The sequence below is a fragment of the Petromyzon marinus genome, chromosome 24, assembly GCF_048934315.1.
Source record: "Petromyzon marinus isolate PM22_M1 ecotype Great Lakes invasive population chromosome 24, UKy_Petmar_22M1.pri1.0, whole genome shotgun sequence".
Classification (NCBI taxonomy): domain Eukaryota; kingdom Metazoa; phylum Chordata; class Hyperoartia; order Petromyzontiformes; family Petromyzontidae; genus Petromyzon; species Petromyzon marinus.
Genome location: NC_133690.1, coordinates 3,202,747 through 3,274,835, shown reverse-complemented (window position 1 = coordinate 3,274,835; position 72,089 = coordinate 3,202,747). Strand labels below are relative to the sequence as shown.

Sequence of the window (72,089 nt, the reverse complement as noted above, 5' to 3'; positions counted from 1 at the left end):
TTCATTCGCACGAAGACGTACAAGGGCGTGCAGAATATTATCTCCAAGCTGCTGGGAGAACATTCCAAGCGCTTGATCTGTGAGTCACCCTTTTTACTTTAATTTCATTTTTTTACTCTTTGTATTTACCAACTGAGGACCACTGAGCAATATAGTTATTTTTCAGAAGCAACCTGGCTAGCACAAGTGATAGCTCAACACAGTGCCTTATCACGGGGAAATTTATAGCAGCCAAAATATTCTAAGCGCGTGATGTTGATTCGAAATGTGGAGGGAAAAACCGGAGGATCCGGAAAAAAATCCACGCGACCACGGGGAGAGCGTCACGTATGCTCCAAATATACAGGTGTCAGGGTTCGGGATTGAACTGACAACCTCCTGCATACCAGGCGAGGGAGTTAACATCTCCTAGCCACCGCAACGCGCTCGTTTCCTCACCGAGGTGCAGTACGAGGGCAGCCTGTGTCTCGGCACGTCACATCAACTGACAGGCCGAGAGGCATGCGGTGCAAAGAGTAAATATTTCATCAGTTTAACACGTAGGAGGCTTTTGCGACCAATATCATCCATAGTAGAGGTTTTTGGGTTAGATCGTGTGAATATAAATGTGTCGTTAAACCCGCCACCACCCGACACAGCCAATTATCAAGGTTTGTCAATGTTGTGGGTTTACTCTCCAACACACCGGTGTGCTATACTAATCACGAATTGGCCACGTTCTGTTTACGTGACAACCCCTTACTAATTGGCTGTATCGGGTGGTGGCGGGTTGAACGCCGTATTTATATTTACACGATATACCCCAAAACCTCTATTATGAGTATATATATGTACACACACACGTGTCTGAGATGTCTGCAATAAAGCTGTAAGACATGTATCTGAGAGATGATGGAAATGTATGCTCGAGATAGTGGATGTGTTAAAAATGTAATTTAGTCCAGATCTGTATGCAATGCATGTGTTAGACAGAAGAGGAATGTAAGATGTATTCAGATGATCTGGACGTGAAACAGAATAGAGATGAGATGTATTCAGAAGACATTGGAGGATGAAGATGCGTTTCAGAATATATGCAATGCCCACCGCAACAATCAGGGACGACTCGAAGACTTATCTTTCAACTCGGCACGGCTTTCGTGACAACTCCACAACGATTCGTGAATGAGTGGCGTGCATCACCACCATCACTGTGGAGCCTAACACTGAACATTAAACTCCGCACACACCGCCCAGTCACTGCCACCAACTCTCCTCTCCGTCCACGTGGCCTCTCGGCCGTGTGGCTGTCCCCCTGCCCTCCCCCTTCGCCCCAGGAGGCCTCCCCTGTAAACGCCGCCCGCTGCCCGGGCGGCTCATGCAGGAGGTCGGGGGTTCGATCCCGACTCTAACGTCTGCTGTATATTTGGAGTTTGCGTCTCTCTCTCTCGCTCCCTGTGGCCGCGTGGATGTTTCTCTTTTTACCTCCACGTTGAGAAACGTGCTTCCGAGTATTTGGCTGAGAGAAGTGTCCACGCGATAAGTACACTCCGTTGAGCTATCACTTGTGGCCAGGTCCGCTTCTGAAGATAAGCTGCGTAGCTCATTGGGCCTTGCCTGACAAAATAAAAAGTTTTACATTTGGGGCCGTCCATAAATGACGTCACGCACCTGGGGGGGGGTTAGACACTTGTGACGAAGAGGGGGGGGGGGTTGAGAAATGTGACGTCACATCAAAATGCGCAACTTTAAATAAATATAGACAACACGTTCTACTTAATAAAATAGACTTTTTAATAAACGTTTTCTCCTACAACATCAGAGTGCAGCGCCACATTAAATACGCACTACAATGACAATAGTTCAAAGCGATATGAAGCATGTTTTATTTTGGGGGTGGGGCAGAGCTTTGTGACGTCATGTTTGAGGGGGGGGTCTGACTTTTTGAGACGTCGTGTGACGACGGGGGGGTGGAGGGGGGTCAATCGTCCAAAATCTCGTGACGTCATTTATGGACGGCCCCTTTCCTTCTCCTCGCTCGCTCTCCCCCCTCCATTGGTCCTACCTCTTCTCTCCCCTCGCACCGCCCTCTCGCCTCCACACCACTCCCCCCGTCCCTTCCCCCTGTTGTATTCCTACACTGGCCGTGTCCTCGCACTAACACCCATCACGCTGCCCCCTATCGTCTGCACATCCACCGGCCCCCTCTGGCCATTCGCACCCCCCCCCCCCCCAGGGCTTTCCATTCCCCTCTCATCCACCGACTGTCCGCCGGAGATCGTTTAGCTCGGCTCGACCGCTCACGGCCTCGAGTGACCTCGTCCCTCCCCTGCTATTTCCTGCATACAGGATCGGAATATTTATTTATACTGGAGGAATCCGATGAGCTATGAAGCTCTTTTTCACAGATGCACAGTCACCGTGCCCCTACTCCTGCCCTCTGCTGGCTCCACACCCCGGTCTCTTAGATGTTCCATGCGCCGACTCGCTTAGGTGATTACATTTATATATTATGAGAAAATTTGGAGAGATGTTAATTTCGAAGAGAAGAGAGATACAGTCATCAAGAGAGTTATAAGATTATTTACATTTGTAGCCAGGTATGAAAGAACGATAGGAATTAGAGGCAGCACCGGATTTTCCTGCAGTATAACCCGCGGGGTATACCACTTTTTACAAACAAAACAAGACCCTGCGGGGTATATGGAGGTGCGGGCTATCTGAAATTTGTTTTACACAAAACGTTATTTTTGCGGGGTATATGCGTATGCGGGCTATACGCGTATGCGAGCTATATGTGGGAAAATACGGTATTTAGAGAAATATAAGACGTAGGTGAGAAGCATTCAATATAAATGCACAGAGGTATAATTACGATGCATTTGTCCTTTGTCTCTTTGCATTTGATTGTCTCATCCTGCGTACATCATGCGTCTCTATCTCTGTGCCTGTCTCTTATCTGCGTGTATCCATGTGTCTCTCTCTGTGTCTCTATGAGCCCATCTGTTTGTGTGTCTCTCTATAACTGTTTCTGCTTGAGTGTCTGTGTGTGTGTCTGTATCTCCATGTCTCTCTCTCTGTCTCTATGAGCCCGTCTCTCTATAACTGTTGTTCAGTGAGTCTCTGTGTGTGTCTGTCTCTCTGTGTCTCTATGAGCCCATCTGTTTGTGTGTCTCTCTATAACTGTTTCTGCTTGAGTGTCTGAGTGTGTGTCTGTATCTCCATGTCTCTCTCTGTGTCTCTATGAGCCCATCTGTTTGTGTGTCTCTCTATAAATGTCTCTCTGTGAGTGTCTGTGTGTGTGTCTGTATCTCCATGTCTCTCTCTCCGTGTCTCTATGAGCCCATCTGTTTGTGTCTTTATGACTGTCTCTCAGTCAGTCGCTGTGCGTGTCTGTCTCTCCATGTCTCTCTGTAACTGTCTCTCTGTGAGTCTCTTGTCTTTCTGTCTCCGTGTCTCTCTGTGTCTCTATGAGCCCGTCATTCTGTTTCTCTATAACTGTCTCTCTGTGAGTACGCGCTCTTTGTCGGTGCGTCTGTGTTGTTCACCGTCTTGTGGATTCGGAAAAGGCTGGCCGTGTTAACTGGAACGCTCTGTGTCCGTGCGTGCATGTTGTTCACCGTCTTGTAGATTTGTACGAGCAGGTGGAGCAAACCATGGGCTCCAAGTTTGTGGAGATGAACAACAGAATTGGAGACGGTACGTGCATTCGGACTCGAGGGGCATGTCAGCGGGCTGACTCGCACGCTCTCGGCAGAAGTTGTTTCAGCAGCCTAGCTCAAGAGAACGCAAACAAACCGATACTTTGCTCCACAGTTTTCCAGGATTTTTGGAGAGAAAACAAATCCAACACCTGAATATGTTGTCTAACAAATGAGCAGCGTGATGCTACGGTGTAATGGTTTGTACACTATATAACTTGCAATCTCGTGGTCCCCTGTTAACTCCCTCGCCTGGTATGAAGGAGGTTGTGGGTTCGATCCTGACCCTAACGACTGTATATAATGGTCGCGAAAGCCTACGTGTATATTTGGAGTTCGCATGTCTCTCTCTCTCTCCCCGTAGTCGCATGGATTTTTCTCCGGGTCCTCCGGTTTTTCCCTCCATATTTAGAGACATGCGTTGAGAGTATTTGGCTGCTATACATTTCCACTTGGTAAACTGCTTCGTTGGGCTATCATTTGTGGCCAGGTCGCTTCTGAAAAATAGCTATTTAGCTCAGTGGGCCTTACCTGGTAAAAAAATAGTAAAATAAAAAACATCGTTCTCCGTCATGGCAGTTGAAACATCCGTGCAAGTTTCTGATATATATACCTTGCAATTTCATATTCATGAGCATCTAAATTCAACCAGGCTGTTGTTAGCCAAACGCAGCACCGCAAAATCCATCGTTGTACTGATCTCCTATGCTCCAATGTCCAGCCCCCACCACTGACTCCAACCCACAACGACCAGCATGGTGAAATAACCTCCATGACGAGTACGGCATGGGGAAACCCTCATCCATCAGTGGATTGAGACAAAAAAGCGATCTACGTGTAGCAATGCAAGAGCATATGAAGACAGTGTACCCAACAAAGGGGTATAATGTGTGTGTGCTCGTGGGTGTATTGACCATTGGCACAGCAGGGAGTACAGCTGGTGCATCTACCAGTCGTCTCAAGTCAGCCAGCCCATGGCACCTAGGTCTGTCCCGAGACCTCTTGTCGGCGGGCCTTCGACACGTCACGTGGCCTCAGTGCACCTGGCCTGGCACAGGCGCCCTGGTGACGTCACCGCCACTTAGTGGCGAATGGCGGGTGTTGCTATCGGTGTTGCCCATTGTGTGGGGAGCGGTAGCGTAGCGGATAGCGCACTGCGCTACGAACCCGGCGACCAGAGTTTGATTCTAGCTCACAGCCAACACCAGTGGTGGTTATCTGAGCTGGTCCTGGGTCTCCCCTAGGTCGACTCAGCCTCAGATGAGTCGACCTTGGGTGTGTAAACATCGCCACTGGGAAGACAAAGGTGGTCGGGCGTGGTGCTGGCGACACACCATCCGATGTGCCGTGCCGGCCTTCATAGGTGCTACTCGCTAACAGCGCTTGCCCGAACAGTCTGTTAAAGCTATGCGGGGGATCTTTGTCTTTGTTGCCCATTGTCAGATTGATTTGAATATCCAAAAACGGCCCTAGCTATATTTTGGATGATCTTACTCTTTTTTTGACACTTTTAGTTGATAAATACGTAAGTGGAAATGAAATGTTTGTGTCATTTACTGGCCTGTAAAAGAAACCTGCATCGTTTGACGTCACTTTTGTAAGCACAAAGGTACTACGTAATTACCTCAAATCAATGATCTGAAAGTAAAAAAAGGATCGTCAATTTGTTTTACAAATCCTAACATCGACAACGTTGAACTCTGAAATATACAGGCCTACTGTATTTGTGTGAGAGAAGAGACGGTTAGCCGTGAGTGTTGCTACTCACGCTAAAGACTGAAAATTGCACGCATATAGTGGGTGTTGTGACGGTTAACTTGAACGAAAAGTTTGACTACATGAAAGTAACCAGGGCCTAGATCGCTACGAATTAAAACTGCATTCAAAGTAATGACGGCGAACATCGTGGATAGCAAATCGGTTAATTTAATACAAATACAGTAATGCCATTAATACATTTGAATACCTCCCCACCCTCCATGACAATGTGGAACGATTCAATGACACAATTGGTGGCTAGGAGATGTTAACTACCTCGCCGGGTATACAGGAGGTCGAGGGTTCGATCCCTACCCTAATGCTTTTATATTTGGAGTTTGCATGTCTATTCCTGCGGTTGTGCGGATTTTCTCCAGGTCCTCCAGTTTTCCCCTTCACATTTAGAATCAACATCACGCGTTTAGAGTATTCGGCTGCTATAAATGTCCACGTGATACGCCACTTCATTGGGCCATCACTTGTGGTCAGGTCGCTTCTGAAAAAGAGCGACATAGGTCGGTGGGCTTTACCTGGTGAAATAAAACATAGTTTTAGTAGTTTAGTTGAGCATTACAGCAAGACCTGAGTTTGATTCCCAACATGTGCACCTCTCTGCGCGCAGTTTGTTCTACGCCTGTTCTGCATGGGTTTCTGCCCAGGTCCCTAATGTCCTCCCATAGCAAAAAAAAACATTACTGGTATTGGCCAAACACCCGAATGCTGATCAATTATCTGCAAAATAAACAATTTGGATTTCTCAAAGCAAGATCACCCTCTTCCGTAAAAATATGGCATAACTCTCCGGAAAAGTCTTAACATTGTTGAGGATTTCCTGGCCCAACGAGAATTATAAAATATTTATTAAATATTTATTTGATAATTGCAGTCATGTTCGTGGCAACTCGTGGTTTCAAGAGTCACGTGAACCCGTGACTCAATGTAAATCGAAAGGGATACACCATGGGCTCATACACGAGTGATTCGTTGCACGTATCGTGAGCTTAAGACCCAACGGTTAATCATTCCACCCCTGGTATCTAAACACGTGATGTCTGTTGGTCGCACCTTCAATGCTGTCTCGGTTTGTTTATGATGTGCGCTTCGCACAACTCCGTATCAGCATAAACACAAACACTGCCGTTTTTTATGTGCTTGATCACTCCTGCCTTGTTAACTATGTATTGGTTCTGTCATTCACAGTTTCCGGTCAGCTGAGTCAAAAACACTATGCCAGTAAGTGTGGGGACAAACATTGAGCCTGACTGTGGGAAATTCAGTTTTGATTTGTTTTGAGAGATCCGACTGGTTGCTTTTTGCTATGCTTGGGAATATTTCATCTCTCAGTGCGCCGTAGACTCTTGTAATATTTTCACAAAAACTTTTCAAAAGATAACCCCAAAAAGAAAACTAACCACCCAGCTGTTATCAATACCAAAACCCAGAATTATATCATTCTGGGGCAAAACTGGAAAATAAATATATATTAAAGTAATTTTTACTTAATAAAGGTACACTATTTTGGGTAGACATTTAAATATGTCTACAAAAAATATTGTGTGTGCCTCAAAAAGCACAATAGTGGTATAATTGGTTATGAAATTCTCGTAATCCAAGAAATTAGCCTGCCGATGGTGGCCATACATTGCTGTATTCCAGCACTGTGGAGGCAGCGAGGGTTGGTGGACCGCACACATGTTACGGAACTCCCTGACTGTGGGCGTCGAGGTGCTGCTATACCCTGGCTTGCCAGGAGAAGGCGCGACAAGAAAAATATGTTCTCCACCTTTTCCACCTGTACATTGCATGTGTTGTTAAGCCAACACCATCTGACACAGACAATTAGTAAGGTTTGTCACGTAAACAAAACGTGCCAATTAGTTACTACTTCAGCACACCGGTGTGTTGGAGAGTAAAGGCACACCATTTACAATTTGAGTACGACGTTTCGCTGGTAATTACAACCAGCTTCATCGGGCGATTAATATTTACGTGATTTAACCCCCCCCAAAAAACACGTTTATTATTAATCATTTTCATTAATGCAACAGGATTTGTATGATGAGCCAAATAATGCTGGCAGATCTACAGGATGGCCCAATAGTTAATTTCCCGAAATATAAATACGAAATTAATTTCTCACTAAACTAATTTAGACCACCTTGTACAATAATGTTCATTATTTACCAAAGAAATCCTGACTGAGTCTCAAAACTCCTCTTCAGGAGGGTCCCGCTGCATGAGGATGTTTTGGCGATGTTAATTTTTTCACGAATGAGAGTTTGGGATTCATGTGAGAGGACACCAGAGAACTCTACAGGCTGTGATCAGGAGCCAGAAACACACACCTGCCTGGTTCGGAAGGTGTTCTGCAAAATGTTTTAAAGGGATAATTGAATGATATAACAAAATCAATGATTTACAGGGCCAGATTAAGGTTCTTGTAGGCCCTGGGCACTTCTGTTTCGTAGGCCTTCAGTGACAACTTTCTACAGTTGCTACTGCTGCTGCCCCATGTTACTGCTACCGCCGCTGTCACTCCGCTTGTTTCGCACGGTACTTCGTCCAGGTGCTGTACAGACGTCATTACTGATACGCGTATTATTTAGTATGTGCCCTAAATTGATGGGAGCGTGCTGCGTGCCACAGATAACATTGACGTGACGTTGCCTCTTTGTACACTGTGCCTATCCTTGATATACAAATATATTTATTCAAGAAGATATCCTGGTTACATTTTATTTTTTATAATACATACAAACAAAAAACGTGGTAAGAATGTGTCTTCGTAAGCCCTTTAGTTTGTGTAGGCCCTTAAGTATTTGTAGGCACTGGGCACAGTGCCTACTGTACCTACTGTTCCGATTGGATAATATGGCCCTGATGATTTATCGTCGAGACACGAATAAGCAAAATGAAACAGGTTGCATGTAACTATAAAGACATTGCTGGCATCCTTTTAATGGCTTGCAATATTTATGACGTTTTGGAAACTGTCGTGATGAATGCAAATGTGGGCCACCGTCACAGAAGTGTGACCAGTTCCTGGAGCTGAAAGCTGTCATCTGTAAAAAATTAATGCAAGTACAATGGACAGACATGTACAGGGGCAATCATGAAGCAATATTTTAAAAGTATTTGCACTATACAGTAATACCTTGGATTGCGAGCATAATTCGTTCCAGAAACGTGCTCGTAATCCAAAGCACTCGTATATCAAAGCGAATTTCCCCAAAAGGAAATAATTGAAACTCAGATGATTCGTTCCACAACCCCAAGAATATTCAAGTAAAAATTATTAATGCAAAAAACCTTTTTATATTTTTCCTATTTTAATTTCATATAAAGTAATCAAATTTATTAATTTAATTTAATCATGTCTGGTGTGAGGGAGACGAGAGAGAGGAGAGGAGGAGGGTTATTGTGTAGGACGACTTTCACCGTCACTAACGGAATCACTGGCATCTGTTGGCTCACTGGAATCTTTTTATTTTTCTGCGACTTTAACAAGGAACCTATCCAATGACATTTGCTTTTGCCTCCTTTTGAGGATTTCATGGGGGCATTGTTGCAGTACAGTTACTAAAGAACAGTCACTACACTTGGACAAAAATAACAAAAATGCTTTACGCACACACACGTGGTCACAACACTATACTGTAGTAAACACTATAGTACTGTAGTAAACAGTATACACGTGGTCACAACTATAGTACTGTAGTAAACAGTATACACGTGGTCACAACACTATAGTACTGTAGTAAACAGTATACACGTGGTCACAACACTATAGTACTGTAGTAAACAGTACACACGTGGTCACAACACTATAGTACTGTAGTAAACAGTATACACGTGGTCACAACACTATAGTACTGTAGTAAACAGTATACACGTGGTCACAACACTATAGTACTATAGTAAACAGTATACACGTGATCACAACACTATAGTACTATAGTAAACAGTATACACGTGGTCACAACACTATAGTACTGTAGTAAACAGTACACACGTGGTCACAACACTATAGTACTGTAGTAAATAGTATACACGTGGTCACAACACTATAGTACTGTAGTAATCAGTACACACGTGGTCACAACACTATACTGTAGTAAACACTATAGTACTATAGTAAACAGTATACGCTCGCACGGATGTTGACTATACGAGTGAGGCACGCCGACTGAGACCGAGCATGGGAGACGATTACCCACAATCCCACAGCGAAAGAGAGAGAAGAACCATCGGCTCAGTAGTGATCACCTGACGCTCGGCAGACAAAGCATATACGTACACTACTCGTATTGCAAGACCTCGCTCGTTTATCGAATTAATATTTATTTAAAGTTTTTGCTCGTATTGCAAAACACTCGCAGACCAAGTGACTCGCAATCCAAGGTTTTACTGTATTTACAAATTGTTCACTCGTTTTTTTCTCTCTCTCTCTCTCTCATGGCAGTCTACTGGAGAGAACTCATCAAGTTATGGAAGGATTTTCAGGAAGCTTTGAAGAGTAAGTCCTGCCCATTGCACCCTCACACCCAGCGTGACGCAAACATCAATCGTTGTCTTCCTCCTCCCTCCTGCTCACATGAGCAGTGTTGAGAATACCGGTGTCTAACACGTTACCGTGGTGGGGACGAGACTAACCATAGTACGGCATTGTTGATGCTTCACGAACCTGCATCAAGCTAACACCTGTCCCCTCCCACTTGCTCTTGTGCGCGGTACAGATTTGTAAATTTAACTCTTAATGCGTCCATCCATAAGAGGTTTTCGTTTGGTATAGGATCATTATTATTAATACAGCGGTATAATTAGCTGTCGCCTGATGAGGCTAGTTGTAATTACCGGCGAAACGTCGTACTCGAATTGTAGATGTTGTGGGTTTACTCTTCAACACACCGGTTATTGCTGAACTAGTAACTGACATGTTTGTTTACGTGACAAACCTTACTAATTAGCTGTGTTGGGTGGTGCTGGTGGTGGGAGTAACGACACATTTATATTCACACGATCTAACCCAGAAAACCTCTTATGTATATTGGTCGCGAAAGCCCACATATTAAACTTAATGTATCCATGCTCGCTTCCTTGTGACCCTAATGCAAGTTTGTCAAATCTTTCTTCCTCTGTCCACCGAGCGGTAGGCATGGGGACACACCATAATCAGTCGATCAGCACGTCCAATACGGTGTGGCAAAGTGTGGATATTCCTGTCTCTGGCCACCTTGGAAGAGTAGACCAAATACTCTGTAGACGGGATCTCTGTACCTCGAGTGGAGGCCCTTTAGCCAGCAGTGGCATGAGCAGGACACTTTCACCCTTACCTGGTTACACTCCCTGCTGTGTGTGGTGGTGATGTATGGGATTTGTGACTGTGTTGTTAAGCAACTAATGCGAATATAATTTAACTTACCGTTACGTTTTGTCCTTTCCTTTTTGTTTTTCAGCTTTGAAGGAACCGTCATGCCCTGTCTGTGGTAAGATTGTGTACACCTGTATATATGTTGGCGATTCTGTAAGACGGTATGGGTGCCATGACTGCGTCTTTATCAGCTTATCACATGAGACAGTATGCATACGTGTGTGCGCGTGTGTGTGTATGTGTCTGGAGTGCGGTAGCTTAGTGGTTAGCGCACTGCGCTGCGAACCTGGCGATCCGAGTTCGATTCTCGCTCACGGCCAACACCAGTGATGATGATCTGAACCAGTCCTGGGCCTCCCCTAGGTTGACTCCCCCTGGTCTGCCGTGCAGGCCTTCATAGGTGCTCGAACTTTGTATTTGTGTATGTGCGTGTGCGCATGTGTGCATGTGCCCGTGTGCGTGGACAATTTATGAGGCCAAAAAGGTCCGAGCGTTATTCCGGAAATGTGAGCGAGCGCTACCGACTGTCGGCTTCAGCATCACGCTCGTTCAAGCACGTCAACGACGACGTCACCATGCGCTTGATAATGGCGCTTGCCCAACATTCTAACATTGTCATGACAAATGTTTACTTTTGAATGCAACACTTTCCCCCCGGCTTTTATCTGGAAAACCTGCACCAACTTCACATGTACAGGCTAAACCTGCTGACAATTGACCAAATACAGTTGATCCTCGATTATCCGGCAGCTTCCCACATTATCCGGCAGTCCCGGGCCGATTTGGCAAAATCCCTCCAGAGGCACCGTTTGGCGTGACAAAAAAGGTAGCTATGCTTGATTTCATTGTGAAATATCATATACTGTACATGATACAGTACATACATACAACTTAAACAATGAAAATGCTTCATGTGTATACTCCAGTCTTCGAGATTAGAGTGGTAAGTACGGTACAGTAAATAGTCACTTTTTTATTAGGATTTTTATTTTAGAGTAGGATATTTATGCAAATGTTATGTAGTAAACAAATTTTAAACGCAAAAGCACATGTACAACACCGAAATACACAGCGTGCAAAAATAAGCAATTTTAAATAGTGATTTGATTATCCGGCGTTTTTGAAAACCCGGCGCCCCCTGCCCCCCGAAGCCACCGGACAATCGATGATCTACTGTAATATTCTAACTGAATAATATAATAAAGGATTACCTGAAAGTAAAGCCCAATTTTAACGAAGTCGTGGCATGACGGCAGCACAGCAACGTATCGAGGAGTCAACTCGTGTTGAACTCTTGAGTGTTCTCAACTCACGTGCAGGCACAGTCTCCAAGTGCGCTTGTTTCCTGCCAAACGGTCTTGCGTGGAATTGGCCAAACGTCTAAATGTAGGGCCCTGCTCAACAACAGTTTTGTTTTTAGTCTTATCCTGAACGTACCAGACTGCTTGGAGTCATCACATGTCGCTTATTTCGACCTTAAACTCGCTCACCGTGTTCTAAATGCAATTGCTTGACACACTCGACTGGGCAAGTAAACGCTTATCATTCTTATCGTGTGGGTGTCGCGGCGGTCTGAGTTTGATCGCTGGTCATGCGTAACGTCACAGGTGGGTGACATCCAAACCGATCCTGATGCCACGACCGAAACCTAATCCTCCCCACGGTCACCAACTCGCATTGAACGGTGTGACGAGTAAATGGTCAAACCACGTGACCGACATTCCTGCAGGAAATGTACGTGCCTAGTTCGTTGTCCTTCTTCCTGCACCTCCCGATTAGCACGGTTGGCTATGTACGGTGCGAAAGCAGTTCAACATGCGTACAAATTGGTTTCATATTTTTATCTCTATTTGAGAAAAAAAGCGAATAAAGTCAATCAAAAAGGTGATGAATGGAACTTCGTAGCGTTTACATTTGCCCCTACTGAAAATGCACGTGACATCTGGTTCCATCACGTGAACTTTCGTGACCCCAATATTCCCTGCAATCTGCAGACATCAACAGCCTTTTAACTCCGTCCATGTGTTTTTTTGTCCGCAGAACCCACGTATGTATCTGCCCTGCGCTGCGAATCCTGCCAGAAAGAGAATAAGGAAGTCTGCCTGTCTTATTGCGAACGTACGTCATCCTGGAGTTATAACGTCAGGAATGCCTCACTGCGTGCAATTTATATCACTCCTAAAATATGACTCTCGTAAAATCTGTCGCGTTGTCCTTGCAATCCAAGTATGATGAATCGAAGTATTCATTTTACTCATTAACATCGATGCATCGTTCCATGCATGTGCAATGCCTTGAGATGCTCAATTTGCATAACTAGGCAGGGGTAGAGCAACAAGCAGAAACATTGTAGGAACATATTCTTGGTTCATATTCTTGGTTCTTTTGGTAAAGTCACGTTGAAGGGAAACAATAAAATAATAAAATATATATCAAAAAAATTCTTGGTTCTTTCGTTAAAGTCACGTAGAAGGGAAACAAAATAATAATTAAATATGTTATATTTTTATTATTTTATTGTTTCCCTTCTACGTGACTTTACCGAAAGAACCAAGAATATGAATCCCTGCAGTCACGAAAGCTTCAAATCAAAATTGTAGGAACAATGAATTTCGCTCACACTGTGGTGACGTCAGCGCAGTAACATTCAAAAAAAGTGTCACCATGTCATTACTAAGTCTCCATATCAAGCCGAGTAAAAAAGACAATACACTTTACAGGCACTTCGTTGTCTTCTGAATTGTTTTCCTGGTGCACTCTGGGCATTATTGTCAGGAGGCAGAGAAACCCTTCAAAATGTCACAGCAGAGTAACCTCACGAGTGTGAGAATGGCCAAAAAAGATTTGCTCACAACTTCTGCATGGGGCCCTTCAAGCAGCGCTGTCCAGAGTGCTGCTGCCGGCTCGTATCACCCGACGCGTCTGCCTTCTTAAACATTGCTGATGTTTGTGTTTAGTTTGTTGTCCTTCCCCCCCCTGCCCGCCGCACCTCTGATTAGCACGGTGGCTACATTACGGTGTGAAAGAAGTTCAACGTAGATACAGCCATTGCACATTGCTGCCAGGGATACGTCTAAATTCACTCTGCTAGGTTTTTACAAAAAGCAATGATGTAAAAATGTTCGAGGATTTTTTTTAAAGTCTGTAAACGTCACTAACTCACCTGCGCGTGTATGCATGTATGTGTTACAGGAAGTGGGGAGCGGTAGTGTAGCGGTTAGCGCGCTGCGCTATGAACCCGGCGACCCAAGTTCTATTCCCACTCACGGCCAAAACCTGTGACGATTATCTGAACCGGTCCCGGGCCTCCTCTAGATCGACTCAGCCTCAAATGAGTACCTGGTGCGGTGTGTAAACATTGCCACTAGGGAGACGAAGGCGGTCGGGCGTGGTGCTGGCCACCCACCCCCTCGTGTACCGTTACCGGCCTTCATAGGTGCTCGCTAACAGCACTTGCCCCGACAGTCTGTTAAGGCTACACGGGGGACCTTTATCTTTGTCTTTGTGTTACAGGAACTATTTTGGAAAAGCAACGGCGAGCACCTTTGGAGGTTCTGGACGACGTCGATCCCGACGTCATCCCAGAGCCAGACTACGACCCTGAGTTTGAGCCCACGAAGACCAGCGTGATTGCACTGATCGTGGTCGTGCCAGCCATGCTATGCTTAATCGTCTTCTGCATCGGTGAGCCTTTAGCTTGTTCCTCCAGATAGCAGAGCCGTTTTTAACAAGTAGAGTCCTCTGCAGATCATCGTAGGAGATGTGTATATGTTGAATTTCTTTCACACATTTCCGTAGCCAACAGTGCTAATCGGAGGGGCGGGGTAAAGGACACCAAACTAAACACAACAACGAGCAGTTTCTAAAGAAATTAGTTTTCAATCTCTTAAGATCTAGAGAGACACAGAGACACGTTTACAAACACTTTGAGAGACACGAAGGACACAGACAGCTATAGACACGGACAGTGTCAGACATGTACAAAGATACACGCGGAAAGATGCAGGCAGAGATTGACCCGGAGAAAAGCCCACACATGCACAAATAGATAACTACAGATACTTACATGCATGTGCATTTAGTGGCTCACACTAACCCGTTTACTCCCTTGTCCCCTTTTATGTTCAGTAATGTGCTTCACGCGAAATAAAAAATCAACGACTGCCCCCGACGTGGAAAAGGGATTGGACGCTGCGGAAGAGCAGAACCGACAGGAGCCCGATGTGAAGATGCCTGGGCATCCAACGAAGCCTGCCCGGGATAATCAAACCAAAAAAGCCGGCGCGCACAAAGCATCCCGCGATGGACCAAAGAAAGAAAGGCCACGCAAATGAAAGAGCGGGCAGTCCCCCGACTTACGAACGGGTTCCTTATTCCTGAGGCCTGTTCAAAAGTCAAACTGTTCGGGTTCACAAATAAAGACAGATACACACATGCGCGCACACTCACTTTCACACACACACACATATGCTGGAGTTTGCAGGGATTGTGTGGTGCCACGGCCTCGAAGCCACTCTGCAAACTCCGCGGCCACACACTGAATACACACACAGACAGCGCACACACGTAGTGTCCTGGCATGGGATTGCTTGGCACAACGGGTTTTAATCCGAAGGGTTCCTATGAGGAAAGTCCCACGGTTTCCCGGTGCCAGGGGATTGGCCGACCCTCGCAGGACAAGTCACATCGCGGTGCCCCTGAGTTGGCTTAATAGTGTATGGGCGCACAAAGATTACCGGGCCAGCCGCGATGAGTCATACACGACATCTGGGAAGCCGGGGTGGAAAAAGCGAGAAAGGCAGTGTGTATTCGCCACTCATTCGCCACTACGAGGCCGTGTTAGGCAAGGCTTTCTCGTCCTCTTCCCTCCGCCTCACACAGCGTCCGTGTGACGCCGCGAGTACGGCTACCAGGTAAATGGTAGGACGCTTGGGTGAGCAGGAGCGCAGACGGCAGTAGGCCTAGGCTTTTCTCGCAAGATACTCCCCCCGGTAGTGCCGACTGGGCAGCTTTAAGGGATTGTGGTTTGCGCCGAGAATAAAAAGTTAGCACAGACCGTCGATGGTGTGGTGTCTGCAATTTCTGTGTGGAGCGACTGCGTGTGCAAGCCGAGTCCTCGGTGGCGGTGGGGGAACATGCGGCGAGAGTGAACGCAGGGTGGTGACCGCGGGATCGTCACCATGTCTTGCGCGAGTGAGGTAATCGCTCAGGTGTGAGCGCGCTCGCAGGTAATAGCGCGCTCCGCGGCCCCTCTAATAGTGACAGCTGTGGTGTGCATGGGCGTGTATTTTAGCCCCGTGTGGCTCCGAGGCCAGCAGCGCGAGCATCGGGGGCCCCCGTCACTCGCTCAGCGGGGGCCTGGCGGGAGTTGACCGACGCGGTGGAGGAAGGAGCCCAACAGGTGGACGTCGTGCCCCACCTACCCGGGGAGGGTGGCAGGGTGGACGTCAGGGTGGACGTCGCGCCCCACTTGCCTGGCGAGGGTGGCAGGGTGGACGTCGTGCCCCACCTACCCGGGGAGGGTGGCAGGGTGGACGTCAGGGTGGACGTCGCGCCCCACCTGCCCGGCGAGGGTGGCAGGGTGGACGTCAGGGTGGACGTCGTGCCCCACCTACCCGGGGAGGGTGGCAGGGTGGACGTCGTGACCCACCTGCCCGGCGAGGGTGGCAGGGTGGACGTCAGGGTGGAGGTCAGGGTGGACGTCGGGCCCCACAATCGCTACCTGTGACCTTGCTTGCCCGCTGTCTTGCTTTATGTGTTTAGATCAGGGGTCGGGAACCTATGGCTCGCGAGCCAGATGTGGCTCTTTTGATGATTGCATATGGCTCGCAGATAAAACAAAATATTCTCACTTGTTTTAATCCATCCATCGATTTTTCACTGCGCATGTCCTGTTCAGGGCTGCAGGAGCAATTGTCCATTATTTTAATTGGATGATACTGGCCTACGTTTGCCGTTGCTGGGTAAAACAGGTAAACGCCCCCTTTTGAATCAGTCTGAGACTGCGTCTGCTCGGTCATTAGCTCAAAGCTAACCCTTCGACGAAGAAGATGGCGAAAAGAAAAAAAGACGACGAGTATCGTACATTTCAGGACGAATGGACCGAAGAATTCGCCTTTGTGGAGAGAGCGGGTTCTGCGGTGTGTCTAATTTGCAATGACAAAATTACATCGTTGAAACGGTCGAATGTAAAGCGGCACTTCGACACGCGCCACGCTACCTTTGCATCAAAATACCCTGCGGGAGACAGCAGAAAGAAAGCGTGCCAAGAGCTTCTGAGCAGGGTGCAAGCTAGCCAGCAGCAACTCCGCGTATGGACCCGGCAAGGTGACTATAATTCGGCTAGCTTTGCTGGTTCTTTAGCAATAGTGAGGAACGGAAAACCATTCACAGATGGCGAGTATGCTAAAACGTTCATGCTGGATGTAGCCAATGAACTTTTTGATGATCTTCCGAACAAAGACAAGATAATCAAACGGATACAAGACATGCCTCTGTCGGCAAGAACTGTTCATGATCGTACCATCGTGATGGCAAACAAAGTGGAGGAAACGCAAGTGAAGGACATAAATGCAGCGCCGTTCTTTTCTCTGGCTTTGGATGAGTCAACAGACGTGAGCCATTTGTCGCAGTTCAGCGTGATTGCAAGATATGCTGTTGGTGACACACTGCGCGAAGAAAGTCTTGCTGTTCTGCCATTAAAAGGGTCCACAAGAGGTGAGGATTTATTCAAGTCTTTCATGGAGTTTGCTCAAGAAAAAAGTCTACCTATGGATAAACTTCTCTCAGTGTGTACTGATGGTGCTCCGTGTATGGTGGGGAAAAACAAAGGATTTGTGGCGCTTCTCCGTGAACATGAAAATAGACCCATCCTAAGTTTCCATTGCATTATACACCAGGAGGCACTTTGTGCTCAGATGTGTGACAGGCAGTTTGGCGAAGTGATGTCGCTGGTCATTCGTGTGATCAACTTTATTGTTGCCCGAGCCTTAAATGATCGCCAGTTTAAAACACTGCTGGATGAAGTTGTAAATAACTATCCTGGTCTGCTTTTGCACAGCAATGTGCGTTGGTTGTCAAGAGGGAAGGTGCTTAGCCGTTTTGCGGCTTGCCTGAACGAAATCCGGACTTTCCTTGAAATGAAAGGCGTCGGGCATCCTGAGCTAGCCGACACCGAGTGGCTCCTCAAGTTTTACTATCTCGTAGATCTGACTGAACATCTGAACCAGCTCAACGTGAAAATGCAAGGCATTGGAAATACAGTGTTATCCCTTCAACAAGCAGTATTTGCTTTTGAAAACAAGCTGGAGCTTTTCATCACGGATCTTGAAACAGGTCGTTTACTACATTTTGAAAAACTGAGCCAATTTAAAGATGCATGCACAGCAAGTGAGCCCATTCAAAACCTTGATCTCCACCAGCTAGCTGGCTGCACATCCAGTCTCCTACAGTCCTTCAAAGCACGCTTTGGAGAATTTCGTGAGCACACTCGTCTTTTTAAGTTCATCACCCATCCAAACGAGTGTTCACTGAACACAGCCGACCTGAATTACATCCCTGGTGTCTCCGTCAGAGATTTTGAAGCAGAAGTGACTGACCTGAAGGCCTCAGACATGTGGGTGAATAAGTTCAAGTCACTGAATGAAGATTTGGAAAGAATCACACGACAGAAAGCGGAGTTGGCGAGCAAGCACATGTGGACAGAAATGAAAAAACTCCAACCCGAAGACCAGCTGATTCTCAAAACTTGGAACGCGCTTCCTGTCACATACCACACACTGCAGCGTGTGAGTATTGCTGTATTGATCATGTTTGGATCTACGTACGCATGTGAGCAGTCATTCTCACATCTTAAAAACATCAAGTCCAACCTACGATCACGTTTAACGGATGAAAGCCTCAACGCTTGCATGAAGCTTAACCTCACCAAGTACCAACCCGACTACAAAGACATCAGCAAATCCATGCAGCACCAGAAGTCGCATTAATGGTGAGTGTTATAACAACATTATTTAAAAGAATAAATTCAGAGGCTTATTATACTGACATTTAGTTGAATTCACTTTTAAAATATATTATATGGCTCTCACTGAAATAAATTTCCAAATTTTTTGCTTTCATGGCTCTCTTAGCCAAAAAGGTTCCCGACCCCTGGTTTAGATGGTAGGGTGCCATTTTTGTTCACGTAGTGAAGCACTCTGTATAGGCATCTGATAGTAAATTATTGGCATTGTTTATTTTTGTGATTCTGCTATGTTAACTCATAAGATTTTTACATTGCTCTTTTTGACATTTTTTCCCCCAGTCTTAGTTTGAATTTGACATTGAATTTGTGATGTGACTACTAGCTAATTAAGTGCTAAATTACTGCACGGGACGGTTATCCACTTATGTACTGGTTCCGTTCCTCAGACCCGTTCGCATCCGGAACTGTTCGTAAGTTGTAACGCAATCATGTACCTACAATATTTAAATGTACATATAGGACAGTTTTACAAAATATGTTAAAGTTCACCAAAAGGTAAGCATTGTGAAACTCAATACTTTAATAATACTGAAAAGTAAATGAAACATTAAGTCCCTGACGTTGACTTGCTTGTCGGAAGGGGGACCACCTCCCAATTGCACACAAACACAGACACGCACACAGACACAGACACGCACACAGACACGCACACAACGACGATCCCACGTATTTAAATTTCGATTTAAAGCTTTCGTGACTGCAAGGATTCATCTTCTTTGGTTCTTTCGGTAAAGTCACGTAGAATGAGCTCTGTAGTCCCGACAGGTTTGCTCCTTTCACCTGAAGGCCACTTGTGTTGTGGCCGAAACGTCGTGAGAATTTTATTGTTTTATTTTATTATTTTATTCTCATTCTACGTGACTTTACCGAAAGAACCAAAGAAGATGATCCCACGTATCCCCAAAACAGGCTGTTGTGGCAAGTGCTGCTAGCAAGCACCGCCGATGAAGGCCGGCACGGCACACGAAGGGAGTGGGTGGTCAGCACCACGCCCGGCCGCCTTTGTCTCCCCCTAGTGGCGGTGTTTACACAGCCCCCCAGGTACAGGAACACCTTGCACTTTCGTCTGGTGAGGGACCAGAACAAGGACGAATGTAAAAACAGAGAGCCTTTATATTTAGCTTGCACATTTAATTTTGGCTGGCGAGAAACACACATACAAATAACGACAGTAAATATATAACACGTACGTGCGAAACCTAACTAAACAGAAATAAAAGAAACAAAAATAAACGTAAGAATAAGTTAACAAAACTTAAATAAATAAACACTATCACCACGCTTGGGGCCCATTATAAATATGTTGTGTGGTGAATGACGACTCGGAGGCAAGTTTCCAGGTAAGGGCTTCCGCCGGTTTATTAACACAAGAGAGAAATTACTGCACCAGAGGTAAGTGCCCCTTACACTGGGTCCTTCATGGGGACCCCGGGCTCTATCTGCTGCTAGCCCGGCTATCTCTGGCAATTTAGATTAAAGTGATCAGTGTAACTCTGTACTACAACAAACAAATATGGCGCAACCAAAACGTATTCGAAATCGCCAAAATAAAGTTATAAAAAATAGTGTAGCAGTTATCTTAGGGGCCGTCCATAAATGACGTCACGCGATTTTGGGTGATTTTTGACCCCCCCCCTAGCACCACGGTGTTAACAAAAGTCAGACCCCCCCCTCAAATATGACGTCACAAAGCTCTGCCCCCCCCCCCCAACCAACTAAAACATGCTTCAAATCGCATTAAACTATTGTCATTGTAGTGCGTATTTAATGTGGCGCTGCACTCTGATGTTGTAGGAGAAAACATTAAAAAGTATATGTAATAAAGTAGAACGTGTTGTCTATATGTATTTAAAGTTGCGCATTTTGATGTGACGTCACATTTCTCACCCCCCCCCCTCGTCCCAATCGTCACAAATGTCTGACCCCCCCCCCCCCCAGGTGCGTGACGTCATTTGTGGATGGCCCCATACCAGGCGAGGTAGTTAACATCTCCTAGCCACCCCAGCGCCCACACACCACGGATCTTCCTACGTAAAATAGTCGGGCGATAGGCTAAACGGGACCATCCGTGTAACAATTTAAATAGAAACTTAAACTATAACGAAGGAGATGGGAAAGACTGCACGTACCCCCCGACGTCACGCCTGCTGTTAACTGTCGGCAAATGACGTCATGTTATGCTGCAACGATGACGTCATCGCGCAGATGTTCCCTATCAAGTGGGGCCGGCGCGGGGCGAGTGATACGCGGGCGACTCACCCCTCACCCTCACCTCGCGAGCGACTCACCCCTCACTCACCTCGCGGGCGACTCACCCCTCACTCACCTCGCGGGCGACTCACCCCTCACTCACCTCGCGAGCGACTCACCCCTCACTCACCTCGCGAGCGACTCACCCCTCACTCACCTCGCGAGCGACTCACCCCTCACTCACCTCGCGGGCGACTCACCCCTCACTCACCTCGCGAGCGACTCACCCCTCACTCACCTCGCGGGCGACTCACCCCTCACCCTCATCTCGCGGGTGACTCGGTGAGTAAACCCACAACATTTGCAATTTCAGTACGACGTTTCGCCAGTAATTACCACCAGCCTGATCAGGCGACAGCCAGATACGTGGAGAAATCCTCCTGTTTCGTTCTTAAATATGTGGATAATATTGGTCACGAAAGCCTTCGTGTTAAACGTAACTATAGTGCTATCATGGCACGGATAATTTGGTTGTGTTCCTCATTAGCAAAGGTTCAAACGTGGCAAAGGTCAGAAAGCCCAGAACACAGAGTGCAGGTTTGTGTCTTCAAGTATAAAGCCTGTCACGCTTCTTCCTTGAAGCAACTCGTATCAGTTTAAAGTTGTGCAAAGTCAAATGGGCCCTCAGAATTTGTCGTGACAGCAGTGAGTACCGAAGGAAATGGGTTGGACTGTTCGCATGCTTTGGTGTGTGCAGTTTGTGACTATCAAACGCTGTGCTTGAGAACACGGGTTTTTTGGTCTCCAGCTGGGAACTGTGATTTTAATTCTGGACCTCACTATCGCTCGCTTATCTCTCATACACAGGGCATTGCTTTAGACCCGAAGCCACCTCTCACCCTCCTTTGTGCCGTTTCAAGGAGCCGTGTCACCAGTTTCAAGTGTTATTTTCTTTCACCAGGTTTAGAACTCAAACAAGATACCAGGATGAATCTTAACTTACAAAAGCGACCTATTTGTTTTGGTAATATCCCGCCTCTTCAGTTGAAGTCTACCGTTGCCGTGCGTGCGAGTTTAATTTGGTTTTATTTTTGTCTTCGCAGACCGTGTCGTTTGCCTTCCTTTGGGGGTGGAGGCGACGCAGAGGAACAATATTTTCTTCTGCAGCCCCTGGCCCTCAAGTGACTGGCGCATGAGACTCCTGGCTGTGGTGATGTCACGGGTGAGGTGCTGTGGCCGCCCAATAGGTATTGAGCATGCAGCCAAAGCGGTGGAGCCAGCAGAAAAGGTGACATCATTTAAAATATAACATTTGGTGTTGTTTCATTGTCTGAAAAAAAAATTCTTAATCTCTCTGCAACCGGCACCAAGTCATGAGACATTTCCTTTTGGGTACTCTGTTAGAAAAACTTGGGGTCCCCTCATCTCCCGCATCTCACTGAAGAAGCCCAGTCATCATACGGCTGTGTGCGTAATGTCATAGGTAAAATGCAATACAGTGAAAACCTTGGATTGCGAGTAAATTGGTCTGCGAGCGTTTTGCAAGACGAGCAAAAATTTTAAATAAATATTAATTTGATAAACGAGCGAGGTCTTGCAATACGAGTAGTGCACGTGTACGCTTTGTACTGCCGAGCGTCACGTGATCACAACTGATGTACGAGTGCTTTGATATACGAGTGCTTTGGATTACAAACACGTTTCCGGAACGAATTATGCTCACAATCCAAGGTTTTACTGTATTTTAAAATAATTTGAAGAAAAAAAACCCCATAAACCTTTTACAAACAGTCAATGCCGTTGCTACCACCACATCTCACAAACCCACTGTCACGGTCAATGCTGTTGATTCTGTATCTCACCATTCTTCATTCTGCCAGATCCTGCAGCACAGTCAATGCCTGACCCTCCAAGTCTTATTTACAATATTATGCCACCAACTGGGCGTGGGTCTCCCCCTTCATCGCTCACCTCTGGGTGACAACTTCAGTGTTTGTTACAGTAACCTGCCTTCCTCCTCGATCCAGCTCAAGCTGCTCAACGTCACTCGGAGTATTACTTGGTGCACCCTGACCAAAGAGTAGAGAGACTTGTGATCATTTCGTAACATTTTCTGGCCATGCTGCAGGATGTCTTCGGCAATTGCTGAATGCTGTCACTCAGCTGCATTATATCTGAGTCTGTTTAATAAAAAATGAAAATATTCATTTATAATGGAGAAATCCGATGAGCTATGAAGCTTTTTTTTTACAGATGTCCAGTAGGGGCGGGTAAAGACGTTACATCAACAAACAGTTCAAAGACACGTGATAGTATCTTCTTTGGTTCTTTCAGTAAAGTCACGTAGAATGAGAATAAAATAATAAATTTATAAAATAAAATAACACAATAATATTCTCACGACGTTTCGGCCACAACACAAGCGGCCTTCATCAGGTGAAGGGACGAGACTGTCTGATGAAGGCCGCTTGTGTTGTGGCCGAAACGTCGTGAGAATATTATTGTGTTATTTTATTTTATCAATTTATTATTTTATTCTCATTCTACGTGACTTTACCGAAAGAACCAAAGAAGTTGAATCCTTGCAGTCACGAAAGCTTTAAATCGAAATTTACACGTGATAGTAGTTCATAGTACAAAAAAGGTAAATAAATAACCCAAACACAAACAAATAAAACTAAACCATCCCCATCCTACCAGGCAAAGCCCACTGAGGTATTCACTTCTTTTTCATATATCTGTGACAGGATTTGTTGACACTGTTTTTGATTTGTGCATAAGCACTGTTTATTGTTTGCCCTGTTTGCAGAAAGTTCTGTTGCGGCCACTGCCGAGGGTCTTCAGCTGTGGTTGTCCTTGTAAAGTGAGCTGCTCTGCTCAGTCGGCCTTCACAGCTAAAAATAATGAGGCCCCAGTCGGATTTCAGTCGGAAAAAAATTGCACAATGAATGGGGCGTGAGCCTGGCGCTTGTGCAGAATTTTTTTTTCCCAGATGTTGCGACGAGATGAAACGTACCGCCATCAAAGGTGGTGGCACCCTTGTGCAACTGCACATTAGAAGAGCAGCAACACTGCTACTAGTTTTTGTTCGTTATTTTTTTGGGGGAGGAAAAACAAGTTAGGTTTGAATTTTTGCGACGTTTACAATTGGGTGGAAACGGCTACATCGAAACAACAATGCATTGCCCTGATATGGGAATGTGGCTGATGAGACATGACATACACACAGCCTGTTTGATGTATGGCATCTCGTTATTATTTTTGGCATTCAATGTGAGGATATGGTTTTCGGAAATTCATATTTCAACTGTCCACATTGCTGCTGATGTGTGCTTGATTCCTCCTTGCCGGTCACTCACAATCAACCACTCGTCGCGAGCAGCATTCATTGGAGGGGAAGCATAAATGGCCTTACCACTTTTGTCGTCATGACAAACATGCTTATGACCTTGTAAAATGCATTGTGAATCTCCGCAGGCTCTCACCCGAATTCTTTCAAATTGCATTCGAACGAAAGTTGCATGCGTGCGTGTGCGCGCGTGTGTGTGGAGTGTGCAGGTGACGGAAGTGATATCCAAAGATAAAAACATTGCGGCTGCAATGGAAGGCAACAATCTCACAGTGGAGGAGAAGAAAATTCTGAGAAACCACACAGAGGCCTGTCTGGTGCGTCTCCGTTGTGCTCGCGTGTGATTCTGTTTACGTGCAGGAACAGAGTGGAATCACTGTCAGTTTGACAGCTACAGGCTTAGTGCGGCCTGGAAGTGTATTATTAAATAAAGAAAAATATTCATATAATACAGTCACAATTCTTTATAAGGGAAACAAATACCAATGAATAACAATTGAATGATTACCAATCGATTATATAATTACAATACCCCTCTCCGCCTCAAATCACTGCCCCTGAATGAATTAAATGATGACGTCACCCTGCTGCTGCTCTATTTAAGACCGGGAGCAAGTGGAAGGCCTCACCATTCTGGCAAATTGCCCGATGATGCTGGATGTAATTACCAGCGAAACGTCGTACTCAAATTTTCAATGATGTGCATTCACTCTTCAACACACCGGTGGGCTAAAGTAGTGAATTATTTGTCCTTTGTAAACGTGACACTTTTTTACTGATTGGCCGTGTCGGGTGGTGGAGGGTTACGACACATTTATAAATAACGCGATCTAGCCCAAAAACCTTTATTATGGAATCCCTGTGTATGTGTCTCATCCTATGTGCGCGCGTCTCCTCCGCATGGGGAATGGTAGTGTAGTAGTTTGCGTGCTGCACTACAAATCCGGCGACCCGAGTTCGATCCGCGCTCAAGGCCAACACCAGTGATGATTATCTGAATTAGTCCTGGGCCTCCCCTCGGTCGACTCAGCCTCAAATAAGGACCTGATGGGCTGTGTGTAAACACCGCCACTGGGGGAGACAAAGGTGGCCGGGCGTGGTGCTGACCACCCACGCCCTCGTGTACCGTTCCGGGCCTTCATAGGTGCTCGCCAACAGCACTTGCCCCAACAGTGTGTTCAGGCTATACGGGGCATCTTTGTCTTTGGCATAGGTATGTAGGCACTGCTGCACTACAATATCCTAATGTCTTGTTACATATTCTCCTTACACACATTACCACTTCTGATCATTTGGCGTCTGGACCTGGCTTGGGCCTCTACTAAGTCCCAGTTGGTTAAGCACAATGCATCGCGTCAACTCGTACGACCAAACCACCGAGGAATTCGCCCCAATATTGTGACGCGCTAAGCCGGGCTGGGCATGGATATTGCTGGATGGGTGACCACCGTGCATACAATAGGTGCTACAGGCTGCTGAGGACTGCATATTTTTAAAAAAGTTACTTCTTTACCTTTCCTATATGCTCCTTTTCACTCTCATCGTGTTTTCGTATTATTTTTTGTAACGTTCTGACCCACCCCGACTGGACATCTGTGAAAAATAGCTTCCATAGCTCATCAGATTCCTCCAGTATGAATACATCCATTGATTCCGACATTTTTGGCAAAGGGCAGTGCAACAAAGTTCATTGTACCGTGCTACACTCCACTGCCTGCGCTCCCCAACGTCACCGACCCGCACTGTGCAGCGTGGTGAAGCACGGTGAAACAACTCCACTGAACCACACAGGGGTGGACACGGGCCCTCGTCCAGCAGTGTGTTGACAAAAGGACTGTACGTGTACAACGTGTCACTGTCGGTAGTGGAGTGGAGAAGCAAAGCCGACGCACTTCCTCAATAGTGTTGCTAAGCTGCCCCCCCCACCCCACCTCGTTGTCAAGTGTCTGAGAATCCTTCTCGTGCGCAGGCAGTGGGATGATGCCACAGTCTGTGAGAATGGGCCGCCTGGTTTATTCACATCCGGCCAGAACGCTGCAGTCGGGTGGCTTTTAACGCTGGCCTGGAGCAGGTGCTTGGCTTTGCTAATTCAGCACGAAACACGTGAGAGGTGATGACACGGTCGGTGTCGCCCGTTTGTCAGGAGTGGTGCTACAGTTCCATGGTCATGAGGCCCTAGATCAGTGTTGACTCATTTGCAGAGTCAGGGGATGCACTTTCGCCGACAAGTATGAGGGCCGCCGCACTGCCTGCAAGGGGGGTGTTTTCACATTTGTGTACCTAGGGGTTGTTCGGGGGCGCCTGTGGCACCCCTCACAACCATTTACGGCCTTCGGCCAGGAATGTCACGAAAAAAATTGCACACGAACGACAGATTTGCGCAAGCACCCGATGCTCCGTTTTGAAGCTTTAAAATGAAACATCTTTGAATTGTATTATGTTTTGAATTAGATAATTTTATTTCTTCATTAAAAGCTTATATCATTTTACATCTGGAATAACTAAATTGAAAACGGCATTTCGTGTGAATTTCCTCTCGTCGTTAAGTAGATGGCCTTGCTGGGGGTTTGGTTCGATGCGGACTTTCACCCGCCCCTCTATAGCCCCGCCAAGCGTTGGTTGGCTGCTTGGTCCCGGTCACGTGAGGAACTTAAACCAATCCGTGCCGCGTTAGTCACAATGACAATCACAGACCTGGGTGTTTATATATTAGGATTGTCGGGTGGCCGCATGTCATGGGCTGCACTCCAGGGCTGCCAATGGCCCGCAGTGGACTCGCAATGAAAAACACTGCCCTAGATGTTCGATGATCCTGCGCATATCACCCTAAGAGCCTCCCCCCCCCCCCCCCGTCCATTACCCTGTGACGGGGTAGCGCGTTCGCCGCTTGTTGCAGATGTTCACGGTCTGATTCCAATCGGCCGCCCTGGTTATTACTGCCGGTATTTAACCACCAAAAATACCTGGCGTCTGCTTCACAGTGGGTATTAAAAGACCCTGTGACAGGATTTTCAAGAGCAGGTCAAGCGTTATGCCGCCGTCACGGTCCAAATTTGCCAAGTTCTAAAAATGGCACCACAAATCACTCAATTGGAATTATACTTAGCATGAACCTTCTAAAAAAGAGAGACTCCTTGAGGCTTACCTTGGGTAAACAAGCATAATAATATCACAATGATACAGCCACCCCTGTTGTGTTGGTGAAAACACAGCCCTGCACACCGACTTGTGACCCAGCAGTTGCAGGCATAATAGGGTCCTACACGTTTCCTTGGAACTCTTAAGGAAGCGTTCCTCTACACTTTATTCCTAGACGAACAGAAATTGAATGCTGCCACTGTGGTGTAATAGCAGCACGCTGCACTTGCAATCCAGATGTCGTGAGTTCGAACTCCTGGTAGCGGCATTTGAAACCATTGTGCAAGTTTTTTTGTGTTAAATGCTCTGCGTCTGTCCACCCAGCAGTGTGAATGGGTAGACGATAGTTTGTCGATCAACACGTCTGATATGGCGGGGGTATAGTGTGGGCACTTCCACTTCTTCTAAGATGTCTGACCAGCGTGGAAGAGTATGCCAAACACCCTGTGAAGGGGTTCTCTCGAGCTATCGATGAGCACAGCTGGCTACGTACGGTGCGAAAGAAGTTCGACATACGTAGTGGAAGTCCTGGCAGCATTGGTGTGATAGTGCAATTGCAGGTGCTGCATCTTTATCCATAAACGTGCGTTATGAGCAGAGGTGTCGGGAGTATTGTCCATGGAAATTTCTCCTTGAGAAGTGAGCAGAGCGCTGAGTAGATTTGAGTAGTTTTAACACGGGTAACACCCACAGCCAGCAGTCACTCGACCCTGCTAAGGGGCCCGTCCATAAATGACGTCACGCACCTGGGGTGGGGGGGGGTTTAAGAAATGTGACGTGACATCAAATTGCGCAACTTTAAATAAATATAGACAACACGTTATACTTAGTTAAATAGACTTATTAATACATTTTCTTAGCTCTTTCGGTAAAGTCACTTTGAAGGGAAACAATAAAATAATAAAATATATATGAAACAATAAAAATTCTCACGACGTTTCGACCATAACACAAACGGTCATCACCTGATGCTGCCATGATGACCGTTTGCGTTATGGTCGAAACGTCGTGAGAATTTTTATTGTTATATATTTTATTATTTTATTGTTTCCCTTCAACGTGACTTTATCGAAAGAGCTAAGAATATGAATTACTGCAGTCACGGAAGCTTTAAATCAAAATTTATTAATAAATGTTTTCTCCTACAACATCAGAGTGCAGCGCCACATTAAATACGCACGACAATGACAATAGTTTAAAGCGATTTGAAGCATGTTTTATATCTTTTTGGGGGGGGGGGCAGAGCTTTGTGACGTCATATTTGAGGGGGGGTCTGGCTTTTTGTGACGCCGTGTGACAAAGGGGGGGGGTCAATCATACAGAATCGCGTGACGTCATTTATGGACGGCCCCTAACCCACAAGAGCTATGTGTCCTGTGGCGCTCTGTCAGTAAGGTCTTGCCAGTAAGGCTTCGCCATCCATCTGGCCTCAAGATTGTGATGTTGGGACGACGTAAGGGGGTGATGTTGCTGTATGTGATCGCAGTTGAGTAATTTTTCAGGTAATTTTTCACCATTGGGGATGTCTTGGCCGACACCTGTTTTATCGTGTGCCTTTTGTTTTGTTGATTTATGAGGAAACCAGAAAGCCCAGAGGAAACCTGTGTGGACCAGAGGGAGAACATGCAAACTCACACTCTTCAGAGCGGGGAGAATTAACGGGGGGGGTGGGGGAACATACAAACTCCACATACGCACAAACTTCAGAACAGGGGGAGAGCGTACAAACTCCACACAAAGGCACCCGAAATTGGAATCGAAGTCAGCCCTTTTCTTGCTGTGATGTACAAGTGTCACCACTGCACCACCCCCATCCTGCCGTCCACCATCGATGACTCAATGAACTGTGATATACCATCGTAGTGCAGTAACTGACACGCGCGGGACCTTGTGGAATGGAAACGCTGCGTGCGTGCGTGCAGGCAGGCAAGGACACGTACGTGGACCCCGTGTCCGGCTACTCCGTGTTCACGAGCCGCTCTCACTTGCTGCGCGGGAAGTGCTGCGGCTCGGCCTGCAGGCACGTACGTACGCACGCACGCAGCGGCCAGTCGCACAGCACACGCACACGGTCCCACGGCGCGGGTGGGGAACCGTCTGGAACGCTCTTCCAATATGAGGAAGGCACTGGAGCTATGCACTTTCAAATCTAGATTGAAAATGCATGTCTTTAAAACTGATCCCTCTATTTAAGACCGCGAAACAGGAGGATTTCTCCATATTTCTGGCTGTCGCCTGGTGAGGCTGGTTGTAATTACCGGTGAAACGTCACAGTACTCGAATTGTAGATGTTGTGGCTATACTCCAACACACCGGTGTGCTGATCTAGTAACTAATTGGCACGTTTTGTTTACGTGACAAACCTTTACTAATTGGCTGTGTCAGGTGGCGGCGGGTTCAAGGACACGTTTATATTTACACGATCTAACCCAAAAAAACCTCTGAATGGCTCTTTAAAACTGCTTGTTGTGTTTAGTTTGTTGTCCTTCCCCCGCACCTCCGATGAGCACGGTTGGCTACGTATGGTGCGTGAATGACGTTCAACATGCGTCTCCTCTCCGAGGGCCAGAGGCGACTCTCACATACCCCCGGTTGGGCACAGAATCAGAATCTTTATTTATTCATGGAAAAAGATCCGATGAGCTATGAAGCTCTTTTTCACACTGTCCTGTATTCGCGCACACCATTGATTTATCCAATGATCACGGCAGCAGTAGGAACGCGCGCGAAAAGTAACGCACGTGGCGACCGAGTTGCTGTGTCATCACCATTCTATTCGAGCAGTGGTTCTTCCCCATTACTGCAGTCTTCTACTTCTTTGGTTCCCGATGGTTAAAACTTTTGTAGTGTTAATAAATGCATGGGGCTTGATGAAACAAAGTAGTTGTACTTACGTGGCCATGCTTTATTTGTGTTTTCGATGATTTACCTTCTAAACAAATCTGGCCGTGTCTCGCACCCCCAGGGGGTGCGCGCACCCCAGTTGACGAACCACTGTATGCACTGGCGGAGCCAGTGGGGGGGGGGGGGTGGCACGTGCCCCCCCCCCCCCCAATGTTCCGATCGAAATTAGGGATTTCGATCTGATCCTTGGGGTTTATTAGTAATAAATCGGCATTTTGCGACCCCCCACTGCCACTGTGTAACATATGACTACGTGCCAGGGACGCTATAAGATGATAGGACAATAGACTGTCTCCATAAATGGCCTGATGCAGCATCTGTCTCCCTCGTCTCTCCCATTTCTCCACTCCTTTTCCCTCCGTTCCCTCTTATTCCCTCTTATTTCCCGAGCCGATGTATGCTGGTGTTTGAGTACCAACCGTGTCTAACTGTACGTGTACGATGTACGCGGACACAGGGATGTGGTTACCCTCACGTTGACACTGGCACACGGCCGCACACGCTGAAGCGGCGTCTCCCCTGCCGTCCCAGTGCCCCTTTGAGCAGGTGAATGTCAAGGACCGGCACAAGAAGAGCACCTACAACGGCTACTTCTACACATGACGACTGGAAGATTGCGGATTGCAGTCATCTTCACCAGGGCTACTGGCAGGCGGATGGTCTGGTGTGTGGCGGTTGCTCTGTGGTGCTGCGGTGTCCAGGGGCACACGGTGATAGAAGTGTCCACAGGGGTGATGTCGAAGTTGTCGTGGCCTAATTAGGCGCATGTAGGATGTACAGTGAGGGAAAAAAAGTATTTGATCCCCTGCTGATTTTGTACATTTGCCCACTGACAAAGAAACGATCAGTCTATAATTTTAATGGTAGGTTTATTTGAACAGTGAGAGACATAATAACAACAACAAAAATCCAGAAAAAGGCATGTCAAAAATGTTATGAATTGATTTGCATTTTAATGAGGGAAATAAGTATTTGACCCCTCTGTAAAACATGACTTAGTACTTGGTGGCAAAACCCTTGTTGGCAATCACAGAGGTCAGACGTTTCTTGTAGTTGGCCACCAGGTTTGCACACATCTCAGGAGGGATTTTGTCCCACTCCTCTTTGCAGATCTTCTCCAAGTCATTAAGGTTTCGAGGCTGACGTTTGGCAACTCGAACCTTCAGCTCCCTCCACAGATTTTGTATAGGATTAAGGTCTGGAGACTGGCTAGGCCACTCCAGGACCTTAATGTGCTTCTTCTTGAGCCACTCCTTTGTTGCCTTGGCCGTGTGTTTTGGGTCATTGTCATGCTGGAATACCCATCCACGACCCATTTTCAATGCCCTGGCTGAGGGAATGATGTTCTTACCCAAGATTTGAAGGTATAATGTGTCCACCTCCATTTTGGTCTCATCTGACCACAACACTTTCACCCAGTTGTCCTCTGAATCATTAAGATGTTCATTGGCAAACTTCAGACGGGCATGTATATGTGCTTTCTTGAGCAGGGGGACCTTGCGGGCGCTGCAGGATTTCAGTCCTTCACGGCGTAGTGTGTTACCAATTGTTTTCTTGGTGAGTTTGGTCCCAGCTGCCTTGAGATCATTGACAAGATCCTCCCGTGTGGTTCTGGGCTGATTCCTCACCGTTCTCATGATCATTCTTCCATTTGCGAATAATCGCACCAACTGTTGTCACCTTCTCACCAAGCTGCTTTGCAATGGTCGTGTAGCCCATTCCAGCCTTGTGTAGGTCTACAATCTTGTCCCTGACATCCTTGGAGAACTCTTTGGTCTTGGCCATGGTAGAGAGTTTGGAATCTGATTGATTGATTGCTTCTGTGGACAGGTGCCTTTTAAACAGGTAACAAGCTGCGATTAGGAGCACTCCCTTTAAGAGTGTGCTCCTAATCTCAGTTCGTTACCTGTATAAAAGACACCTGGGAGCCAGAAATATTTCTGATTGAGAGGGGGTCAAATACTTATTTCCCTCATTAACATGCAAATCAATTTATAACATTTTTGACATGCGTTTTTCTGGATTTTTTTGTTGTTATTCTGTCTCTGTTAAAATAAACCTACCATTAAAATTATAGACTGATCATTTCTTTGTTAGTGGGCAAACGTACAAAATCAGCAGGTGATCAAATACTTTTTTCCCTCACTATACCATCTGGTATTGCGTAAGTTGTCCTAAGGGAGTGACTCAGGTTCAAGATGGTTTTGTTTAACCAGGTGGAGAACTCGAGGCCTGGAGCGACTTTCATTTTGCAAGAGTCATCTGGATGGCCAAAGTGGCAAAAGCAGAAAAAATTAAAGAGCAGAGGACAACAGTGAAACTACGGCCAAGATAACTGCGTAACAGAAGCGATTGAGAGCGGTCCATATGAAAGCTTGCGTTGGTGATGTCTCTCCTCTGGCTGCTGGTGGGAGGTCCACACACAATGGTGAGGAGTGCGAGTAGTGTGATTCCCTACCTCGTGGAAAGGGTGCAATGTAGATCCTATATAGAATAGAATTATTACGACGGTGTCAGCTTATAAAATCTAAAAATGTGTGTATTGAGTACGTACGTGTACTGTTTTGGTGATTAAACATCGCTAAACTATTCGTGCGTTTTTGTGATTTAGATAATCAAGGAAAAATGTCAAAACGGCTCTGATGGAAACCAACGTGGTTTGTGATGCTGTGTGGGCCTTCATCTCAAGTACCATGTCGAGGTGGGGTTTGGACCTCGCCTGCTGTCCAGTAGTGCACTCAACAACGCTGATGAGGAATGTCCTGCCAGTGGGGCTGCGCCTTGCCCTCCACCGGTGGGTCCTTCACTAATTTTCAGAGGCCACTTTCACCGAAGGAGACATCAGCAGTTCATAGTTCATTTATTTGGTATAGCCCTGTGAGCCATTCGGCTCTTGAATCGGGTGCAACCGCAACAAACAAAAACATGAACAAGAAAACATCTTAAAGTGACTAGGTGACTGTGCAAACAGAAAATCCAGGAAAAAAACATCAAAATATTCCTGAAATAGCACCGTACACCAACGCTGTGTGCAAAAATCCCAGTGGGATGCAAGTCAAACAACAACCACAAGACAACTAAGATTAAGGCCATCAGTCTAACTCCGTACTACAATAAACAAAAACATGGCCAAAACCAAAAAAACTTTTCGCCATATTTGAAACCATTGGGGGTTTAACAGCAGTGCGATGATGATGCTGGGGGGTGTTTTCGCCCTTTGTGTATTGTCGGAGGGTCGCACGGCAGGGGCAGGACGAAAGGGTACCAGGGGCCGCCAGTGGCCCGCGGGCCTTGCAGTGAAGAACACCGCCCTGCAAGCACAAACCTTCCCATAATGCATTGTGCCGGCAACATTTTAATACTTTTAACATAAATGCGTTTATTCACTCATCCTTTTGTTTATATGAAGGTACTTCCATAATAGTTTTTTTTTGGGTTAGATCGCGTAAATATATAAATGTGTCGTTAAACCCGCCACCACCCGACAGCCAACGAGTAAGGGTTGTCCCGTAAACAGAACGTGGCCAATTCGTCACTAGTACAGCACACCGTTTGTGTGTTGGAGAGCCAAGCCACAACATTTACAATCTGACTACGACGTTTTGCTGTCGCCTGATGGAGCTAGTTGTAATTACTGACGAAACATGATACTCAGATTTAAAATGTGGCTTGGCTCTCCAACACACCGGTGTGCTGTACTAGTGACGAATTGGCATGTTCTGTTTACGTGACAACCCTTACTAGTTAGCTGTGTCGAGTGGTGGCGGGTTTTAGCGATATTTACACGATCTAACCCAAAAAAAAACGTATGGATATTGGTCGCGAAAGCCTACGTGTTAAAATGAAAGTATTTAATAGATACTATTAGATAACTTCATATACCTATTTAACAAATACAAAAACCTTTCACATCAAGCCCCGTGGTATTACCATGTGCTCTGAAGGGCCATTCCTCGAAATGTCGCCGATTATATTTATTTTGTCGATGGACGAGACGAGTGACAAGAATGGCAGCCCAAGGGAGAGAAGACGCACGGAGCAGGCGACCTTCGTGGGGATGGAGCGGTGAGGTCAGCCGCTTAGAGAGATTGTTGCCATCACGGGGGACCGTGGTGCATGGGACGACTGTGGGGTGGCCCTCACCCAGAGGTATTGTGATCCGAGGACAACGCAAACCATCCGTGTGGGTGCGCGCTTGAACGACAGAGCATCTGCTCCGCCTCTTGAGTGAAGAGTCTTTGAGAGCGGAATGGGAGTTCAAAAGAAGTCACAGCTTGTTGTGAAAGAGCCCAACGAAGAAGGTCGCTGGGTTTAATCTTCCACGAAGCTGCTCACGGTCCACCCTAAACCGCATCCACTTAACAAACCACGGCAGTAGATGCGGATGCCCTGATGCACAAATGGAAATACGGCTGTTGTCATCCTGAACACACCGTAGTACAACCTGTAACGACGTAATGGCCCGATCCACAAAGATACATCACCGCGATACTCCACTCAGCTGGCTCCTGACGCGGTTGTCTGCTGGCTTGACCACCACCTGAATGTGAAATTGTAGTTGTTGCCCTGCATCGAACATCAGCAGCCATACGACAAGGAGAAGTTAGAGTCTCCAAAAACCCTCCACCACTCACCCCCAACCCCTCACCCCCCAAACCCTTCACCCCCCCACCCCTCACCCCCCCACCCCTCACCCCCCCAACCCTTCACCCCCCCACCCTCTCACCCCCCAACCCCCATCCCTCCCCCGCAACTCTGACAACCTCAGACGTCACGTGACGCTACTGTATTTAAAGGGCGATACGACGCCACGTGTGAAGCCACGTGCCGGCGTCCAACAGCTGCACTCGCATACCGTGCGTTACGATAGTGAAGTGCACTTACTACACACAACACTCCTCCTGCACACAACACTCCTACACACAACACTCCTCCTACACACTACACTGCTCCTACACACGACACTGCTCCTACACACTACACGCGACACTGCTCCTACACACTACACTGCTCCTACACACTATACTGCTCCTACACACTACACGCGACACTCCTACACACTACACTGCTCCTACACACTACACTGCTCCTACACACTACACGCGACACTGCTCCTACACACTACACTGCTCCTACACACTACACTGCTCCTACACACTACACACTACACTGCTCCTACACACTACACTGCTCCTACACACTACACTGCTCCTACACACTACACGCGACACTGCTCCTACACACTACACTGCTCCTACACACTACACTGCTCCTACACACTACACTGCTCCTACACACTACACTGCTCCTACACACTACACGCGACACTGCTCCTACACACGACACTCGTACACTCCTGCACCACGCCCGTCACGGTGTTTGTGCGTTCACGTTGGGCACTCCACCAGCAGTGGATATCTCGAACAAGTCAGCCCACTTGTGCTTTGTGGGTTGGAACTCGTGCCTGCTGAAGTTCCCCACTCCCAGGAGGAAGGCCGTGTGACCGATGGGATGTTGTAGGACTTTTCTTTTTTACGTGGAGGGTGTACAGATATGCGAGGGACTCGTACTGTGTGTATTTTTGTGTTGCCGTCATGTAATCTACAATGACGCGAATTTGTATTGTGATGCACGCTATATGAATCCGGTATATTGGCAGCTTACACTGTGCTTGATGATAATGGTGGTTTTCATTGTGGTTTCGAAAGTTTAGCATTCTGATAATGATCATTAATGTTGCAAGGGTTATGAATTGCAATGTCAGAATCGGATAGACTGCGGGAAATCCGACCAAGTGCTGTGAAGCTCTTCATCACGGATGCCCAGCAATGTGCCTCAATCATTGGGGCACTAAGGACCGTGAGAATTACATCCGTGCTCTCGGGTGTTGAACGAGTGGGGTGGGATGTGGCACTGTTCAAAAGAGACTGAGATGAGAACCTCTCGTCCTTCCGGTCCCACCAGTCTTCACGCTGCTGTACTCGCGGCACACATTCCACGGTGGAATATTTTTTTGTGGTGTTTGTCCACCATCTGTGACCCCCCCACCCACCCACCCGACGCACGGCACGAGTAAACGGTGACCGCCATGGCATGAACTAGCACGTGGTGGTTGGTGGTGGTGATAATGACGATGCTCGACGGCTTTGTGTGTGTGTGTAAGCCATCGCGTGAGCAGGCCAAGACCATCGGGCTCACTTAACGAACAAGCGGCCACCACCACCGCCCGTGGTTGTCATCACAGAATTGTAACAACGAAAGAGATATCGGCAGGGCTTTCCCGTCCGTGACCTTCCCGTCCGTGACCTTCTGACACCGGTACTGTACGGCAATGAGCCTTGCTCGTGGCAGGAGGGGACTTGTGTCCACTCGCCGTGTAGCCTGCACTGTAATTGTTGCCGATATTGTTTGTTCATCGATTTGAGCACGTGCTCCAGTGTCGACAAAAGTCCCCCCTAAAGAGATTAATTTGAACGAGCCGGCTGAGCCAATCTGCCATCTCCATCACAATTGAAAGGACATTTTACTAAGGGACTGCCCGGTAAACGTGGAACGTTCGGCCATCGTTGGTCCAACAGTTCAAACCACGTGCCAAACGTTTTCCCAACGTTCCTTGTTTACTAGTGGGTGTACATTTCGGCCACATTTACAGTTTTATAAGGTAGAACCTATTCCCTACTGTGCGGCGGCAGCAGCACTGACATTTCACATCTTCGTGATTACAAAGCGATCGCAAAATCGGGCAAGATGAGATATAAAAAAAATTACGTATGCAACAAATATGCAAAAACATTTCCGATGTACACGTCATCCAAATGTCTCACAAATAGATTATAAAAAATATTGATGGGTTTTACCCTTTCTGGCAAAAAAAACAGGAGGTTTTAAGAGGTTGACGACAAATACATTTCTTTTGCAAAGAATCAAGTCTGTATTAACCACACGTGTTTTATTTGTATGAACTCCCTCGCCTCGTATGCAAGAAGGTCGTGGGTTAGATGCCGACCCTGACGCCTGTTGTATATTTGGAACGTGCGCGTCTCTCCCCCTGGTCGTGTGGAGTTTTCTCCCGGGTCTTCTGGTTTTCCCCCTAAACGTTTAGAATCAACACACGTTTCGAGTATTTGGCTGCTATACATTTCCACATGATAAGCCACTTCGTTGAGCTATGATTTGTGGCCAGGGTGCTTCTGAAAAAGAGCCATATAGTTCAGTGGGCCTTACCTGGTAAAAAAAAAAAGTTTGGATTCTCTGTAAAGCTCTGCTTCGCTCTCCGTGCCTGGAGGAAGGGAAGGCGTCTTTCCTCCCTCCTTGCCTCTTGGTGGGCCTGTATATGTATTTCTGCTGACTTTGTACCTCGTATTTGTTCACTCTATGCTGGTAGGTGCAATCCAGAGGTTGAACACGAAATTTAACACTCTTCTGAAATTCGTGGTCCGCCAGGAAGTGTCTAACTGTGTTGTTGGCCTGACTGGTTGTGCTTCACATAATGTTTCTTAGGTTTGTTGAATTCTCGTCTCTCATCTTCTTGTTGTATTTACCTCCATGATTTGTTCTTGACACCTGATGAAGATCGCTTGTGTTGTGATCGAAACGTCGTGATTGTTTTGTTTTAATATAATTTTATTGTATTTCTACCTACGTGACTTTACCGAAAAAACCAATGAGTAAGGCGTCAGCTGTTTGCTGCATGGCCTTTTGAAGAATGCTGACTAATGGCTCGCCATTAGCCTCCTGTCAATGCATCGTCGATCTATGGATTTATATTTTCCATTACGCGTCGAACTCAAGGTTTTCAATAGTAGACTTTGAAATCGGTGAAAGTTGTGCCGAGTTCTTACACTCGAGCTAATTGACGAAGCGAGAGAGAAGGAATGCTATAAAGTATATCTTTTTTCCTTTAGGCGCTTTTGTCAATTGTTGCTGGATGAAGGCAGTTTGACCATACTTCACCAGGCTGGCCAGTGCAGGTTGAATACGTTCAGTCGATGAATTCGATGCATCCTCAGTGGTGTAGCGATTGGCGCTCGCTGCGTTACGAACCCGGCAACCCAAGTTCGATTGCCACTTGCAGCCCAACACCGGTGACGAATGTCTGCACCGGTCTTAGGTAATCTCGACCTTAAATGAGTACCTGGTGCGGCTAGTAAGCATCAGCACTAGGGAGGCAAAGACGACCGGGCGTGGTGTTAATCACCCACCCACCCGCCTCGGGCACCATGCCAGCCTTCATTGGTACCCGCGCACAGCACTGGGCCCCCAACAGTCTATTCAAGAGGCCCTACGGGGTGGAGGGGAGGCAGCGATGAACGTTGTTGCCTGTTGAACTTCTTTCGCACCGTACGTAGCCCAGCGTTCTGATCTGTGCGTCGTTGCGGCACTTTTGTAAGATCGGTGAGAAGGAGGCAATGGCGTCTCCGCTGGGGGTCGGGGGTCCGGCGCATGAAGCCGACCAGGTGACGCTGCCCTACGCGTCCGTGCAGCGCCTCGTGGGCGAGCTGGTGCCGTGCCTGCGCCTGACGGCGGGCGCACGAGACCTGCTGCGCGTGGCGTGCACGCGCTTCGTGCGCCACGTGTCCAGCGAGGCGAACACGGCGTGCGCGCATGCGCAGCGCAAGACCATCTCCCCTGAGCACGTCATCCAGGGTACACACGGCTCCAGCACTGGAGCACTGTGTGTGAGTGTGTAACACTGGGGCACTGTGTGTGTGTGTAACACTGGGGCACTGTGTGTGTGTGTAACACTGGAGCACTGTGTGTGTGTAACACTGGGGCACTCTGTGTGTGTGTGTGTGTAACACTTGGGCACTCTGTGTGTGTGTGTAACACTGGGGCACTATGTGTGTGTGTAACACTGGGGCACTGTGTGTGAGTGTAACACTGGAGCACTGTGTGTGTGTGTAACACTGGAGCACTCTGTGTGTGTGTAACGCTGGAGCACTGTGCGGAGGCAGCGACGGTTGGTGGATCGCGCGTGTTGAGAAACTCTCTGACGTTCGTTACGTTCAAGATGAGACTTAAAAACAAGACTATTGTTGAGCAGGGTCCTATGTTGTGACGTTTGGGCAATTCCATGCAAGGCCGTTTGGCAGGAAACCAGAGCACTTGGAGAATGTGCATGCATGCGCGTTGAGAACACTCGGAGCTCAACCCAAATTGACTCCTCGATACATTGCCGTGTTTCCATCACTAGACTACTGCAGGTGTTCCAGCAAAAGAGACGGGGGAAAGTTTTGCATTCAAAGGCAAACATTTGTCATTAAAATGTTAATGTTGGACAAGCGCTATTATCAAGCACATGCTGACACTCATTTACGTTTTTGAACGAGCGTGATGATGAAGCCGACAGTAGCTCCGGCTTGCTACCATTTCTTATTAAATCGGAACATTGCTAGGACCTTTTTGCTTTATAAATTGTCTGCTTTGAATGTCCACACACAGCCAACAAGAACAACCGCCATTTGCTACGAAGTGACGGTGACGTCACCACAGCACCTGTGCCAGCCTATATGCACTTTTAGGCTACGTGAAGTGTCGAACGCCCGCTGGCAGGTCATGGACAGACCCAGGTGCCATGGGTTGACTGGCCGATGCACAATCTGTGCCCCCTACAATGCCAACTTGCTGTGTTTTAGCCGCCCGGCGCTCCACTCATTGTTGTGAGCGTCACTCCTCTGCCCTCCTTTGTTGCCGGAGGGCGGTTGCCTCCAACTGCCCTGTAGCATCCTTCACGACTCTCCTCCACAGAGGCCAATCTTGACACCGCTGTTACCAGTTATTGGAAAGTCCATATCCTCTTGCACCACATAATTCCATCTCTTTTCTAGCCCGTGCTGTGTCTGTTTAGCACCCTTTATCCAACCAAACAAAAGCTGTATGGGCATGTGTGCTCCATGACCCAGCCAACGCAGCCTTGGCTCCTGGAAGAGCTCACCGATGGGACTGTCCAGATCTTTAGAGGATTTGTGAACTCACAAATCCAGCCTGGTTAAACCCAGGATTGATCGTAAGCATGGCAGCCTGAATGTTTCTAACTGGCGAAGATTAGAGGGTCCACATTTCGCAAGCATAGAGAAGGGAGGACATGACTGTGGCCGACAGAACCTGAAGCTTTGCATGACCGGGTAGCTTCCATACAGCGTTACATCGCTGATGAAAAGGTAATGCCGCTGGACTGATTCGGAGCGACACCTCTGCTGTCAAACTGGAGCTGGCTTTTGCACACTGCCCAGGTATGGTGGAGTGTTCGATTACACTACCCAGTCAGGTGCTTAGTTTTGGAGCGGCTGATGGTATGGCCTCGCCTCTGGATAGCACGTTCCAGGTTCAGCGGCAGCGTCTCCAACCCTTGGTGAAAAGCAATGACTAGATCATCAGCATACATAACATGGTTGACCAATAGGGAGCCATTTCTTGACCGCACCGGAGCATCGATCAGCCTCCCTTTGTATCTGTACCAGATGGAAATTACTCCGGTACAGCCATGGAAAGCTCAAACTACGTGGTCGAAAAAGGTGTTTTAAATAATGTAGGGGCCAGAGGATAATAATGTCGCACCCCAAGGTGAACAGGGAATGGCTCTGACTTCAGGCCTCGTCGCTTTACCCGGGCCCGCTCACCATCATGAAGGTCCTTAATGATTGTGAGCCGAGTGTCAGGGACTCCGAAAGCATGAAGAACAACCCAGAGCCGAGAGGCCTCTTGATGGTATCATAGTGCCTTGACCAGGTCAATAAAGCCAGAATGAGTTGGAAATATCCACGGTTTACCCCGCCATGCGCCAGAAGTCGGCAGTGTCGTGAGCGAGCCATAGCAAGGCCTGTGCCTTGTACTATAATTGTAAGTGTGGGATTACTCTCCAACACACAACCGGTGTGCTGAATTAGTAACGAATTGGCATGTTTTGTTTACATGACTAACCTTACTAATTGGTTGTGTCGGGTGGGTTTACCGACATAATTATATGATCTTGCCCAAACAAAAACCTGTATTGTGTACGCTTGCTGTTGGTTGTGGCTAGTGTTGTTATTGTAGTGGTGTCGGTTCGTTGGTGGTAATTGTGGTTGATGTTAGTGGTGGCTGTTGGTGGTGATATTTTAATATTGATCATGGTGGTGGTTGACGTTAGTTCCCGTTCACGGCCAACACTGGTGACGATAATCTAGACCGGCCTCCCCTAGGTCCACTCGGCCTCAAATTAGTACCTGGTGCGGTGTGTGAAAACATCACCACTGGGGAGACAAAGGCGATCGGGCGTGGTTGTTGGCCACCGACCCCCTCGTGTACCATGCCGGCCTTCATTGGTGCTCGCTAACAGCACTTGCCCAAACAGTCTGTTACGGCTATATGGGGGATCTTTGTCTTTGGTTGACGTTATAGGTCGTGGTGTTAGTTGTTGGTGGTGATGGTTGTTGTTGATGGAAGTAGTGGTTGTTAGTCGTGATTGTAAGTGCCTTGGGTTTAGCTGGTGGCTGGTGGTGATTATTGTTCGTTCTGGAATTGGGCTTGTTGTTGTCGTGGTGTTTTGTGCTAGTCGTGTGCTGGTGGTGGTAGTTTGTTGTCGGGGGTATTGTTGGTTGTTTGTTTTAGTGGTGTCTGTTGGTGTTGTGGTAGTAGCGGTGGTGTATTTCTGTTGATTGTTGGTGGCTTCGTTCGTGTGGTGGTGGTTGTAAATGGTGGTTGCTGTTAGTTGTGGTGTTGTTTTTGAGGTAATTGTTGTTGGTTGTGTAGTTGTCGTTGAGGTAATTGTTGTTGGTTGTGGAGTTCAGATGATTTGCTTATCAGCTTCAATATAGTCTCTCTGTTCACCAAGGTACCTGTACCTAACACGATAGCAATCATTGAAGACTTGGTCCAACAGAGACTGAATCCTGATGTACCAACTTTGGTGAGGCGCTGTCTTACCAACATTTACTTCATCTGCAATGGTACATTCTACAAACGAAATGAAGGCACCCCTATGGGTTCTCCCTTATCACCAGTGGTAGCGAATGTCTTCATGGAGAAATTTGAAACAGATGCCATTCTGACATCCACCAAACGTCCTTCCCTGTGGAAGAGATACGTAGATGACACTTCTGCCATCTGGCCACATGGCCAGTCAGCACTGACCCATTTTTCAACCACATCAATTCCATACACCCATTAAATTCACCATGGAAGTGGAAAATGATGGCAAGCTACCATTCCTGGATGTTTTGATCGAGAAGAGGCCTGATGGCTCTTTGGGACATTCCGTCTACAGGAAAGCCACCCACACAGATCCCTATTGAAAGCCTGACTCCCTCATCAAAACCACACCATAGGGCCCGCTGCATCTCCGACCAGCGCCACCTAGCCAGTGAACTGGAGCACGTACACCAAGCCCTGAAGATGAATGGATACTCAGACCGCACAATCCCCAAAGCTGTAGCCCCAACCATGGGGAGACAACCATCTGAGGACCCAATCAAAACCATCACCTTGCCATACATGGCATGTGTTACCAAAAAGATTTCCAAAATCTTTAACAAACACAAGATCCAGGTCCGATTCAATACAGTACACAATCCGTGATTTTATCCCATCTGTAAAGGATGTCATCCAGACATGCAATACCCTGGTGTCTACAAGCTAAGTTGTGTCTGCGGCAGCAGTTACATTGGGGAAACGAAACGACATGTCTCGGACCGTGTTCGCGAACACAAGGCAGTTTTAAAACACGGCAGAACCAATACCTCTGCAGTGGCTGATCATTGTTATAATGCTGTGGGCTCGCACGATATTGTTTTTTTCCGAGACCAAGGTACTCTGCAAACCTTCGGGCTACCATCAAAGATTTGTTCATGAAGCCATCCAGATGTATAAACACAGACAATTTCAACCGAGAAGATGGGTATAAGGGGCCGTCCATAAATTACGTCACGCGATTTTGGACGATTTTTGACCCCCCCCCTCTTCACACGGCGTCACAAAAAGTCAGACACCCCCTCAAATATGACGTCACAAACCTCTGCCCCCCCCCCCCCAAAAAAAACTGCTTCAAATCAAATTTTGATTTAAAGCTTTCGCAACTGCAGTAATTCATATCCTTAGCTCTTTCGGTAAAGTCACGTTGAAGGGAAACAACAAAACAATAAAATATATTGTTTTTTATATATTTAATTGTTTTGTTGTTTCCCTTCAACGTGACTTTACCGAAAGAGCTAAGAATATGCTTAAAATCACTTTAAACTATTGTCATTGTAGTACGTATTTAATGTGGCGCTGCACTGATGTTGTAGGATACAATTTTTAATAAAAAGTCTTTAATTAAGCAGAACGTACTCTTTGGTTCTATTCGGTAAAGTCACGTAGATAAAATATAAAACAACAAAAATCACGACGTTTCGGCCACAACACAAGTGGCCTTCATCAGGTGAAGGGATCAGGCTGTCTCGAGGACAGCGCTGGAGTGAAACACAGCCACGCTCAGACCGCGGACCTTTAAGCTGTGTGTGAGGAAACAAGGTGCATTGACAAAGGAATTAGCATTAAAAAATTTGCATTTTATTGGCCGACTTAGCATAGAGGTGGTGTACGTGCGGGTGGACTTGCCGTTTGGCGCGGGGGGGGGGGGGGAGTTTACCTATTGATGGTGTGAAAAGGGAATTTTTAAGAGCTGCGAAAGTTTGGGGTACCACTACTTGAAAAATATACTGTACCATTGAAAATTATATTCTTAGCTCTTTCAGTAAAGTCACGTTGAAGGGAAACAACAACAAAATCCAGAATCTGCTCAACGATGGAAGTTACTCAAAAATAAAAAAATGACCCTACCAATAGCCTAGCGATAAAAACCAACAAGATCATCACAAGTTCGACCTCCCTAATCGACCCAACTAAACGTCCCTCCCTAAAACCTTCTGCTATAAGACCCCCTAGATTCTATGGTCTTCCCAAGATTCATAAAGAAGGCACCCCACTACGACCCATCGTATCCACGATCAACTCCCCTACCTATAGACTAGCCCGTTTTCTGTCAGATACCTTGCTGCCTTTCACTGGCAAGACCGCCTCAGCAGTACTTGACTCAGCACAATTGGTCTCGGAGGCGGCGCCGCCGCAGCGGCATGGTGCTGGAGACGTGAGGGGAGACTCCGGCCAGAGACATGGGCTCCAGGATCAGGTACAGGGCTCCAGGCTCAGGTACAGAGACTCCAGACTCAGGTACAGAGACTCCAGGATCAGGTACAGAGACTCCAGACTCAGGTACAGAGACTCCAGACTCAGGTACAGGGCTCCAGGATCAGGTACAGAGACTCCAGACTCAGGTACAGAGACTCCAGACTCAGGTACAGAGACTCAAGATTCAGGTACAGGGCTCAAGGCTCAGGTACAGAGATTCCAGACTCAGGTACAGAGACTCCAGACTCAGGTACAGAGACTCCAGGCTCAGGTACAGAGACTCCAGACTCAGGTACAGAGACTCCAGACTCAGGTACAGAGACTCCAGGCATAGGTAGAGGGCTCTGTGAAGGTTGTAGAGTCTTAAATTACAAGCATACAGCTCCGTATCCCTGCGTTCACCTTGTAAGAAATGAGTGGAAGAGATACCTCCTAAGAACCACCTCATCAGTCACTCTCAAGACTGCATCTCCCTACAGAGTTTCCTGGGCTTTCCAAGTGAACAAATTCAAATATATTCACGCGCACACACGTACAAAAAAAACATGGACATTATTTACAAAATATACTTTGTAAAATAGTAAGGTTGAACAAATTAACAAAGTATGGACATCTGAAATGTGAGTTTTTTAAAGGTTGGTTGATATCACGTATTCTGTCAAATGTGTAGCATTTGTTTTGGAATATTGTACCATTACAGGTAAAAACATGTTTTCTTGATATGACCACTTTGATCAGAATATTTATTTCGACTGGAGGAATCCGATGGGCTGGCGGAGGCAGAGCGGCTGGTTGTTTTAAAGGGCAGGGCCTAGGGCATGGGTTGACAAATATGTGGCTCTTTAAGGACTGCTGTTTCGTGACGTCGTTTATTAAGGACCCACCGTCTCGTATTCACCACACAGTGCATTTCGGCTCTTGAAATATTGAGTTTTTTGTTATTGAATTCTAAAACAAGTGGCTCTACTTGTTATTTTTTGGTTTGCTGGCACCTGTCCTGGGGGAAGGGAGGATGAGGTTGTTTTCAGAATGCTCATGAAGGACACAACTGTGACTCCGTAGAATAGCTTTGAATTAACAGCATAACGGGTCTTTCAGACTTGCTTCAACATGATTCGTTTGTTCATGCCGACATTACCGAGTGATGCGTTGTATACTGTGCTGTGTTTGCACAGAGGCCCCAACTTGTTGAAATGAAAACGGCTAGGTTGGCACAGTGGGGAGGCACGGGTGACGATTCATCTGCCAGTGATCTCAATCAGTCAAAGCCATGGCACCTGGGTCTGTCCCGTGACCTGTCAGTGAGCCTTCGACACTTCACGTGGCCTCAAAGTGCAGCTAGCCTGGCACAAGCGCCGTGGTGACCTCACCTGCACTTAGTGGCGAATGGCTGCTGTTTTTCCTGTTTACGTGTTTACACGTGTGTGCGTTGACATGTGTGTGTGTTTCCACGTGGGGGGAGGGGTAAGTGTAGCGGTTAGCACGCTGCGCTTTGATTCCCGCTCACGGCAACACCAGTGACGATTACTTGAACCGGTTCTGGGACTCACCTCGGTCGACGCGGCCTCAAATGAGTACCTGGTGCGGTGTGTAAACATCGCCACTGGGGAGACAAAGGCGGCCGGGCGTGGTGTTTTCCACCCCCCTCTCCCCTCGTGTGCCGTGCCGGCCTTCATAGGTGCTCGCTAATAGCACTTGCCCCTACAATCTGTTAAGGCTACACGGGGGAGCTTTTATCTTTATATTCTTGGTTCTTTCTGTAAAGTCACGTAGAAGGGAAACAATAAAATAATAAAAATATAAAATAATAAAATTCTCACGACGTGTGAAGGTTTTCACACCTGATGATGATTGCTTGTGTTGCAGTCGAAACGTCGTGAGAACTTTATTTTTAAAAATATTTTTATTATTTTATTGTTTCCCTTCTACGTGACTTTACCGAAAGAACCAAGAATATGAATCCTTGCAGTCACGAAAGCTTTAAATAAATAAATAAAGATCTTTGTTTCCACGTTGTGTGCGCGTGTTTACGCGTCGTGGTTACACAGTGCGGAGTTCACGCGCGCACAGAGATCGCTTCGAAGCAAATTCCGCTGTCAGTCAGAGAGGCATCGTCTTCTTTGCGTGTAACGTTACAACATAACTCAGCAGGCAATACGCCAACCTTGTCCATCAGCCACACGGACCTTCTGGGGGAGCGCATACTTTCAGCAGAGTTAATTCAATGCGCGTACACAATCAGTGCCGCCGCAGTTTTGAACCGCCAGGCGGCGGTTGTGCGGTCGTTGCGTTGTGTAATAAATAATTTAAGTTTTTTATTATTATTACACGTTTTTTATTAACTCTATTGTTGTATCCTCAAATCTTGTAACTCAATTTTTACCCACTTCCCAATGTGGTATCGACTGCAAACTTGGTATGCTTATGTCATACTGATGACAATACTGTATCCTATCATAAAATAAAAAAATATATATTTTTACAAATTCTTTTTAATGTTATTTTTTTTCTTGGGTCTAATTGTCCACGCTCAACTGACGTTGGCTGTAAAGCACCACGGTCCCTTACGTTGTGGCGAGCTTCGATTCCACTCCCTGGAGTCGTGGAGTTCTTTCAATACTAGTACGGTACATTTTATTAAAGCGTGTTTTTTTTTTTAAAGTTTTTTTTTAAACATTACTTTTACAGTGTGGTACGCAGCTGTAAAAAGGAGACGTTACTAATGTATTCTGTTTATCACTAACGGCAGACAGCCACAACAGCGCAGTGGCAGGACCCCGGGGAATCTATCGGATTACTCAAATGACACAACTCGATTTTGTTTCGGTTTAAAAAAAAAACCCAATAAGTTAATTATTTCTTAGGCGATCCCCAAGTGTGTGTTCACGTATATTCCTATAATTCAAGTGAGCCATCACACAAGCTGGCCATGTCAGCATGAGAGTGGCACGTGCGATTGATCACAAAGACCAATGAATGATGAGACATTCTGCGTTCAACGTTTGGGAAACTCTCGCCTTGTTACAACAACAACGATGATGATGATGATGACAAGTTGTCCTGTGGCCTCATGTGCGGCATTGCGTGTGTTCCGCCGCTCTCACCTGGTCTGTCAAAGACAAAGTTCCCCCGTGTAGCCTTAACATACTTTAGAGGCAAGTGCTACAAGCGAGCACCTATAAAGGCCGGCACGGCACACGAGGGGGTGGGTGTGGCAAGCACCACGCCCGGACGCCTTTGTCTCTCCAGCGATGATGTTTACACACTGCACCAGGAACTCGTTTGAGACTGAGTCGACAGTAACCACAACAACAACTATCAATGACCATCAACAACCACCTCAACAGCAACCACCACCAGCAGCACGCGATCAGCAACCACCATCAGCACAAACTACCACAACAGCACTAACAACCACCAGCTATAAACCAAAGCCGCTTTTAATCACCAACAACTGTAATCATTACCAACAACCACTACCAATGTCAACAACCACCACTAACCACAACAACCATCAATGGTCGCCAACAACAATTACATCTATAACCATCACCACCAACAGATAGCAACCACCGCTACCTATAACGTCAATCACTACCACGAACAATAACAAAACACCAACAACCACCAATAACACTATCAACACAACAACCACCACCATCTACCACCAATAAAACAACCAAAACTTTCAGCCACCACCAATAAAACAACCACATCCAACACAATGACAACCACCAGTCAACACCAACAACCACTACAAATAAAACAACCACCACAAACCGATAACAGTATCTTTCATCATCAACAACCACCAATACGACCAACATCACGCATGCACCATCATCGCACGCCTATATAGGGCACCGGTGGGGGTCTCTAACGAATTCAAATCACAGCCGAGCACGAGGTGCACGCGGCAGCGTCTCTGGTTGGATGGCTCGCACGAGCAACCAACTCGCACGCTCACGACGACGGATCTCCAGGCTGTGTCCAGGCAGGCCTCAACTCTGGTCCCGTTCGTGGTTGACGTGCGAATTGATTGGAGAGGCAAAACTTAATTGGTGTTAGAACACAACGGGAGGGATACAACAACATTACCTCGTCACCACTGTTGGAGAGAAGTCCCGTTTTGGAAAGAAAAAGCGGTAAGCGACCCTACTTGTACTACTACTACTACACTGGGCTTGTAGTGAGTGACTCGGGGAAAGAGCCTCCTTGATATTACAGAGATAATCATAGCACCTAGAGTAATCATAGCACATAGAATAATCATAGTAGAGTAATCATAGCACGTAGAGTAATCATAGCACATAGAATAATCATAATAGGCTAATAATAGCACGTAGAGTAATCTACAACACGTAGAATAATCATAGTGTATAAATAATAATAGCATGTAGAGCAATCATAGTACGTACAATAATCATAGCACATTAAATCAATATAGGGCGCAAAGTAATCATAGCACATCATAACACGTAGAATAATAATAGCACGTAGAGTATTCATAGCACATAGCATAATCATAGCACATAGAATAATCATCGCTGGTTGAGTGGCGCACAGAGAACGGGGGTCACGTGACCCGCGCTTACGACGACGATCTCGAGGCAGGGCTCACTCTGGTCCCGTTCGTGGTTGACATGCGAACTGATTGGAGAGCCAAGCGCGTTGTGACAACGATATACTGTAATTTGAAGGTGCAACGATTATAAGAGGCGTGGCTGCTTTGTCTTGGGTGAGCTGCCTTTGAACAACTGCCAAAGCACCTTATTCGGAGTGTTAAGTCCAGCCAAGCACAATCATGATAGAATGTGGGAAATACAAATGCAAAGTTACGGGAAAATTATTGCGATAGTCAATAAGATCGTGAAAATTATCGCATCGTATCATGAAAAATGCTATCCTGGCAACCTTATAATTCATAACTAAAGTCAGAATCTTTCTTTTTACTGGAGGAATCCGATGAGCTATGAAGCTCTTTTCCACAGATGTTCAGCAGGGGCAAAGTACAGGTAAAGCAAACAATCACCCAAATCATACAAATGAAACTAAACCATCCCCATCCTACCAGGCAAAGCCCACGAAGCTATTAACTTATTTTTCAGAAGCGCCATGGCTAGCACAAATGATAGCTCAACAAAGTGGCTCGTCATTTGGACATCGATAGCGGTGGCAACGGGCAGAGAGGCTGGGGAATGTGGAATGTGCGGCACGCCTCACGCCTGCACAGAGGAGTTCAGGGCCATGAGCATGGAAGCACTCTATCTGCGTCTGCTGCTGTTACTGCTGCTGTTACTCCTGCTGCTCTTGCTGCTGCTCCACCTGCTGCTGCTGCTCCTGGTGCTGTTCATGCTGCTGCTGCCCCTGCTTCTGCTGTTCCTGCTGCTGCTCATGCTGCTGCTGTTACTGCTGCTGCTTCTGCTGATGCTGTTCCTGCTGATGCTGTTCCTGCTGCTGCTTCTGCTGCTACTTCTGCTGTTGCTGCTCCTGCTGCACGGTTTGGCTGCTGCAAGGCCTCTCATTAGGGAGTCGTTCTCCTCACTGAGACATTTCCATTCTAGATTTGAAGCTTTCGTGACTGCAAGGATTCATACTCTTTGGTTTTATTCGGTAAAGTCACGTAGGTAAAACAAATTAAAATAAAATGAAGCTTGCGCTGCCTCCGAAACGTCGTGTTTTTATTGTTTATTTTATTTTAATTTGTTTTACCTACGTGACTTTACCGAATAAAACCAAAGAGTACATTTCCATTCCTCGCCTTGCTGCCAGTGACGGATTTGGTTTAATGGGGGCGTGCACGCTGCTATTGTTTTGAGTGCCCACCCGCTTTCTAAGATTCATCTCCTTCCCTATACTGGTTTAATACCACCACCACCACGGTCCGTTGCCCAATGCCAACGCTCCACTGTTATTTATAACTGGTCGTATCGGTTCTAGTCTTTTTACGTGAACTACGAATCGTGGCGCAAAAACGTAAACACGCCACATAACTGCATTTGGTGATGTTTTGGCTTTGATTACCAAATTTAGCAATCTTGTTTACCGTAACGCAATCGTTTTACATATTTTATGACCATAAAGTTCTACAGACACTCCTCTACTGAGGAAAATTCGACTTAGAGATACGAACAAACCTGTCTGTGCGTCCAGTTTGCCTGTTCGGACCGAAAGTCGTAAGTTAAACCGCCGTGCAATAGATGTCATTGGTGGCATCGGCAGAACTTGAAGAACCAGTGGCATCTATGTTTATAGGAGATTATACAACTTTTAGAGCTATTCTCTTATGTAGTGTACATGTCATACAAAATGTTCGGAACCGACAGGAGTAAGTTGGACTTACGAACAAATCAACTTACGAACACACCTCTGGATTCTGACTCGTTCGTAAGTAGAGGAGCCCCTGTATTTCCAAAATGGCCCACGTTAATGGGTGCCTGCTTCACTGGCACAACGAGTAAAGGTGGAGTCGCTAAACGTGACCCCTTCTCTCGCTCCCCAGGCCATGGCTCCCCAGCGCTCCTCGTGCCTCGTGACCGCAGTGCTGCCAACGCTGCTGCTGCTGCTGCTCGTCGCCCGCCCGTGCGAGCCGTGCTTCAAGTGCACGGAAGCCATCGCGGTGCCCCTGAAAGCGCTGCTGAACAGGATGGAGATCGACAGGCCCTTCATTCGCACGAAGACGTACAAGGGCGTGCAGAATATCATCTCCAAGCTGCTGGGAGAACATTCCAAGTGCTTGATCTGTGAGTCACCCTTTTTACTTTCATTTCATTTTTTTACTCTTTATATTTACCAACTGAGGACCACTGAGCTATATAGTTATTTTTCAGAAGCAACCTGGCTAGCACAAGTGATAGTTCAACACAGTGCCTTATCACGGGGAAATTTATGGCAGCCAAATATTCTAAGCGCGTGATGTCGATTCTAAATGTTGAGGGAAAAACCGGAGGATCCGGAGAAAAATCCACGCGACCACGGGGAGAGCGTCACGTATGCTCCAAATATACAGGTGTCAGGGTTCGGGATTGAACTGACAACCTCCTGCATACCAGGCGAGGGAGTTAACATCTCCTAGCCCCCGCAACGCGCTCGTTTCCTCACCGAGGTGCAGTACGAGGGCAGCCTGTGTCTCGGCACGTCACATCAACTGACAGGCCGAGAGGCATGCGGTGCAAAGAGTAAATATATCATCAGTTTAACACGTAGGAGGCTTTTGCGACCAATATCATCCATAGTAGAGGTTATTGGGTTAGATCGTGTGAATATAAATGCGTCGTTAAACTCGCCACCACCTGACACAGCCAATTATCAAGGTTTGTCAATGTTGTGGGTTTACTCTCCAACACACCGGTGTGCTATACTAGTCACGAATTGGCCACGTTCTGTTTACGTGACAAACCTTTACTAATTGGCTGTATCGGGTGGTGGCGGGTTGAACGACGTATTTATATTTACGTGATATACCCCAAAACCTCTATTATGAGTATATATACACACACACGTGTCTGAGATGTGTCTGCAATAGAGCTGTAAGACACGTATCTGAGAGATGATGGAAATGTATGCTCGAGATAGTGGATGTGTTAAAAATGTAATTTAGTCCAGATCTGTTTAGTGCAATGCATGTGTTAGACAGAAGAGGAATGTAAGATGTATTCAGATGAGCTGGACGTGAAACAGAATAGAGATGAGAGGTATTCAGAAGACATTGGAGGATGAAGATGCGTTTCAGAATATATGCAATGCCCACCGCAACAATCAGGGACGACTCAAAGACTTATCTTTCAACTCGACGCGGCTTTCGTGACAACTCCACAACGATTCGTGAATGAGTGGCGTGCATCACCACCATCACTGTGGAGCCTAACACTGAACATTAAACTCCGCACACACCGCCCAGTCACTGCCACCAACTCTCCTCTCCGTCCACGTGGCCTCTCGGCCGTGTGGCTGTCCCCCTGCCCTCCCCCTTCGCCCCAGGAGGCCTCCCCTGTAAACGCCGCCCGCCGCTCGGGCGGCTCATTCAGGAGGTCGGGGGTTCGATCCCGACTCTAACGTCTGCTGTATATTTGGAGTTTGCGTCTCTCTCTCTCGCTCCCTGTGGCCGCGTGGATTTTTCTCTTTTTACCTCCACGTTGAGAAACGTGCTTCCGAGTATTTGGCTGAGAGAAGTGTCCACGCGATAAGTACACTCCGTTGAGCTATCACTTGTGGCCAGGTCGAGTGACCTCGTCCCTCCCCTGCTATGTCCTGCATACAGAATCGGAATATTTATTTATACTGGAGGAATCCGATGAGCTATGAAGCTCTTTTTCACAGATGCACAGTCACCGTGCCCCTACTCCTGCCCTCTGCTGGCTCCACACCCCGGTCTCTTAGGTGTTCCATGCGCCGACTCGCTTGGGTGATTACATTTATATATTATGAGAAAATTTGGAGAGATGTTAATTTCGAAGAGAAGAGAGATACAGTCATCAAGAGAGTTATAAGATTATTTACATTTGTAGCGAGGTATGAAAGAACGATAGGAATTAGAGGCAGTACCGTATTTTCCCGCATCTCACCCGCGGGGTATACCACTTTTTACAAACAAAACAAGACCCTGCGGGGTATATGGAGGTTTGGGCTATCTGAAATTTGTTTTACACAAAACGTTATTTTTGTGGGTTATATGCGTATGTGGGCTATATGCGGGAAAATACGATCATTAGAGAAATATAAGACGTAGGTGAGAGGCATTCAATATAAATGCACAGAGGTATAATTACGATGCATTCGTCCTTTGTCTCTTTGCATTTGATTGTATCATCCGGCGTACATCATGCGTCTCTATCTCTGTGCCTGTATGTACACTTATCTGCGTGTATCCATGTCTCTCTCTCTCTGTGTCTCTATGAATCCATCTGTTTGTGTGTCTCTCTATAACTGTCTCTCTGTGAGTGTCTGTGTGTGTGTGTCTGTATCTCCATGTCTCTCTCTCTGTGTCTTTATGAGCTCATCTGTTTGTGTGTCTTTATAACTGTCTCTCTGTCAGTCGCTGTGAGTGTCTGTCTCTCCATGTCTTTCTGTAACTGTCTCTCTGTGAGTCTCTTGTCTTTCTGTCTCCGTGTCTCTCTGTGTCTCTATGAGCCCGTCATTATGTTTCTCTATAACTGTCTCTCTGTGAGTTCGCGCTCTTTGTCGATGCGTCTGTGTTGTTCACCGTCTTGTGGATACGGAAAAGGCTGGCTGTGTTAACTGGAACGCTCTGTGTCCGTGCGTGCGTGCGTGTTGTTCACCGTCTTGTAGATTTGTACGAGCAGGTGGAGCAAACCATGGGATCCAAGTTTGTAGAGATGAACAACAGAATTGGAGACGGTACGTGCGTTCGGACTCGAGGGGCATGTCAGCGGGCTGACTCGCACGCTCTCGGCAGAAGTCGTTTCAGCAGCCTAACTCAAGAGAACGCAAACAAACCGATACTTTGCTCCACAGTTTTCCAGGATTTTTGGAGAGAAAACAAATCCAACACCTGAATATGTTGTCTAACAAATGAGCAGCGTGATGCCACGGTGTAATGGTTTGTACACTATATAACTTGCAATCTCATGGTCCCCTGTTAACTCCCTCGCCTGGTATGAAGGAGGTTGTGGGTTCGATCCTGACCCTAACGACTGTATATAATGGTCGCGAAAGCCTACGTGTATATTTGGAGTTCGCATGTCTCTCTCTCTCTCCCCGTAGTCGCATGGATTTTTCTCCGGGTCCTCCGGTTTTTCCCTCCATATTTAGAGACATGCGTTGAGAATATTTGGCTGCTATACATTTCCACTTGGTAAGCTGCTTCGTTGAGCTATCATTTGTGGCCAGGTCGCTTTTGAAAAATAGTTATTTAGCTCAGTGGGCCTTACCTGGTAAAAAATAGTAAAATAAAAAATATCGTTCTCCGTCATGGCAGTTGAAACATCCGTGCATGTTTCTGAAATATATACCTTGCAATTTGCATTTTCATATTCATGAGCATCTAAATTCAACCAGGCTGTTGTTAGCCAAACGCAGCACCGCAAAAATCCATCGTTGTACTGATCTCCTATGCTCCAATGTCCAGCCCCCACCACTGACTCCAACCCACAACGACCAGCATGGTGAAATAACCGCCATGACGAGTACGGCATAGGGAAACCCTCATCCATCAGTGGATTGAGACAAAAAAAGCGATCTACGTGTAGCAATGCAAGAGCATATGAAGACAGTGCACCGAACAAAGGGGTATAATGTGCGTGTGCTAGTGGGTGTATTGACCATTGGCACAGCAGGGAGTACAGCTGGTGCATCTACCAGTCGTCTCAGTCAGCCAGCCCATGGCACCTGGGTCTGTCCCGAGACCTCTTGTCGGCGAGCCTTCGACACTTCACGTGGCCTCAGTGCACCTGGCCTGGCACAGGCGCCCTGGTGACGTCACCGTCACTTAGTGACGAATGGCGGGTGTTGCTATCGGTGTTGCCCATTGTGTGGGGAGCGGTAGCGTAGCGGATAGCGCACTGCGCTACGAACCCGGCGACCAGAGTTTGATTCTAGCTCACAGCCAACACCAGTGGCGGTTATCTGAACTGGTCCTGTGTCTCCCCTAGGTCGACTCAGCCTCAGATGAGTCGACCTTGGGTGTGTAAACATCGCCACTGGGAAGACAAAGGTGGTCGGGCGTGGTGCCGGCGACACCATTTGATGTGCTGTGCCGGTCTTCATAGGTGCTACTCGCTAACAGCGCTTGCCCGAACAGTCTGTTAAGGCTATGCGGGGGATCTTTGTTGCCCATTGTCAGATTGATTTGAATATCCAAAAACGGCCCTAGCTATATGTTGGATGATCTTACTCTTTTTTTGACACTTTTAGTTGATAAATACGTAAGTGGAAATGAAATGTTTGTGTCATTTACGGGCCTGTAAAAGAAACCTGCATCGTGTGACGTCACTTTTGTAAGCACAAAGGTGCTACGTAATTACCTCAAATCAATGATCTGAAAGTAAAAGAAAGATCGTCAATTTGGTTTACAAATCCTAACATCGACAACGTTGAACTCTGAAATATACAGGCCTACTGTATTTGTGTGAGAGAAGAGACGGTCAGCCGTGAGTGTTGCTACTCACGCTAAAGACTGAAAATTGCACGCATGTAGTGGGTGTTGTGACGGTTAACTTGAACGAAAAGTTTGACTACATGAAAGTAATCAGGGCCTAGATTGCTACGAATTAAAACAGCATTCAAAGTAATGACGCCGAACATCGTGGATAGCAAATCGGTTGATTTAATACAAATACAGTAATCCCATTAATACATTTGAATACCTCCCCACCCTCCATGACAATGTGGAACGATTCAATGACACAATTGGTGGCGAGATGTTAACTACCTCGCCGGGTATACAGGAGGTGGAGGGTTCGATCCCGACCCGAATGCTTTTTTATTTGGAGTTTGCATGTCTCTTCCTGCGGTCGTGCGGATTTTCTCCAGGTCCTCCAGTTTTCCCCTTCACATTTAGTATCAACATCACGCATTTAGAGTATTCGGCTGCTATAAATGTCCACGTGAGACGCCACTTAATTGGGCCATCACTTGTGGTCAGGTCGCTTCTGAAAAAGAGCGACATAGCTCGGTGGGCTTTACCTGGTGAAATAAAACATAGTTTTAGTAGTTTAGTTTAGCATTACAGCAAGACCTGAGTTTGATTCCCAACATGTGCACCTCTCTGCGTGCAGTTTGTTCTACGCCTGTTCTGCATGGGTTTCTGCCCAGGTCCCTAATGTCCTCCCATAGCAACAACAAAACAATACAGTATTACTGGTATTGGCCAAACACCCGAATGCTGATCAGTTATCTGCAAAATAAACAATTTGGATTTCTCAAAGCAAGATCACCCTCTTCCGCAAAGATGTCGCATAACTCTCCGAAAAAGTCTTGACATTGTTGAGGGTTTCCTGGCCCAACGAGAATAATGATTATCAAATATTTATTAAATATTTATTTGATAATTGCAGTAATGTTTGTGGCAACTCGTGGTCGCAAGAGTCACGTGAACCCGTGACTCAATGTAAATCAAAAGGGATACACCATGGGCTCATACACGAGTGATTTGTTGCACGTATCGTGAGCTTAAGACTCAACGGTTAATCATTCCACCCCTGGTATCTAAACACGTGATGTCTGTTGGTCGCACCTTCAATGCTGTCTCGGTTTGTTTATGATGTGCGCTTTGTACAACTCCGTATCAGCATAAACACAAACACTGCCGTTTTTTTACGTGCTTGATCACTCCTGCCTTGTTAACTATGTATTGGTTTTGTCATTCACAGTTTCCGGTCAGCTGAGTGAAAAACACTATGCCAGTAAGTGTGGGGAAAAACAATGTGCCTGACTGTGGGAAATTTAGTTTTCATTTGTTTTGAGAGATCCGACTGGTTGCTTTTTGCTATGCTTGGGAATATTTCATCTCTCAGTGCGCCGTAGACTCTTGTAATATTTTCACAAAAACTATTTCAAAAGATAACCCCCAAAAGAAAACTAACCACCCAGCTGTTATCAATACCAAAACTCAGAATTATATCATTCTGGAGCAAAACTGGAAAATAAATATATATTAAATTTTTACTTAATAAAGGTACAATATTTTGGGTAGACATTTAAATGTCTACCCAAAATATTGTGTGTGCCTCAAAAAGCACAATAGTGGTATAATTGGTTATGAAATTCTCGTAATCCAAGAAATTAGCCTGCCGATGGTGGCCATACATTGCTGTATTCCAGCACTGTGGAGGCAGCGAGGGTTGGTGGACCGCACACAGATGTTACAGAACTCCCTGACTGTGGGCGTCGAGGTGCTGCTATACCCTGGCTTGCCAGGAGAAGGCGCGACAAGAAAAACATGGACTCCACCTTTTCCATCTGTACATTGCATGTGTTGTTAAGCCAACACCATCTGACACAGACAATTAGTAAGGTTTGTCACGTAAACAAAACGTGCCAATTAGTTACTACTTCAGCACACCGGTGTGTTGGAGAGTAAAGGCACAACATTTACAATTTGAGTACGACGTTTCGCTGGTAATTACAACCAGCTTAATCGGGCGATTAATATTTACGTGATTTAACCCCAAAAAAACACGTTTATTATTAATAATTTTCATTAATGCAACAGGATTTGTATGATGAGCCAAATAATGCTGGCAGATCTACAGGATGGCCCAATAGTTAATTTCCCGAAATATAAATACGGAATTAATTTCTCACTTAACTAATTTAGACCACCTTGTACAATAATGTTCATTATTTACCTAAGAAATCCTGACTGAGTCTCAAAACTCCTTGAGGATGTTTTGGCGATGTTAATTTTTTCACAAATGAGAGTTTGGGATTCATGTGAGAGGACACCAGGGAACTCTACAGCCTGTGATCAGGAGCGAGAAACACACACCTGCCTGGTTCGGAAGGTGTTCTGCAAAATATTTTGAAGGGATGATTGAATGATGTAACAAAATCAATGATTTACAGGGCCAGATTAAGGATCTTGTAGGCCCTGGGCACTTCTGTTTCGTAGGCCTTCAGTGACAACTTTCTACAGTTGCTACTGCTGCTGCCCCATGTTACTGCTACCGCCGCTGTCACTCCGCTTGTTTCACACGGTACTTCGTCCAGGTGCTGTACAGACGTCATTACTGATACACGTATTATTTAGGATGTGCCCTAAATTGATGGGAGCGTGCTGCGCGCCACAGATAACATTGACGTGACTTTGCTTCATTGTACACTGTGCCTATCCTTGCTATACAAATATATCTATTCAAGAAGATTTCATGGTTACATTTTATTTCTTATCATACATACAAACAAAAAACGTGGTAAAAATGTGTCTTCGTAAGCCCTTTAGTTTTTGTAGGCCCTTAAGTATGTGTAGGCACTGGGCACAGTGCCTACTGTACCCACTGTACCGATTGGATAATATGGCCCTGATGATTTATCGTCGAGACACGAATAAGCAAATTGTAACAGGTTGCATGTAACTATAAAGCCATTGCTGGCATCCTTTTAATGGCTTGCAATATTTATGACGTTTTGGAAACTGTCGTGATGAATGCAAATGTGGGCCACCTTCACAGAAGTGTGACCAGTTCCTGGAGCTGAAAGCTGTCATCTGTAAAAAAATAAATGCAGGTACAATGGACAGACATGTACAGGGGCAATCATGAAGCAATATTTTAAAAGTCTTTGCACTATACAGTAATACCTTGGATTGCGAGCATGATTCGTTCCGGAAACGTGCTCGTAATCCAAAGCACTCGTATATCAAAGCGAATTTCCCCATAGGAAATAATGGAAACTCCGATGATTCGTTCCACAACCCTAAAAATATCTACGTAAAAATTATTAATGCAAAATACCTTTTTATATTTTTCTTATTTAAATTTAATATAAAGTAATCAAATGTATTAATTTAATTTAATCGTGGCTGGTGTGAGGGAGACGAGAGAGAGGAGAAGGAGGGTTATTGTGTAGGACGACTTTCACTGTCACTAACAGAATCACTGGCATCTGTTGGCTCACTGGAATCTTTTTATTTTTGTGCGACTTTAACAAGGAACCTATCCAATGACACTTGCTTTTGCCTCCTTTTGAGGATTTCATGGGGGGCATTGTTGCAGTACAGTTACTAAAGAACAGTCACTACACTTGGACAAAAATAACAAAAATGCTTTACGCACACACACGTGGTCACAACACTATACTGTAGTAAACACTATAGTACTGTAGTAAACAGTATACACGTGGTCACAACACTATAGTACTGTAGTAAACAGTATACACGTGGTCACAACACTATAGTACTGTAGTAAACAGTATACACGTGGTCACAACACTATAGTACTGTAATAAACAGTATACACGTGGTCACAACACTATAGTACTGTAGTAAACAGTATAAACGTGGTCACAACAATATATAGTACTGTAGTAAACAGTATACACGTGGTCACAACACTATAGTACTGTAGTAAACATTATACACGTGATCACAACACTATAGTACTGTAGTAAACATTACACACGTGGTCACAACACTATAGTACTGTAGTAAACAGTATACACGTGGTCACAACACTATAGTACTATAGTAAGCAGTATACACGTGGTCACAACATTATAGTACTGTAGTAAACAGTATACACGTGGTCACAACACTATAGTACTGTAGTAAACAGTATACACGTGGTCACAACACTATAGTACTGTAGTAAACATTATACACGTGGTCACAACACTATAGTACTATAGTAAACAGTATACGCTCGCACGCATGTTGACTATACGAGTGAGACACGCCGACTGAGACCGAGCATGGGAGATGATTACCCACAATCCCGCAGCGAGACAGAGAGAAGAACCATCGGCTCAGTTGTGATCACGTGACGCTCGGCAGACAAAGCGTACACGTACACTACTCGTATTGCAAGACCTCGCTCGTTTATCAAATTAATATTTATTTAAAGTTTTTGCTCGTCTTGCAAAACACTCGCAGACCAAGTGACTCTCAATCCAAGGTTTTACTGTATTTACAAATTGTTCACTCGTTTTTTTCTCTCTCTCTCACATGGCAGTCTACTGGAGAGAACTCGTCAAGTTATGGAAGGATTTTCAGGAAGCTTTGAAGAGTAAGTCCTGCCCATTGCACCCTCACACCCAGCGAGACGCAAACATCAATCGTTGTCTTCCTCCTCCTCCCTCCTGCTCACATGAGCAATGTTGAGAATACCGGTGTCTAACACGTTACCGTGGTGGGGACGAGACTAACCATAGTACGGCATTGTTGATGCTTCACGAACCTGCATCAAGCTAACACCTGTCCCCTCCCACTTGCTCTTGTGCGCGGTACAGATTTGTAACTTTAACTCTTAATGTGTCCATCCATAAGAGGTTTTCGTTTGGTATAGGATCACTATTATTAATACAGCGGTATAATTAGCTGTCGCCTGATGAGGCTAGTTGTAATTACCGGCGAAACGTCGTACTCGAATTGTAGATGTTGTGGGTTTACTCTTCAACACACCGGTTATTGCTGAACTAGTAACTGACACGTTTGTTTACGTGGCAAACCTTACTAATTAGCTGTGTTGGGTGGTGATGGTGGTGGGAGTAACGACACATTTATATTCACACGATCTAACCCAGAAAACCTCTTATGTATATTGGTCGCGAAAGCCCACATATTAAACTTAATGTATCCATGCTCGCTTCCTTGTGACCCTAATGCAAGTTTGTCAAATCTTTCTTCCTCTGTCCACCGAGCGGTAGGCATGGGGACACACCATAATCAGTCGATCAGCACGTCCAATACAGTGTGGCAAAGTGTGGATATTCCTGTCTCTGGCCACCATGGAAGAGTAGGCCAAATACTCTGTAGACGGAATCTCTGTACCTCGAGTGGAGTCCCTTTAGCCAGCAGTGGCATGAGCAGGACACTTTCACCCTTACCTGGTTACACTCCCTGCTGTGTGTGGTGGTGATGTATGGGATTTGTGACTGTGTTGTTAAGCAACTAATGCGAATATAATTTAACTAACCGTTACGTTTTGCCCTTTCCTTTTTGTTTTTCAGCTTCGAAGGAACCGTCATGCCCTGTCTGTGGTAAGATTGTGTACACCTGTATATATGTTGAGGCGTAAATGACGACTCGGAGGCAGATCTTCATGTAGGGGCTTGCGCCAGTTGTTTTATTAAGGACTTTTCTTCATTCACGACTCCGTGTACTGCACGCTCACTTATCGCTCCCCCAGGGAAGGGGACTGGGGATTCCCTAGCATCCGCAGGCTACGCTAGCCTGGTGCCAATTTCCCCCTACCCTGGGTCCCAACTTCCAACTTCACACGTTCCTGGCTCCCCGCAACGACCACGAACACGTCACGGGTCCCAACCTAAATATCCCAGGGGGACATGTCACCGTCCCGCCCCCTGTCCATGACGTCACCATACGTGTACCGGAGGGCGTGCGTGACATGACGTCACTAACTACTACTCTACATATATGTAGGCGATTCTGTAAGACGGTATGGGTGCCGTGACTGCGTCTTTATCACCTTATCACATGAGACAGTATGCATACGTGTGTGCGCATGTGTGTGTGTGTGTCAGGGGAGCGGTAGCTTAGCGGTTAGCGCACTGCGCTGCGAACCTGGCGACCCGAGTTCGATTCTCGCTCACGGCCAACACCAGTGATGATGATCTGAACCAGTCCTTGGCCTCCTCTAGGTCGACTCCCCCTTGTGTGCCGTGCCGGCCTTCATAGGTGCTCGAACTTTGTATTTGTGTATGTGCGTGCGCGCATGTGTGCATGTGCCCGTGTGCGTGGACAATTTATGAGGCCAAAAAGGTCCGAGCGTTATTCCGGAAATGTGAGCGAGCGCTACCGACTGTCGGCTTCAGCATCACGCTCGTTCAAGCACGTCAACGACGACGTCACCATGTGCTTGATAATGGCGCTTGCCCAACATTCTAACATTGTCATGACAAATGTTTGCCTTTGAATGCAACACTTTCCCCCCGGCTTTTATCTGGAAAACCTGCACCAACTTCACATGTACAGGCAAAACCTGCTGACAATTGACCAAATACAGTTGATCCTCGATTATCCGGCAGCTTCCCACATTATCCGGCAGTCCTGGGCCGATTTGGCAAAACCCCTCCAGAGGCACCGTTTGGCGTGACAAAAAAGGTAGCTATGCTTGATTTCATTGTGAAATATCATATACGGTACATTATACACTACATACATACAACTTAAACAATGAAAATGCTTCATGTGTATTCTCCAGTCTTCGAGATTAGAGTGGTAAGTACGGTACAGTAAATAGTCACTTTTTTTTATTAGGATTTTTACTTTAGAGTAGGATATTTATGCAAATGTTATGTAGTAAACAAATTAAAAACGCAAAAGCACATGCACAACACCGAAAAACACAGCGTGCAAAAAATAAGCAATTTTAAATAGTGATTTGATTATCCGGCGTTTTTGAAAACCCAGCGCCCCCTGCCCCCAGAAGCCACCGGATAATCGATGATCTACTGTAATATTCTAACTGAATAATATAATGAAGGATTACCTGAAAGTAAAGCCCAATTTTAACGAAGTCGTGGCGTGACGGCAGCACAGCAACGTATCGAGGAGTCAACTCGTGTTGAGCTCTTGAGTGTTCTCAACTCACGTGCAGGCACAGTCTCCAAGTGCGCTTGTTTCCTGCCAAACGGTCTTGCGTGGAATTGGCCAAACATCTAAATGTAGGGCCCTGCTCAACAACAGTTTTGTTTTTAGTCTTATCCTGAACGTAACAGACTGCTTGGAGTCATCACATGTCGCTTATTTTGACCTTAAACTCGCTCACCGTGTTCTAAATGCAATTGCTTGACACACTCGACTGGGCAAGTAAACGTTTATCATTCTTATCGTGTGGGTATCGCGGCGGTTCAGGCAGTGCCACGAACCCCACTGCCTGAGTTTGATCGCTGGTCATGCGTAACGTCACCGGTGGGTGACATCCAAACCAATCCTGATGCCACGACCGAAACCTATTCCCCCCCACGATCACCAACTCGCATTGAACGGTGTGACGAGTAAATGGTCAAACCACGTGACCGACATTCCTGCAGGAAATGTACGTGTCTAGTTCGTTGTCCTTCTTCCTGCACCTCCCGATTAGCACGGTTGGCTATGTACGGTGCGAAAGCAGTTCAACATGCGTACAAATTGGTTTCAAATTTTTATCTCTATTTGAGAAAAAAAAGCTCATAAAGTCAATCAAAAAGGTGATAAATGGAACTTCGTAGCGTTTACATTTGCCCCTACTGAAAATGCACGTGACATCTGGTTCCATCACGTGAACTTTCGTGACCCCAATCTTCCCTGCAATCTGCAGACATCAACAGCCTTTTAACTCCGTCCATGTGTTTTTTTTGTCCGCAGAACCCACGTATGTATCTGCCCTGCGCTGCGAATCCTGCCAGAAAGAGAATAAGGAAGTCTGCCTGTCTTATTGTGAACGTACGTCATCCTGGAGTTATAACGTCAGGAATGCCTCACTGCGTGCAATTTATATCACTCCTAAAATATGACTCTCGTAAAATCTGTCGCGTTGTCTTTGCAATCCAAGTACGATGAATCGAAGTATTCATTTTATTCATTAACATCGATGCATCGTTCCATGCATGTGCAATGCCTTGAGATGCTCAATTTGCATAACTAGGCAGGGGTAGAGCAACAAGCAGAAACATTGTAGGAACACATTCTTGGTTCATATTCTTGGTTCTTTCGGTAAAGTCACGTTGAAGGGAAACAATAAAATAATAAATATATAAATCGAAAATATTCTTGGTTCTTTCGGTAAAGTCACGTAGAAGGGAAAAAAATATGTATTTATTTATTTTATTTTTCCCTTCTACGTGACTTTACCGAAAGAACCAAGAATATGAATCCCTGCAGTCACGAAAGCTTCAAATCAAAATTGTAGGAACAATGAATTTCGCTCGCACTGTGGTGACGTCAGCGCAGTAACATTTAAAACAAAAAAGTGTCACCATGTCATTACTAAGTCTCCATATCAAGCCGAGTAAAAAAGACAATACACTTTACGGGCACTTCGTTGTCTTCTGAATTGTTTTCCTGGTGCACTCTGGGCATTATTGTCAGGAGGCAGAGAAACCCTTCAAAAATGTCACAGCAGAGCAACCTCACGAGTGTGAGAATGGCCAAAAAAGATTTGCTCACAACTTCTGCATGGAGCCCTTCAAGCAGCGCTGTCCAGAGTGCTGCTGCCGGCTCGTATCACCCGACGCTTCTGCCTTCTTAAACATTGCTGATGTTTGTGTTTAGTTTGTTGTCCTTCCCCCCCCCGCCCGCCGCACCTCCGATTAGCACGGTGGCTACGTTACGGTGTGAAAGAAGTTCAACGTAGATACAGCCATTGCACATTGCTGCCAGGGATACGTCTAAATTCACTCTGCTAGGTTTTTACAAAAAGCAATGATGTAAAAATGTTCGAGGATTTTTTAAAAAGTGTCTAAACGTCACTAACTCACCTGCGTGTGTATGCATGTATGTGTTACAGGAAGTGGGGAGCGGTAGTGTAGCGGTTAGCGCGCTGCGCTATGAACCCGGCGACCCGAGTTCTATTCCCGCTCACGGCCAAAACCTGTGACGATTATCTGAACCGGTCCCGGGCCTCCTCTAGATCGACTCAGCCTCAAATAAGTACCTGGTGCGGTGTGTAAACATTGCCACTAGGGAGACGAAGGCGGTCGGGCGTGGTGCTGGCCACCCACCCCCTCGTGTACCGTTACCGGCCTTCATAGGTGCTCGCTAATAGCACTTGCCCCGACAGTCTGTTAAGGCTACACGGGGGACCTTTATCTTTGTCTTTGTGTTACAGGAACTATTTTGGAAAAGCAACGGCGAGCACCTTTGGAGGTTCTGGACGATGTCGATCCCGACGTCATCCCAGAGCCAGACTACGACCCTGAGTTAACTCATAACATTTTTACATTGCTCTTTTGACATTTTTTCCCCCAGTCTTAGTTTGAATTTGACATTGAATTTGTGATGTGACTACTAGCTAATTAAGTGCTAAATTACTGCACGGGACGGTTATCGACTTATGTACTGGTTCCGTTCCTCAGACCCGTTCGCATCCGGAACTGTTCGTAAGTTGTAATCATGTACCTACAATATTTAAAGTACATATAGAACAGTTTTACAAAATATGTTAAAGTTCACCAAAAGGTAAGCATTGTGAAACTCAATAATAATACTGAAAAGTAAATGAAACATTAAGTCCTGACGTTGACTTGCTTGTCGGAAGGGGGACCACCTCCCAATTGCACACAGACACAGACACGCACACAACGACGATCCCACGTATCCCCAAAACAGGCTGTTGTGGCAAGTGCTGCTAGCAAGCACCGCCGATGAAGGCCGGCACGGCACACGAAGGGAGTGGGTGGTCAGCACCACGCCCGGCCGCCTTTGTCTCCCCCTAGTGGCGGTGTTTACACAGCCCACCAGGTACAGGAACACCTTGCACTTTCGTCTGGTGAGGGACCAGAACATGGACGAATGTAAAAACAGAGAGCCTTTATATTTAGCTTGCACATTTATTTTGGAAGGCGAAAAACGCACGTGCAAATAACGACGGTAAATAAATAACACATACGTGCGAAACCTAACTAAACAGAAATAAAAGAAACAAAAATAAACGTAAGAATAAGTAAACAAAACTTAAATAAATAAACACTATCACCACGCTTGGGGTCCATTATGAATATGTTGTGTGGTGAATGACGACTCGGAGGCAGGTTTCCAAATAAAGTTATAAAAACAATGTAGCAGTGATCTTAGGGGCCGTCCATGAATGACGTCACGTGATTTTGGGTGATTTTTGACCCCCCCCTAGCACCACGGTGTTACAAAAAGTCAGACCCCCCCCCTCAAATATGACATCACAAAGCTCTGCCCCCCCCCCCAACAACTAAAACATGCTTCAAATCGCTTTAAACTATTGTCATTGTAGTGCGTATTTAATGTGGCGCTGCACTCTGATGTTGTAGGAGAAAACATTTATTAAAAAGTATATTTAATAAAGTAGAACGTGTTGTCTATATTTATTTAAAGTTGCGCATTTTTACGTGACATCACATTTCTCACCCCCCCCCCCCCTCGTCACACATCGTCACAAATGTCTGACCCCCACCCCCCCCAGGTGCGTGACGTCATTTATGGACGGCCCCATACCAGGCGAGGTAGTTAACATCTCCTAGCCACCCCAGCGCCCACACACCACGGATCTTCCTACGTAAAATAGTCGGGCGATAGGCTAAACGGGACCATCCGTGTAACAATTTAAATAGAAACTTAAACTATAACGAACGACTCATTGGTTTTTTCGGTAAAGTCACGTATGTAGAAATACAATAAAATTATATTAACACAAAAAACAATCACGATGTTTTGATCACAACGCAAGCGATCTTCATCAGGTGTCAAGAACAAATCACGGAGGTAAATACAACAAAAAGATGAGAGACGAGAATTCAACAAACCTGAAAAAACATTATGTGAAGCACAACCAGTCAGGCCAACAACACAGACACTTCCTGGCGGACCACGAATTTCAGAAGAGTGTTAAATTTCGTGTTCACTCTTCTGAAATTCGTGGTCCGCCAGGAAGTGTCTAACTGTGTTGTTGGCCTGACTGGTTGTGCTTCACATAATGTTTTTTCAGGTTTCTTGAATTCTCGTCTCTTTGCTTGTTACTTTTTTGGTTTGCCGGCACCTGTCCTGGGGGAAGGGAGGAGGTTGTTTTCAGAATGCTCATGAAGAACACAACAACTGTGACTCCATAAAATAACTTTGAATTAACAGCATAACGGGTCTTTCAGACTTGCTTCAACATGATTCGTTTGTTCATGCCGACATTACCGAGTGATGCGTTGTATACTGTGCTGTGTTTGCACAGAGGCCCCAACTTGTTGAAATGAAAACGGCTAGGTTGGCACAGTGGGGAGGCACGGGTGACGATTCATCTGCCAGTGATCTCAATCAGTCAAAGCCATGGCACCTGGGTCTGTCCCGTGACCTGTCAGTGAGCCTTCGACACTTCACGTGGCCTCAAAGTGCAGCTAGCCTGGCACAAGCGCCGTGGTGACCTCACCTGCACTTAGTGGCGAATGGCTGCTGTTTTTGCTGTTTACGTGTTTACACGTGTGTGCGTTGACGTGTGTGTGTGTTTCCACGTGGTGCGAGGGGTAAGTGTAGCGGTTAGCACGCTGCGCTTTGATTCCCGCTCACGGCCAACACCAGTGACGATTACTTGAACCGGTCCTGGGACTCACCTCGGTCGACGCAGCCTCAAATGAGTACCTGGTGCGGTGTGTAAACATCGCCACTGGGGAGACAAAGGCGTCCGGGCGTGGTGCTGGCCACTCACCCCCTCGTGTGCCGTGCCGGCCTTCATAGGTGCTCGCTAAAAGCACTTGCCCCTACAGTCTGTTAAGGCTACACGGGGGATCTTTTATCTTTATATTCTTGGTTCTTTCTGTAAAGTCACGTAGAAGGGAAACAATAAAATAATAAAAATATAAAAAATAAAATTCTCACGTGTGAAGGTTTTCACACCTGATGATTGCTTGTGTTGCAGTCGAAACGTCGTGAGAATTTTATTTTTTAAATATTTTTATTATTTTATTGTTTCCCTTCTACGTGACTTTACCGAAAGAACCAAGAATATGAATCCCTGCAGTCACGAAAGCATTAAATAAAAACAATATTTTATCTTTGTTTCCACGTTGTGTGCGCGTGTTTACGCGTCGCGGTTACACGGTGCGGAGTTCACGCGCGCACAGAGATCGCTTCGAAGCAAATTCCGCTGTCAGAGAGGCATCATCTTCTTTGCGTGTAACGTTACAACATAACTCAGCAGGCAATACGCCAACCTTGTCCATACATCGCTCCCTCCATCTACCGGTTTGAAGTGTGTTTGACACATCCCATCAGCCACACGGACCTTCTGGGGGAGCGCATACTTTCAGCAGAGTTAACTCAATGCCCGTACACAATCAGTGCCGCCGCAGTTTTGAACCGCCAGGCGGCGGTTGTGCGGTCGTTGCGTTGTGTAATAAATAATTTAAGTTTTTTTCAAATTATTATTATTACACGCTTTTTATTAACTCTGTCTATTGTTGTATCCTCAAATCTTGTAACTCAATTTTTACCCACTTCCCAATGTGGTATCGACTACAAACCTGGTATGCTTATGTCATACTGATGACAATACTGTATTCTATCATTAAAATGATATATATTTTTACAAATTCTTTTTAATGTTATTTTTTTGCTTGGGTCTAATTGTCCACGCTCAACTGATGTTGGCTGTAAAGCACCACAGTCCCCTTACGTTGTGGCGAGCTTCGATTTCACTCCCTGGAGTCGTGGACTTCTTTCAATACTAGTGCGGTACATTTTATTAAATCGTGTTTTAAAAAAAAAGTTTTTTTTTAAACATTACTTTTACGGTGTGGTACGCAGCTGTAAAAAGGAGACGTTACTAATGTATTCTGTTCATCACTAACGGCAGCCACAACAGCGCAGTGGCAGGACCCCGGGGAATCTATCGGATTACTCAAATGACACAACTCGATTTTGTTTCGGTTTAAAAAAGAACAATAAGTTAATTATTTCTTAGGCGATCCCCAAGTGTGTGTTCACGTATATTCCTATAATTCAGGTGAGCCATCACACAAGCTGGCCATGTCAGCATGAGAGTGGCACGTGCGATTGATCACAAAGACCAATGAATGATGAGACATTCTGCGTTCAACGTTTGGGAAACTCGCCTTGTTACAACAAGAACAACGATGATGATGATGATGATGACAAGTTGTCCTGTGGCCTCATGTGCGGCATTGCGCGTGTTCCGCCGCTATCACCTGGTCTGTCAAAGACAAAGTTCCCCCGTGTAGCCTTAATATACTTTAGAGGCAAGTGCTACAAGCGAGCACCTATGAAGGCCGGCACGGCACGCGAGGGGGTGGGTGTGGCAAGCACCACGCCCGGACGCATTTGTCTTTCCAGTGACGATGTTTACACACTACACCAGGGACTCGTTTGAGACTGAGTCGACAGTAAACACAACTATCAATGACCATCAACAACAACCACCTCAACAGCAACCACCACGCGATCAGCAACCACCATCAGCACAAACTACCACAACAGCACTAACAACCACCAGCTATAAACCAAAGCCGCTTTTAATCACCAACAACTGTAATCATTACCAACAACCACTACCAATGTCAACAACCACCACTAACCACAACAACCATCAATGGTCGCCAACAATTACATCTATAACCATCACCACCAACAGATAGCAACCACCGCTACCTATAACGTCAACCACTACCACGAACAATAACAAAACACCAACAACAACCAATAAAAGAACCATCAACACAACAACCACCACCATCTACCACCAATAAAACAACCACCATCAACACAACAACCACCACCATCTACCACCAATAAAACAACCAAAACTTTCAGCCACCACCAATAAAACAACCACATCCAACACAATGACAACCACCAGTCAACACCAACAACCACTACCAATAAAACAACCACCACAAACCGATAACAGTATCTTTCATCGTCAACTACCACCAACTACAGCAACAACCGCCAATACGACCAACATCACGCATGCACCATCATCGCACGCCTATATAGGGCACCGGTGGGGGTCTCTAACGAATTCAAATCACAGCCGAGCACGAGGTGCACGCGGCAGCGTCGCTGGTTGGATGGCTCGCACGAGCACACGGAACACGAGCCACGTGACCCGGGACTCGGAGAGCGAGCCACGTGACCCGGAACTGGGAGAACGAGCCACGTGACCCGGAACTGGGAGATCGGGCCACGTGACTGTTACGTCACGGCGTCGTCCGACAACCAACTCGCGCGCTCACGACGACGGATCTCCAGGCTGTGTCCAGGCAGGCCTCAACTCTGGTCCCGTTCGTGGTTGACGTGCGAATTGATTGGAGAGGCAAAACTTAATTGGTGTTAGAACACAACGGGAGGGATACAACAACATTACCTCGTCACCACTGTTGGAGAGAAGTCCCGTTTTGGAAAGAAAAAGCGGTAAGCGACCCTACTTGTACTACTACTACACTGGGCTTGTAGTGAGTGACTCGGGGAAAGAGCCTCCTTGATATTACAGACATAATCATAGCACGTAGAGTAATCATAGCACATAGAATAACCATAGTAGAGTAATCATAGCACGTAGAGTAATCATAGCACATGGAATAATCATAATAGGCTAATAGCACGTAGAGTAATCTACAACACGTAGAATAATCAGTGTATAAATAATAATAGCAGGTAGAGCAATCATAGTACGTACAATAATCATAGCACATTAAATCATTATAGGGCGCAAAGTAATCATAGCACATCATAACACGTAGAATAATCATATCACGTAGAGTATTCATAGCACATAGCATAATCATAGCACATAGAATAATCATCGCTGGTTGGGTGCCGCACAGAGAACGGGGGTCACGTGACCCGCGCTTACGACGACGATCTCGAGGCAGGGCTCACTCTGGTCCCGTTCGTGGTTGACATGCGAACTGATTGGAGAGCCAAGCGCGTTGTGACAACGATATACTGTAATTTGAAGGTGCAACGATTATAAGAGGCGTGACTGCTTTGTCTTGGGGGAGCTGCCTTTGAACAACTGCCAAAGCACCTTATTCGGAGTGTTAGTCCAGCCAAGCACAATCATGATAGAATGTGTGAAATACAAATGCAGAGTTACGGGAAAATTATCGCGATAGTCAATAACGTGAAAATTCTCGCATCGTATCGTGAAAAATGCTATCCTGGTAACCTTATAATTCATAACTAAAGTCAGAATCTTTCTTTTTACTGGAGGAATCCGATGAGCTATGAAGCTCTTTTCCACAGATGTCCAGCAGGGGCAAAGTACAGGTAAAGCAAACAATCACCCAAAGCATACAAATGAAACTAAACCATCCCCATCCTACCAGGCAAAGCCCACGAAGCTATTAACTTATTTTTCAGAAGCGCCATGGCTAGCACAAATGATAGCTCAACAAAGTGGCTCGTCATTTGGACATCGATAGTGGTGGCAACGGGCAGAGAGGCTGGGGAATGTGGAATGTGCGGCACGCCTCGCGCCTGCACAGAGGAGGAGTTCAGGGCCGTGAGCATGGAAGCACTCTATCTGCTCCTGCTGCTGCTGTTACTGCTGCTCCACCTGCTGCTGCTATTGCTGCTCCTGCTGCTCCTGCTGCTGTTCATGCTGCTGCTGCCCCTGCTTCTGCTGCTGCTACTGCTGCTGCTCCGCCTCCTGCTGTTGCTGCTGCTCCACCTGCTGCTGCTGCTCCTGCTGCTACTGCTGTTCATGCTGCTGCTGCCCCTGCTTCTGCTGCTGCTGCTCCACCTGCTGCTGCTGTTACTGCTGCTGTTGCTGCTGCTCCACCTGCTGCTGCTGCTACTGCTGCTACTGCTGCTCCTGCTGCTGTTCTTGCTGCTTCTGCTGCTGCTGCTCCTGCTGCTGCTCATGCTGATGCTGTTCCTGCTGCTGCTGCTTCTGCTGCTACTTCTGCTGTTGCTGCTCCTGCTGCACGGTTTGGCTGCTGCAAGGCCTCTCATTGGGGAGTCGTCTCCTCACTGAGACATTTACATTCTAGATTTGAAGCTTTCGTGACTGCAAGGATTCATACTCTTTGGTTTTATTCGGTAAAGTCATGTAGGTAAAACAAATTAAAATAAAATGAAGCTTGTGCTGCCTCCGAAACGTCGTGTTTTTATTGTTTATTTTATTTTAATTTGTTTTACCTACGTGACTTTACCGAATAAAATCAAAGAGTACATTTCTATTCCTCGCCTTGCTGCCAGTGACGGATTTGGTTTGA

General features: G+C 46.3%; 2 long non-coding RNA genes across 3 annotated transcripts; both read left to right on the top strand.

The window, feature by feature from the left end:
- The first annotated feature begins 20,862 nt into the window (after nucleotides 1–20,862).
- LOC142928872 (uncharacterized) lies at nucleotides 20,863–26,863 on the top strand. The gene is made up of 3 exons (XR_012945183.1): nucleotides 20,863–21,367; nucleotides 22,129–22,313; nucleotides 24,584–26,863. It is a non-coding gene; the product is annotated as an uncharacterized LOC142928872 (long non-coding RNA).
- A 2,689-nt stretch (nucleotides 26,864–29,552) lies between these two features.
- Nucleotides 29,553–39,813, top strand: LOC142928871 (uncharacterized). Of its 2 annotated transcripts, none has more exons than XR_012945181.1 (3): nucleotides 29,553–33,210; nucleotides 36,580–36,734; nucleotides 38,807–39,813. It is a non-coding gene; the product is annotated as an uncharacterized LOC142928871 (long non-coding RNA). The 2 variants fall into 2 exon arrangements; XR_012945182.1 differs by lacking the exon at nucleotides 29,553–33,210 and adding an exon at nucleotides 35,167–35,272 and having other exon boundaries at nucleotides 36,595–36,734.
- Nucleotides 39,814–72,089: the final 32,276 nt, after the last annotated feature.